The sequence below is a fragment of the Pelodiscus sinensis genome, chromosome 4 (genome assembly GCF_049634645.1).
Source record: "Pelodiscus sinensis isolate JC-2024 chromosome 4, ASM4963464v1, whole genome shotgun sequence".
Taxonomy (NCBI): Eukaryota; Metazoa; Chordata; order Testudines; family Trionychidae; genus Pelodiscus; species Pelodiscus sinensis.
In genome coordinates, this window is record NC_134714.1 from 22,999,430 (window position 1) to 23,071,518 (window position 72,089).

General features: G+C 45.4%; 1 long non-coding RNA gene across 3 annotated transcripts; it reads right to left on the minus strand.

The window, feature by feature from the left end:
* Positions 1-10,915: 10,915 nt before the first annotated feature.
* LOC112545274 (uncharacterized) lies at positions 10,916-30,610 on the minus strand. Of its 3 annotated transcripts, none has more exons than XR_012903297.1 (4): positions 30,473-30,610; positions 30,297-30,383; positions 11,299-11,363; positions 10,916-11,007 (listed from the first exon to the last, which is right to left on the minus strand). It is a non-coding gene; the product is annotated as an uncharacterized LOC112545274 (long non-coding RNA). The 3 variants fall into 3 exon arrangements; XR_012903298.1 differs by having other exon boundaries at positions 30,450-30,586; XR_003088738.2 differs by lacking the exon at positions 11,299-11,363 and having other exon boundaries at positions 30,450-30,586.
* Positions 30,611-72,089: the final 41,479 nt, after the last annotated feature.

Genomic DNA, 72,089 nt, shown 5'->3' on the forward strand with positions numbered 1-72,089 from the left:
TATTTTTAAACATTAAAGGGCTCATCTTAAAAATAAAATACAGGACTGAATTTTCTTTCCTAGCTGTTTGAATACAGGTTGAATCTTCAAAATTTGAGATTCTCTGGTCTGGCAACATGTGTGGTCCAACAGGACCATAGATGTTGCTGGATCAGAGAGCCCTGGTACCTAGGAATGTGAACCCCATCCCTGGGGAGCCCTGGTTGGAGAAGAGAACCCCATCCCTGGGGAGAAGCAAGGCCACATGACTGGGGAGCTCTATCCCGGGAGAACCCTGGCTGCGCAAGGCAGCAGCGGGACAGACAAGCCCCATCTTAGGTGGGAATCCCTGGTTCAGTATGGGGGGCGGGGAAGAAGCGGGGCCACGTAGGATGGGGAGCTCCATCCTGGGGAGTACCAGCAGTCCAGAGCCCAGGTCCAAACCCTGCATGCTGGAGCCCCATGGTAGTGGGACTGGAGCAGAGCCAACAACAAGGAGGGGGAGCGTCCTGGGAGGCCAGTGGCAGGGGACCGTCCCATCTCTGGCAAATTTCCTCATTTGGGACAGGTCAGGTCCCAAGGGTGCCAGAGAAGGGTGTCCAACCTGTAGTGGGTTTTGGGAAGGTAGCATGCTCAAGGAACATTGAGTTGAGAGTCAGGAGGTTTTGAGTTTTAATCCTGGCTCTGCCACAGACTCCTTGGACAAATCACTTTGCCTTTTTTTTTCCATTTTCCCCATATAATAATAATAATAATAATAATAATTAATCATTTTCATATGTACCTCACCCAGAGGTGTTGTGAGCATTAATTACTAATGCCTGTCCAGTGCTCTGAATAGATAAAGTAGTGTTAAGTGGACGATATCTTAGAATTGGGGCATATCCTGTCTTAATTGTTTTTAATACTTTAATCAGGAAACTCAGTTCATAGTTAAACCATCTGTGATATTTTAAGGTTGGATTGCAATTCTGGAGGGTATTCTTAATTTCAAGATAACTCTCCTCTTCTTGTTATGAGAAATATTTAAACCCTTTCCAAAAGTCTTGCCTTTATGTAGGACCGAAATCTGTTTCTTCCTACATGCCAAAGAGGAGGTTTGGCACCAGATTATCATGTACCTCTGCCAAAAGCTCTCCTAAGAGCATACTCAGTTAGTTTATATTGCCACTTTTGAAAAAGGAAACATTAAAGAAGCCATACATTTAACATAGTATAAAAGACTCTGACGGTTGCTAATTCCTCTTTTATAGCTCCAACTTGCTACAAAGAACTATAGAAAGTGAGGGGGATGATATTCTAGGAGTCAAAGTGTAGGTCTGATCATTGGGAAACCTAGATTCTAGTCTTGACTCTTCCATGGGCCCCAATCTTTAAGAATTGCTTTGAATGTGAGTGCTCAGACCTCAATCGACAAAGCAAAGCATGCAGAAATTTGATTCTTTAAACTCTGCTCTCCCCCCATACCCCGCATCTCATAATCCAAAATGAGGATTATGATGCACACATAACTGTTTCATCCCAATGTGGAGGCTTACTCCTTGAATGTGTGGAAAGCACTGAGATCCTCAGTTGTGAGGTGGTTGTGGTGTTATTGTAATTTACAATACAGTAGGAGAGGGCCACAAAGATGCTCAGACTGTACTCATTCATAGTTCATTGTGTACCTAGTGCACTGGGGATGAGATCAAAATACATTTAAGGCAAGTTTGAAACAAACTTTATTTCATAGAGATGAAATAATACTGTTAAGTTTCTTAAAAAACAAACAAACCCCAAACCCTAGTTAATGGTCTGTATTTTTTGAAAACAATAAAAAATAGTGAAGACTGAATGATGCTACCCTTAATGTGACTGAGCTCTACACAGCATGCAGTTATTTTGACATAATGTCGAAATAATGTCAAGCGGGACGACTTCTTACTCCTTGTACCCCTCATTTTATGAGGAGTTCGGGAAGTGGGAGGAAGAGTGCTCTAACTCAGATTTCCTGCTGTGTAGACAATGCCAAACGCTGAAATAAGCTATTTCAACTTAAGCTACGCAATTGATGTAGCTCAAGTTGCGTAGCTTATTTCGGCTTTAGCCCTGCTGTGTAGACATGCCCTGAGTGGCATTCTGCTTCTGGAAAAGTCCTATGAAAATCAAAGGAGATGCCTATGAGCTTTACTTTGCAGAGAAAAGAAAGGAGGAACTGGGTTTAGAAACATTTTCCATGAGACTTCACCCAAAGTCCAGCACCCTGGCATTTAATTTCAAAAAGGGGAATTACACAAAAATGAGGAGGTTTGTTAAACAGAAATTAAAAGGCACAGTGACTAGAGCCAAATCCCTGAAAGCTGCATGGAGACTTTTTAAAGACACTATAATAGAGGCCCAACTTAAATGTATACCCCAAATTAAAAAACATAGCAACAGACCTAAAAAAGAGTCACCGTGGCTTAACCACCATGTAAAAGAAGCAGTGAGGGACAAAAAGGTATCTTTTAAGAAGTGGAAGTCCAATCCTAGTGAGATAAATAGAAAGGAACATAAACACTGTCAAATCAAGTGTAAACATGTAATAAGAAAAGCAAAAAAAGATTTTGAGGAACAGCTAGCCAAAAACTCAAAAAGAAATAACAAAATGTTTTTTAAGTACATTAGAAGCAGGAAGCCTGCTAAAAAGCCTGTGGGTCCCCTAGATGATCGAGCTATAAAAGGAGCAATCAAGGACGATAAAGCCATTGCGGAGAAACTAAATGATTTCTTTGCTTCAGTCTTCACGGCTGAGGACGTTGGGGAGATTCCTGAATCTGCACCGTCCTTTGTGGGTGATGAATCTGAGGAACTGTCCCAGATTGAAGTGTCATTAGAGGAGGTTTTTGAACAAATAGAAAAACTTAATGTTAACAAATCTCCGGGACCGGATGGCATTCATCCAAGGGTTCTAAAAGAACTTAAATGGGAAATTGCTGAGCTATTATCTGTGGTTTGTAACCTATCCTTTAAATCGGCTTCCGTACCTAATGATTGGAAGGTAGCCAACGTGACACCAATATTTAAAAAGGGCTCTAGAGGCGATCCTGGCAATTACAGACCGGTAAGTCTACCTTCAGTACCGGGCAAATTAGTCGAAACAATAGTAAAGAATAAAATTGTGAAGCATGTAGAAGAACATAATTTGTTGGACAAAAGTCAACATGGTTTCTGTAAAGGGAAATCCTGTCTTACTAATCTATTAGAGTTCTTTGAAGGGGTTAACAAACATGCGGACAAGGGGGATCCAGTAGATATAGTATACTTGGATTTTCAGAAAGCCTTTGACAAGGTCCCTCACCAAAGGCTCTTGTGTAAATTACATGGCCATGGGATAAGAGGGAAGGTCCTTTCTTGGATTGAGAACTGGCTAAAAGACAGGAAACAAAGGGTAGGAATAAATGATAAATTTTCAGATTGGAGAGGGGTAACTAGTGGTGTACCCCAAGGGTCAGTCCTGGGACCAGTCCTTTTCAACTTATTCATAAATGATCTGGAGAAAGGGGTAAGCAGTGACGTAGTAAAGTTTGCAGATGATACCAAACTGTTTAGGATAGTCAAGACAGAAGCAGTCTGTGAGGGACTCCAAGATCTCACCAAACTGAGAGATTGGGCAACAAAATGGCAAATTAAATTTAATGTGGATAAGTGTAAAGTAATGCACATCGGGAAAAATAACCCCAACTATACGTACAGTATGATGGGGGCTAATTTGGCTACGACAAATCAGGAAAGAGATCTTGGAGTTATCGTGGACAGTTCTCTGAAAACTTCCACACAGTGTGCAGCGGCGGTCAAAAAGGCAAATAGGATGCTAGGAATTATTAGGAAAGGGATAGAAAATAAGACCCAGAACATCTTACTGCCCCTGTATAAAACTATGGTACCCCCACATCTTGAATACTGTGTACAGATGTGGTCTCATCACCTCAAAAAAGATATTTTGGCCTTGGAAATGGTTCAGAAAAGGGCAACTAAAATGATTAGGGGTTTGGAACGGGTCCCATATGAGGAGAGGCTAAAGAGACTGGGACTTTTCAGTTTTGAAAAGAGGAGACTGAGGGGGGATATGATAGAGGTCTATAAAATCATGAGTGGTGTGGAGAGGGCTGATAAAGAAAAGTTATTTATTAGTTCCCTAAATAGAAGAACTAGAGGACACCAAATGAAATTAATGAGTAGCAGGTTTAAAACTAATAAAAGGAAGTTCTTCTTCACACAGCGTGTTGTCAACCTGTGGAACTCCTTGCCAGAGGAGGCGGTGAAGGCTAGGACTATAATAGAGTTTAAAGAGAAGCTGGATAAATTCATGGAGGTTAGGTCCATAAAAGGCTATTAGCCAGGGGATAAAATGGTGTCCTTGGCCTCTGTTTGTCAGAGGCTGGAGAGGGATGGCAGGAGACAAATTGCTTGATCATTGTCTTCGGTCCACCCTCTCTGGGGCACCTGGTGCTGGCCACTGTCGGTAGACAGGATACTGGGCTAGATGGACCTTTGGTCTGACCCAGTACAGCCGTTCTTATGTTCTTATTTCCATAAAAACGCATCATCAGTTTTTCACAGCCCGGCTATCTCAGATGCAGGTTTGCCACGTTGAGGGTCAGATCCCAAATTCCTCATGCACCCAAAATGCCCTTTCCTTTTAGGGAGTGTTTCCAAACTATTTCTGTGACAGTCAGGTAGTCAGAAAGCTGAGTATTTGCTGGACATGTGCAAACCACAGGCATGGAAAATTAAAACCTGCATATGCAATTTTAGGTTCCAATCCAGCAATTATATCTGCACAGGTGTAACTTTGTTCCTCCAGTGAAACCTCACTTGGGGGAGGGGTCTGCTTCCATGCAAGATTGCACCTAATCACAGGATCAGAGCTTCAGAGGCCTCTTTTGAAAATTTGCAAGCCAGTTAATCATATTTAAAACAAATCTGTGCTTAAAAACATAGAGGGGGCTATTTTGTTTAATCTCCATTTATTTCAACTCTACGTGACACTGCAAAAGACATAAATTGTGATGCTGCAGTGGTTCTATGCTACATATACTAAATTTGCATTGACACTCAGACTGTTCTTTCTAGTTTCATGCTTTTTTTTTAAGCCATCTTTAATAAGAATTTTAACAGATAGAGACCAAAATGGGAAGTGGCCATGTATAGGTCCTTATGAAACTATTTATGTTCTATGGATGCATAGTGTTTAAGCACAGAATGGACCATAAGATCACGTTTTCTGACCTCCATTAAATTTTACCTACTTACTTTTGTATTGAGGTAACTTGTAAGTATAACTTCTCCTCTGCTGAGGTTCCTCTGGACTTCTGCAGCCAGATTCTAGTAATTCTACTGATATCTAAATGCCAATATTTTTTGGTTCCCTTTCCTTATTATTGGTCAACACTTTGTCCGATTAACTGAGGAGGGAAAGCTTCTACAGAAGTAAAAATTTCTAACGGATGTCAGAAATGACTAGTGGCTGGATTTGTTTTTGACATTCTGCCCATTTCTGGCATTGCTTTTCATTATGTTGGGCTTTTAAAAAATATGAATAGAATGCACTTCACTATTACATACAGGGTGTAAGTTATCAAATTGTTGCATTTTTATAATATTTACAGGACCAATTATAATGACAGTAGCCCACAAAGAGGCAGGATATGAGTAAAATATTGAGGCAAGTATCTTGCTCTGCCTACTTTTGCTGTTTCAGAAGATGATACCAGATTCTGTTGTAACATTTTATTTAGAAATTTGTATATGTACTCCACATCTAAATACAGTATTTCCATTTGTAAGTGCAAGAAGTGAATCCCTCTGTAATTTTAAATGTTTTCTAACTTCCAACCACAATGTCATACCTATGGATGTACCCTTTGGGAAATGTTTTACTTACAACGATTGCATATACTAAATATGTTTGTTTAACCAAGCACAAACATTTTGTTATGATAACTATAAACAACATATTTTTGACATGACTAATGTTTTCAGAGAGTTGCTTTCATTTTCACAGGTCAGTGCCTCCTTCTCCAGCCTCACAAAGTTTGCTCAATCAATTTGGGCATCTAGGTCGTGCCCTAAGATTTGAATCTGAGCTCCCTGATTTGCTATTTTTTCTGGAGTGTTTGCTGAATGTCCTTGTCCATGTGTTGTTTTTCTGCCACCTTTTTTTTCTGTTCTGTTCTTCTGACAATTTTTCCATTACACGCCATTAACGAGGTGAGAAATCCTGAAGAAATTAGGTCTGGCATGAAAAAAAAAAAAAAAAAAGCTGACCAGTAAACTACCCTGAAAGTAACTAACTTCTGTTTTTTTGTCATCTTGTAATCTGTATTCATGACTTTCTACACAACATAAGGCACATTTTGCAAATGAGCTTAAACATGCTATCAAATTGTAATTATTCATGAATAGTCACTCTTTTATTGTTAATTATATGCATCACACTAACAGAGTTTGATATTCTGATTAGAAGTATAAAGTTCATTTGAGGTAACTGTGTTTATTCCCTTCTCAGGCACCCAGCCTAGTTCTCAGCTGCAATGTAAGTACCTCTACCCCATCTCATTACCAAAATAGCAACCTTCTTAATCCTTTGCTGTGAAGAACAAAGGTTTGATTCAGTCCCTAAGCAGAAATAGGATCTTATTAATGCACTGGCAACAAAAGTGTTGTTATTTTTGTTAGAAAATGGAGAAATAGGAATTTGCTGATATGTTAGATTAAAAGCTTTATTGTGTTGAGATTAATCGGATTGTTATTTGGGTCTTTCCAACATTAAAAGTCTATAAAATATCCTCCAACTGAACATTCTTGGGGAGTTCAGGATCAAGTGGAATTGGAAGCTCAGTTATTCTTTTTATCTATTTGGGTCTCCATCTTATATGAGAATAGAGGGGAGAGTCAGTAGGGGTGCTCAGTTCAATGCCGTGCTGCTTAGCATTTTGGGAGGTAGGCCGTGGAGTTCTGTGGACAGCTCTTTTGTTGCTCCCTCTGGGAGCACTGTTTTTTTTTTTTGAGCAATAGCTACCCAGCAACTCATTACCATAGAATAGATCACGGCTCAGTTCAGCGGCCCCAGGCATGCCTAATCCTCACCCTGTTAGGTGCTATGCAGCGGGGGTGTAGGAACAAGTCCTGATTCACCATATAGAGTGTGGAGAGGTTTTTAACTTGCCAGGAGGTGCCTGCCAGTGCTCCTGCTGATCTTTAGTTTTGCATTTGATCTTTGGATTCTTGCACCATTCAGTGCAACATTGACCCTCTAATTATGTTTTATGAAGTCTCAACCTTGTGTTGAGAAAATGTTTCTCCTCTGTACAACGATCTACTCCTTAGCATTTTATACCTCTGGTGACCAGATTGCTAAGTATATGTCTATATCACAACCATCTCCCTGCTCCCCTCCCCATGCCAGCAAGTCTCAACCTGGGTCTACAGACTTGGGCACAAAGGGGCATGTCTGTACTGCTCATTTTAGTGCCATAGTGCCAGCCTGAGATTGTAGAGCTGGGTGGGCTCGGAGACTTGCTGCTGAGTGTATTTTTGTTTTTGTGCAGTGTAACCTACCCTAAAAGTTTATGTCTATGGCTGCAGCCGTTTTAATCACAAAATGTGGAACAGTCACAGTCCAAGCTTGAGGTGTGCTAAAATTACGTGGGCCAGGTTGGGACCATTCCCATGGCAACAGTTACCCCTAAAAAATGAGTTTATTAAAATCATGGACACAAAGGCCAGTCATGGACAAACAGGAAAAATATGGTATTCATGACATTTTCACCACCTTGATAAAACTGCAGGCCAATCGTGGCTCCCCACAGGATCAATCTTCACAGTAAATTATGAAGTCAGAGGGGTGCTGAAGAGCCATAAAAACGCCATCTGATGAAGAGGGGCAGTTGACTCCTACGCAGTTCTGAATGACTGAAATGAGAGGTATTGTGTGAAGTAAACCAAATGCATCATAACTTGTTCATCATGACACACATACAGTATCTGGTTACAGCCAAGGCATGATGTTTTTAGAGGAACTCAAGCTCCACAGGCCAAAGTACATCTTGCCAACTGTACAATGCTGATTTGTGTTTGTTTGTGTTACTTCCTGACCTTGGCAGGTTATTGGTCTGTTCCCTGAAGCATGAAATGTGTTTGCATCAGTCTAAGCATCTCTTTAACTATAGAAGTTTATTTTCAAGTGTATGAGATGGGCTCAAGGGTGGACTGGGGAGAAATCTCCCAGCAGCTAAGATCAACAGAAGCCTTCTTGCTAATAGTTTTCAGATTTGAATGCCGTGATGGAAGAGAAGGATGACTAGTCAGAGGCCCTTCCAGGGAGTGGGACCACAACTCACTTTATCCAGACAAATCTAGTCAATTGTGGGTTGTTTTAATTACTGTTTTATACTGATTGTGCATGTTCCCGGAGGTTATGAAGGACTACGTTTTAATAAATAAAAAAATAAAGAAATCTGTGCCAGTGAGAGGCTTAGGGCCAAATTCTGCTCTAAGTCACACCACTGTATACCTGGAGCAACTGTATATCTGGGCTTTTCATTGACAGACAGTGTGCATGCATGTGCAGCAGACACTAAAACAACTGAAAGCAGCTGACTGAAAAAATAACTCATGTGTTGCTCCCATTTCCAAGTGATGGATTCCATCTGTCCTATTCTCCCCATGATACTGAATAACATTAATTATACTCTGATTATGAAAATAAGGAGGCATCATGTATCACCCACCTCTCAGTGCTGCACATAAAGAATGTGCCGCATGTAACAAACTAGAACTAGACACACATACTGGCACCATATTCTTCAAAATATAGGCTAGTACTTGGGACATTCAGCTACAAAGATACAGACCTCTACAACCTGATCCAAAAGACGTCTACAACCTGGGCCAGGACGTAGTGATGGGCTGGGTAGTTGCTTGGTCCAGTCAGTTAAGGGAAACAGGAACTACACAACTGACAGTGTCAAACACTTTGAGGTCCCTCTTCTTTAATTATCTTTATTTGTTTAGCATTGACTAAAATGGAGGGGGATGAAGAACTTAAAAAGAAAGAAAACGAAGACAAAACAACGCTGAGATCTCCTGTGTGTTTACTAGCCTCTGTATGTATTTTTGTATCTTAGTACAATATATATTAATGTCTGGAAAGTGCATATGATCTTTTTGGAGGAGAGATTGTCTCCTTTCACTTGTTTATACAGCACCTTGGACAATGAGGTTCTGATCCTGCCTGGGACTCCTAGATGCTATTGCCAAATAAATAATAAATTATAATCATGCTGTTTGTATAGCTTAGGGGTAATGGTTATGTAGCATCTTGACAGTATAAACTAATATTTTCAAAGCTACATAAATGTCCACTTTCCATGAGAATTAATAGGAGTTTGGAAATTTTTCAGCCACAGTATCTTTTTGTAATTTGATGGCATAATAAATGGACTTCAGAGAACATTTTTACAAGCATATAAATGACTTCAGCACCTACATCCCATTTTCAAAGTCAGTGGGAGTGGCTCTTAAGTGCTTTGTTTACTTTGCAAATGGGACTTATGCACTTTTGAAAATGTTTCCCATGCTAACTACTTTCTGTGTCTCTGTATTTTCAGAGACTGCTACTTAGTAAAATTCAGGAGCATTTAAACAATTATTTAGTCTTTAGCCTTACTATTTCAATGCCATGTTAAGTTCTCTAAACAAATTAGCTAAAATAATGCATTCTGTCTCCCTAACTATGGCAGTGGCTTATTACATTTGTAAGATTAATACCAACTGTTATAATCTAGGAGGCTCATCTGTTTTTACTGAGCATTATTAACAAAATGGAAATGTCTGATTAAAGTCATTCTGTTTGTCAAATATCAAGGCTGTGAATGAGTCACTCTTACATCTGGGTGTTGCCTTCTACAGACACTGATATTCAATGTGTCTCCAGTCTTCTGGGTAAAAGATCCAGTATTTTATTTTTGTAGTCCAGAATGAAATACTGAAAATTTTTATTGGATCCAGTGGGAGTTCTGTAGGTGCTGGAAGTGCAGCATCAAGGCCAACTACCTTCACAGCTAGCTGAGCTCCCTCTGTTGGTTGGGAGAACTGAACAAAGTACCAGTTTGTTTTGATTGTTTGCTTTATGTCAAAGGTGGGCCTGAACACACTTGACATTTGATGAAATCCACTTCTGCATTCCAACTTTATGGCAGCCCCTAGTCTCTGCAGTGGGCTGAACCAAAGCCCAGGAACTGCATTCTCTCACATTTTGTGAAAATTTGGAGGCAAGGCATCATTTCACAATTCAGGCCCAAATACACATTAGTTTACATTGCAAAAGTGATATAGGCACCTCAGTTGATGTAAATCAGCTAAGCTCCACTTGTGTCAATTCAACTATGCCAATTTATACCAAGAGGGGACCTGGCCCATACAGAGACAATAAAACACACTTTTTATTTTGGAAAAAAATAAACACTTTGTTTTTTTATTTGGGGTATAAGTAACTGAGGAGGGATCAGGAAAAGAATGTGGGAGAGGGGAGGAGAGTGGGGAGAGAAGTAGGAGGGGGGATGAGAACCTTGGAGGGGGAGGAGGGAGCTGGAAGGGGGCGAAGGGGTGAGAAGAGGTTCAGGGCTGGGACTGGGAGTGGTGCCTGGCTCTGGTGCAGGGACCTCGGCGGCTACAGAGTGGGAGGAGGTCTAGGGGGAGAAGGAAGAGCAGGAGCTATGGTTGGACCTAGGTGGAACAGGAGCAGGAGCAGGAGCAGGAGCAGGTACCATGCCGACAGTGAGCGCTTGAACTGCCATGCGCATGGTGCGGCCCTGTTCCAGCAACTCCCTTCAGGTCTCTTGCCACACCCGGATGTCCTCCTTCAGTCTCTGGTCCTGCAGGGATCGGAGTGCAGAGATGTGCTCCTGCATGAGTTCTTTCTGGTTCTCCAGCGCCTGTGGGTCATCTGGTGTCGGGAGTCTGGCCCAGGTGGTGTCAACCTCCCCGCTCTCGCAGCCTGTCTGGCTGTGGAGAACAGAGAGATGGTCAGTCATCCCAAGAGACAGGGTGCCTGAAGCCTTACCCTCATCTGTGAGCTGAGACCAACAGTTCTCGGGTCAGATGAAGGTGATGTGCTTTGAGCCAGGCCATTTGTGGCCTGGACAGTGGGCCCTTTCCTGCAGGGTACATCTGCCAATATAATATATGCCATCATGTGCCGGCAATGTCCCTCTGTCATATACATTAGCCAAACTGGATAGTCCCTATGTAAAAGAATAAACGGACACAAATCAGATATCAAGAATGGTAACATACAAAAACCTGTAGGAGAACACTTCAATCTCCCTGGACACACAGTAGCAGATTTAAAAGTAGCCATCCTGTAAAAAAAAAAAAAAAGCTTCAAAAACAGACTTCAAAGAGAAACTGCAGAGCTATAATTCATTTGCAAACTTGACACTATCAATTTAGTATTAAACAAAGACTGTGAATGGTTAGACAACTACAAAAGCAGTTTCTCCTATCTTGGTGTTCACACCTCCACATCAGCTGCTAGAAGTGGGCCACATCCTCCCTGAGGGTATGTCTACACTACAAAGTTAATTTGAACTAACAGACGTTAGTTCGAATTAACTTTCATAGGCGCTACACATACAAACTGTTAGTTCGAACTTAATTCGAACTAGCGGAGCGCTTAATTCGAACTAGGTAAACCTCATTCTAAGAGGACTAATGCCTAGTTCGAATTAAGTAGTTCGAATTAAGGGCTGTGTAGCCACTTAATTCGAACTAGTGGGAGGCTAGCCCTTCCCAGCTTGCCCTCGTGGCCACTCTGGGCCAAACCAGGAAAACTCTTCTGTCCGCCTCCCGGCCCCGGAGCCCTTAAAGGGCCATGGTCTGGCTACAGTGCTCGTGCCAGTTGCAAGCCTGCCAGCACCCAGCCAGCAGACCCGGCACCTGGCACGGGATGAGCCATCCACCCGCTGCCACCCAGCCCTCCCCCTCTTCCCGGGACCAGGCTGGCGTCTCCCAGGAGCCTGCCTGGGGCCACAAGAGGTGGGCACCCACCTGGTCAAGTGCGGAGATTGTGGACCTCATCGAGGTTTGGGGGGAAGCCTCCAACCTCCACGATTTCCGCACTAGCTACAGGAATGCAGCTGTCTGCGGCCGTCTACAGCCGCATGGCTGACAGCCTGGCCACCAGAGGCCACATGCAGACCCGGGAGCAGGTCCGCTGCAAAATTAAGGACCTGTGGCAGTCTTACTCCAGGGCCTGCCAGCCAGGGGCCGACCCGGAGACCTGCCCCGACTTTGAGGCCCTGGACTACATCCTGGGGGCTTACGCCGTCCATGCCCCCCGGGTGGTGATCGACCCCAGGGCAGAGGGCCCCGTCCGTGATACAGAGGAGGAGGAGGAGGACGCCAAGAGCCAGGAGCCTGCCCAGGACCCAGGACTCCCGAGGCATCCCACAGAGCACATCGACTGTGTCGTCCGAGGTCAAGGAGGGCTCCGCATGTGAGTGCCATCATGCTCCCCTTATGTGTACACGGGAGTGGGGAGAGAGGAGTCCAGGGACCGTGCGCCTGGGCCTTGCCCACCATGGAGCAGCAGCTGGGTGTCATGCAGGGGCCCTGGCCTTGCAGAGGGGGGCTGGGTTTCACCCACCTTGTCCCCAGGGAGAATTGACCACTGCTCTTGTTTCACCACAGGTGCAGCACCTGGGACTGCAGGGCGCACCACCTCACCTGCAACAGCCACCCGAACTCCTCCACCAGGAACCATGAGGAGTACCAGCGGCGGCACCTGCGGCTCCTGGAGCACTAGCTCCGCACCCAGGACCACTGGGTCCGGGAGGACCTGCGGCTGCGGCAGCAGAGTTTGGAGGCGCTGGAGGAGCAGGGCCGTGCACTCAGAGGCCACCTCTAGACCTTGGTGGTCAGGTTCCTGCCTCCTCCTGCTCCAGCCCCTGTGGTCGTCCCAGCTCCCCCTCCTGCTTCCTCCGCACCCCCCGTCCCTCCTGCCCCATCCTCCACTCCCCCCGATGCTCCCGCACCCGCAGTGCTGCGAGACGAGAGAGCCAGCAGGACGCCCAAGCCTGAGCTTTCCCTTCCCTTCCTCCCCCTTCTAGCTCCCTCCTCCCAGGTTTTCCCCTCCCCTCTCCCATCCTCATTTCTCCATCCCCCCACCCCAGTTATGTAAAATAAAATATATGTTGGTTGTCAAAACAGGTGTGTTTATTTGACATTAGGAAGGGGGGCTAGGGATGGGAAAGGGGAAGGAGGAGAGGGTGGAAGAAGGCCCCAGTGGGGCATGCAGGGAGAATTCAGTCCTCCTCCTCCACTTGGAAGCTCTCCTGCAGGGCTTCCCAGATCCGGATGGCCACCTGCTGGGCCTCCCGGATGGCGGTGGTGCGGGGCTGTGCATAGCGGCTAGCCATGCGCTCAGCCTCAGCCATCCAGGCTGGCAGGAAAGCCTCCCCCTTCCGCTCTCACAAATTGTGCAGCACACAACAATCTGCCACTACGGGAGGGATATTGTGCTCGGCGAGGTTGAGGCGGGTGAGGAGGAACCTAAATCGTGCTTTCAATCATCCAAAGGCCCCCTCCGCCACAATGCGGGCCCTGGTGAGCCTGGCATTGAAGGCCTGGCGGGAGGGGTTGAGGTGCCCCGTGTATGGCTTCATGAGCCAGGGCTGTAGGGGGTAGGCCACTTCCCCCACCAGGCACACGGGCATGTCCACATCCCCAACCCTGATGTGGCAGTCGGGGAAGAAGGTCCCGGTGTGCAGCCTCTGCCAGACGGAGGAGTTGCAGAACACCCTGGCGTCGTGTGCCTTGCCGGACCAGCCCACATTAATGTCCGGGAACTGGCCCCGGTGGTCACACGTGGCCTGCAGGAGCACGAAGAAGTACCCCTTCCTGTTGATGTACTGGGAGGCTTGGTGTTCAGGGGCATGGATGAGGATGTGCGTCCCGTTGATGGCCCCGCTACAGTTGGGGAAGCCGAAGACGCTGAACCCCCAGATGACGGTGTCTGGGTCGGCGAGTCGGACCACCCTGTGGAGCAGCACCCTGTTGATGGTCTTGATCACCTGCAGAGAGACACAGCAAACCGCGAATCACTGGGGCGCCCGGGTGGCTGGGAATGTTCGTTCCCTGGCACTGCCACGCGCCCCACTCCCAGAAGCAACCCCCACGGGCAGTGTGTAGTACAGCCGGGACAGACCGAACCCTCCTGTGTGGGGCACTGTCGCCTCCTCCCCCTCTCCCATTTTCCCTGGGGTGGCCCATCCCCTCCTTGCAGCCGCCCTCCCCACTGGCCCAATGGCCAGTGAGTGCCGTACCCGCGTGAGCACTGCTCCAACGGTGGATCTCCCCATGCTGAACTGGTTCCCGATGGATCGGTAGCTGTCCGGCGTGGAGAGCTTCCTGAGGGCGATGGCCACACACTTCTGGAAGGGGATGGCGGGCCTCATGCGAGTATCCTGTCACTGCAGAGCAGGGGCGAGCCACTCGCAAAGCTCCAGGAAGGTGTCCCTCTTCATCCTGAAGTTCCGGGTCCACTGTCTGTCTCCCCAGTGCTCCAGGACGATGCGGTCCCACCAGTCTGATAAACTGTAACTCTGGCAGCCCAGCAAAGACATTACCTTGGGGGCCAGTTTCCCAGATAACAATCTTGTAGGACAGAAAGGCTGTGAGTTTCAAATGTTCAGCAAGATATTAGTATCCCTCAAAACCTTACAATGAAGCTACATCTACACTATGGCAATTTTGCAGAAGAGGAAATGCAAATGAAGTGCTCATTTGCAAATCTCACGCTCTCATTTGCATATTCTCTTCCGATCCTTTTTGCGGAAGAAGTTTTTGTGGAAAAAAACCACAGTGTAGATGGGGCCATTTTTTGGAAAAAAACCCTTTTGCACAAGATCCCTTATTCCTCAAAAAATAAAGTTTATGGGATCTTGGGCAAAAGTTTTTTTTTTTTCCAAAAAATGGCCCCATCTACACTGCTTTTTTTTCTGGGAAAAACCTCTTCCCCAAAAAGGATCGAAAGAGAATATGCAAATGAGAGCACGAGATTTGCAAATGAGCACTTTATTTGCATTTCCTCTTCCGCAAAACTGCCATAGTGTAGACGTAGTCTGAGAGTAACTGATTTGTTCAAAAGTAACAGAGAAATAGCCGTGTTAGTTTGATCTTGATAAAACAAAAAAAAGTCGTGTTGCACTTTATTAGGTGATGAGCTTTCGTGGGGCAGACCCACTTCTTCAGATCATATTCTGAAAGTGAATATGCATGATCATTATGTAATAGAGGGATACAATGAAAAAGTAAACAAAATATACAGTAATGAATCAGATACATAGCATAGACGGTGAGGACGGGGAGGGAGGGGTGACAAGGAAGGAGGAAATTGCTTATTGTAAGTGTCAATTAAGTGGCTTATCTGGAGTTACTACAATTATCAAAAGGTGGGGAGGCTGTCTTTGTAATGTATAAGGTAATTATCATCTAAATTAAGGCTCATTCGCAACGTGTTGAATTTTAGCATAAAAAAGAGTTCTGAAGTCTCTCTTTGTAATCTGCTGTTAAAGTCTCTTTGTAGTCAGACACATGTTGTTAGTCTACATTTTAATCAAACTGGCCATTCCCTTAAAGACCTCAGTATACCTTCCTAGACAGTCATTTCCCATTTTGTATGTGTGAAACTGATTGTTCCTTCCTAAGTGGAATACTTTGCATTTATCCTTATTGACATTCATTCTATTTACATCAGACCATGTCTCCAATTTGTCCAGATTATTTTGAATTATAATCCTATCCTTCAATGAACTTGGAACCCCTCTCATTTTGGTATCATCCACAAACTTCATTAGTGTACTCCTTATATTATTATCTAAATAATTGATATTTAGATATTGAACAGAACTGGACCCAGAGGTGATCCCTGTGAAAACCAACTTGTTATGCCCTTCCAGCATGACCATGAACCATTGAGAATTACTCTCTTGGAATTGTTATTCAATCAGTTAGCACCTTACAATAGCTCCATCTACATTGCATTTTCCTAGTTTGTTAATGAGAAGGTCATAAACAACAGTATCAAATGCTTTACTAAAGTCTAGATATCTACCACTACCACTTCCTCCTTATCCACAGGGATTGTTATTCTGTCAAAGAAAGATATCAGGTTGGTTCAACATAATTTGGTTACAAATCTATGCTGATTGTTGCTTGTTACCTTATTATCTTCAAGATCTTTGAAAATGGAGTCTTTAATTATTTGCTGCATTATTTTTCTTGGTACAGAAGTTAAACTGACTGGTCTATAATTCCCTGGGTTATCCTTATTTCTCTTTTTATAGAGTGGCACTGCTTTAGCCCTTTTCTAGTCTTCCGCAAACTCTCACATATTTCATGACTTTTCAAAGATAAGAGCTCAGATATCTCCTCAATCAACTCTTTCAGTATTCTAGGATGGATTTCACTAGGCACTGATTACTTAAAGACATCTAACTTGTCTAATTTGTAACTTGTCCTTTCCCTATTTTAGCTTCTACATTTGAGAAGCTGTTGTTTATTTTTTGATGCAGATGAATTTGTTATGTAAAATTACTAGACTGACCCCTTCTCTGGCTGAGGTTTCTCATAGCTCTTCTGCCAGAAGAGAAGGTTGTTCCCAGTGCAGTGGGGAGGAGGGATGTGATTGAAAAGAGAAACCAGAGGGTATTATGATCATTTTTATTTAATAGTTATGATTTCAAGCTTCTAGTATTAAAATACATCCCATCCTATGACACTGGAAAAAGAAACCACAAAAGGGGAAGTATATAAACTATGGGTTTTATTGGTTTTAATCTTAATTTACACACAACAATCTGAATAGAGTTTATTTTACATGATTGCACTACTTATAGCATTCCACTTTATAAACATGTCAAGTACATAGCTGTGCTTCACAAAAAACTAGAAATGTAATTTCCCCTCTATGTATAGACATGAGATTGACAGCTGGCTTTCCCTATGGTTTGCCCGTATGACTTCAGTTCAGAACATGTGTAGGCTACATGCCGTGTGCGTCATTCTGAATACCTCCTGCGTAAAGAGATTCCATTACTCATGAACTGGCCAGTTATCTAGAGGCCCAGAAAAGGTTTTTGGGGCTATGAATGTAGGTGGGGGTGGAAGTATGTTTAGATCATTGTCAAGGAGAACTGTATTTGATATGCCATAGTGTGCAGTAAGTACAGCTTGCTGGTCTCTCAAATTCTTAGCGTTTAGATGAGAGCTGGAATACTTTCAGGCATTACACACTCTGACTAAGAGATTTTCTGTCCTCACATAACCTTCCCCTTCTCCAAATAATAGTTCAGCCTCACAGCAGGGAATGAATTTAAAGACTGCACATCATGTGATAATGGTAAAGCTCTCATAACAGTCATCATATTTATTAGTTTTAAAATCAGCCCCTTTGTCATAGATAATAGTTTACAGCTGCAGTGGAATAGAGGCAAATTGCTGTGTGTCAGACTAAATGCAATTAAGATACACTGGCAAGAATGACATGCTTAGTTTTTCAGATCTATTGGTAATAACGCTTGTCATCAGTTCCTGGCCACATCTTTGGACTGCTGAGTCCAGTAAACGATCCTGCAAATAAAATAATCTTGACCACATGGACATCTGAAGAAAAAGTCTTCAAGGGCCTTTTCAAGGCAATTCCCCTAGAAATCCCTGGGATAAATTTATTAGTGACTTTAATTATGGTACATGATAAATTGCAAATGAGGTGCAAATCAATAAACATTTCTATTCTCAAGACAGAACAAGAGTAAGAAAAGCCTAGTTTAAGGGACACAAAGACACATTCAGTGCCAATTTACACACTGTTAGTTGTAAGGTAGGACTTGCAATAAATTGGACTTGCAATAATAGGACTTGCATTAAATAAATGTAATTTCCCCTTCGGCACCAGATTGTGAAGTAGTCATAAGGGCTCCTTGTTTAAGCACAGGGACTTACTGGGGGTAGGCGAGAGAATTCTTAAACTGTACTTTGACTATTCTGGGTTGTGAAGCAGCCCACAGACAGTCATGCTACTCTGTTGTGGTTTACAACAGCCCCATTGAATGGCATGAATAGAGGGCTAGCCTGTGCCTTTCAGGTAGAGCATTGAGGATGGTGAACAATGCCAAAGGAACTACAGATTGCCACCTCTTGGTTCCCATGGTAGCCCAGGAAAGGCATGAACTACTTATTGTAAAATTGTCCACATACAGATAGACTTGCTGGCCTTGGTAAACCTTTGGTTCACTCTGTGTCTTTTTTTAATCGATGAGATGGACTTCTCTAGTCTCAAGACGCTATTGTAAGAAGGAAATACATAGTTAGGTTTCGGCATAACTTTGAAATGGACATGATACCCCAGTTCAAAAACTTCTAGAACCCGATGAGCCAAAGAAATGGCTTGCTAGGCCTTAAAAATGTGAGACAAATGGTGCCTAAAAGATGAGGTAACAAAGGAAGACAGACAAGGATTTGGATACTCCAAACCTAGTTCTGGGTCCTCTGCTGCTTCCTCTGAATAGTTAGCTAGATGCAACCTTGCCAATAACTGAGGAGGCTAAGGAGGAAGAGGCTTTCCAAGTTGTGTGAGTATCCAGGTCCAAAGGAGGACAGTTGTAATTGTCCCTTATGGAATCAAAATAAGTGTTTCTTATGGGAAACAGCCTGAATCAAGACCCAGAAACCTGACTGGCTTTGGGATTTGTAGGTATCTTTTCCAAGATCTAGACTGTCTTGGAGCTGAAGGAGTGTTTGCCTTCAAAAAAGCAAATTCATAACTTTAGCTTAGACCGTAGAGAAATGATCAGAATTCTTGAGCCAAAAATGTCTTCTAACGGAGACAGCTGTAGCCAAAGTCCTAGCAGTGGTGTCCAAAATTGCAAAATATACTCTCAGGAAATGTTTAGACGCCTCCTGGCCTTTCTTGAATTCCTCCTGAAATTCCAGGTTTTGTTTTCAGTAATGTGGTAGATGCAAGAAAGAGGCAGTTTTGGAGTAGAGTGAAAAATAGTGTCTGGCCATAACTGCCTAATAATTGGCAGCTCTCAACATCAAGTCAGCCAAAGAAATAAACCTTTATTCCAGACACAGTCATTTATTTGATGACACCTTCCCAGCTTTAGGCTTCTTATTTTCATCAGAAGTCCCAAACAAGTGATCTCAGAGTGGGATTCTGGAAAAATAAATCAGATCCTTCCTTGGAGAGCAGATATAAAGAACCAAATTTCTTTGAGAAAGAAATAGAGGCAGGATTGCTGCAGGCCTCTTTAACCAGTTTTTACAAACCCAACAAATCCTCAGTGACATTATTGTTTAATTTCTCTACAATATCAATAGTTTGTTTGGTTTCCTAGGCAAAGCTGTTAAGTGAATATCAAGAGCCATGGATACACAATTTGCCTGATTATAAAAGTCACTGGCTTCATTCAGAAGACAGGAGGAAGCATTGAAGACAATTTCAAGCTGGAGATGAGATACAGAAAGGTGGATTATCCCATCAGTTCTTACTCAGAGACAGAGAAAAGGGGGCGGAGCCTTTTCCTTGTTTGAAGGAGGTGACTTCGTGTAGAGGGAGAAGGAATCTGTGGTCTCTTGTCAACAAGCCTCATTGAAAATACTAGTAATGCTGAAGACAAAGGACTATAGTCCTGAAGATCCCATGGCATATCATCCCAATGATCAGGAAAATATGAGCCAGACCATTGTGAAAGGGAGGGTATGTATAATTTAGGGTTATGGACTCCCACAGAGGAGCTCTTTGGAGGCAGCATCATAAAGGAGAATGCATTTGGGTTTTTTGCTGCCATTAAAATAAAGGCAAGTATTTAGATTTTCCAGGTTATAGTCATTTTGGTGGAGGCCTCCATAAAACTGAGCTGCATGCTCTGCAGGCAGTCTCATTAGCCACTGTTCCCCTCACTGTGTCTTTTTTATTAAAAGAAAATGTAAAGCAACCTCCACAAAGTAGAAGAAATAGAATAGATAAAAGTACAGAATAAACAGAGATCCATGGATCTATTTTAGACCCCAATGCTACTCCTGAGCTACATGCAAGTGAAGGAAAATAGAACACTGACAAATTAATCAGGCTGATGGAGTTAACATGGTCTAAATGGAGCTAGGTGATGAGGTCTACCTATAAGGTTGAAAGTCTGGTTTGATTGAAAATGCTTAATGGCTAATAAAGCCCAGCTGAGGAAGAAGTGGGGTAAGATATAAAACCAGGAAGTTTGCCATGGATAGGGGCTGAAGTGAGGGAGCTTGAATCTAATCTTTGGACATTAGAGAGGGCAAAGAGGAAACCCAGGAGGAGTGTGGAAACTGAGGATCCAGACCCTGCAGGAAAGGTTTACCAAGAAGCATGAAAGAGTCAGAGTAAGAAAAGGTTCAGGGAACCCACAGCAAAATGGGATGTTGCAGACCATAGCAGCTGATTAGATGGTCCCTGAGCTCGAACCTGGAGTAAACTGGCATAGTTTGGTCAATAGTCTGTCTGAAAGAGGAAAGTACATAGTGTCCTGGATTGAAGGCCAAGCCATGAAGAGAACTCTTAAGCTAGAGAGAGGGGCTTTTGAGTGCATGAGCAAGCAATATAAGGGGGCATTGGACCTGCAAGTACAGCCAGGAGGTGTTGTCTTACTGGTGAGTCAACGCCATTACAAGCATATTTTCCATTTTTTCCTTCAAGTCATTAAAGCAAATATTGACTAGTAGCAAACCTGGGACTAAGCTCTGTGGAACACCACTAGACATATCTCCCATTTTGATAGTAAACCATCAGTGACTACTAATTGAACCTGTTTTGCATCCACTTTATAGTAACTTCCTCTGGACCACATTTCCCTAGTTTGGTTATGAGACTGTCACGTGGGGCATGTCAAAATCCTTACTAAAATTATTTTTATTACAGCTACTAGGCCAGGAATTCTGTCAAAAAAGGAAATTAGTTTAGTTGAGCATGATTTGTTCTTGACAAATCCATGTGAGCTATTACTTAACCCTATTATCCTGTAGGATAATTTGTTGTATTATTCTGGGTATCACTGTCAAGGTGGATTGATCTCAGTCATAGTGACTTGTTCCCCTTTTGAAAGGTGTGCATGGGTAGCATGTACAAGAGGCTTGGAGAGGCGCAGCCTCCTTTAAAAATGCTTACTATGCAAGGGGCAAGAAATGCTGGATGTGATGTGGGTCACTTCTCTGTAGAGGCACACTGGTCTGCTGCCTTTAGAGCGCTGAGACCAAACTTCCTAGAAGTGGGATGCAGGCGGAGTCCCGTGGCTGGGCCAGCCAGTGAGAGTCTGTTCAAGCTGATGCTGGAGCAACTAGATGGACCATTGGTCTGACCCAGTATGGCTGTCCTAATGTTCCTAGTGGAAAGCTGGGATTGACAAGAGTGTACAAACTGGAACAGTCAACTAATGCTCAAAAAGGGATGTGTGGGTAGATATACAACTTTTATAGAGTGGCTGTGTGGAGGTAAGGGTTTTGGAAAACAGGAGTTACTGTGTTAAAGATCCCAAAGGCTGCCAAACTGAGACAAAGGCCTTCATAGGAATGCTAGGCAAGTGGGCAAAAGTTGGAAGATATAGACTAGGGTTCCAAAATAAAGAGCTTGACCCATGATAACTTGTGGGCGACTTTTTAAATTTCATCCTTCATGTTGTTTTCAGCAAGTTGTCAAGAATAAATATTTTTATTTAAAATCACTACTGAGATATTTATGATGATCACTACTGAGATATTTACGCCTATAGGAGTATTTACTGTAGCCATAAAGGACAAATCTTTGTGGCTTTATGTGACCCAGAATTTGAAAGAGGACATGGCTTCAGAGTTCTCATTCTTCAGTGAAAAGTAAAAATTTAAGACATTTATTAGCATGGATTGGCAAATACTGAGACATTGTTATGCTGATGCAGAAATATCATTCAGGCAGAAATCAAGTAAATTTCATTCTAGGATGCATTTTTCAAATGGGTTTTAAATAGAAAAATATCAGCTCTTAGATCCAACTGAATTAATTCACGTGTTCTGGTTCTGTTGGTAAATGTGGTCTTGGGAGGTGAAATTATGGTTTCTGAAGGATTTATTAATAACATTTTAATCCTCTTTATATTAGTTTTCTGTGCATTTACTGTAAAAACTGAGTAAAGTTTGCTTTTCCCCATTCCAACAAAACCACCTTTCCTTGAGTATAAATGACATGCATACTTGTGAAAATCTGAAATTAATAAGTGGTACAAAGGAAAAGTGGTATTCGAGATTCTTCTCAAACATCTATCTATATCTTTTTATCTTTGAGAGTTTGTGTGTCTGCCTATGAGTCCATTTGTTCAAGAACTCCTCCTAAATTATAAGAGCTACGGCCAACAAATTTGGTATGTAGCTTTCTTTTACCTGAACTTAAAGCGAGGTCAGGGTTTGGCTGTGTTAGGAAAATGGGAAGAGCCTAGAATGGGAATGTTTTTCAGAACATGGAAAGGGAGCCGGGAAAAGAGGAAGAATGCTAAATTGCAGAGTGACCATTGGGGGCAGCGAACGCTGGGGACAGCTGCAGAGTAACCACTGGGGGTAGCCACACCAGAAGAAGACTGGTTAGTTGGGGACTGGGTAAGTGGTCTCCCTACTCCAAGCAGTACTGGATGAGAGTGGGGAGCCCCTCTGCCTATCAGCCCCCTGTCTTTGACCCCTCTGGACCACTCCAAGATTAGGAAGCATAGGCCGGCCCCATCCAGGAGACACCCCCTAGGATATGCCCCCTCATAAGAGTCTTGGAATTGGGCCTGGACCCCTCCTCCAACACAGAGGCCCCCTCCCAAGGAGAAGCTGGGGCCAGGAACCATGGCCCGACCACGGACAGGCTGCAGAATCAGAAGGCGGAGCAGCTGGAGGTTGCTGCCAGCCCACAAAGCCTCACCCCTCCTCCCCAATGGACAGGCTGCAGACTGGGTGAAGGGAAGCTAGAGGCCAAGACCAGACTCCCCATCACTGCCTCCCTGGACAAGCTGCAGGGTGGAGAGGTAGCTGAAGGCCAGGGCTGCCTTTAGAGCCTCACCCCCTCCTCCCTGGAATAACTTCAGGGCAGAGGCAGGCCGCTGGATGCCAGGGCCAGCCCTTGGAGCCCTGCCTATCCCCTGGACAGGCTGGATACAGGGGGGCAGGGCGCAGGAGGCCGAGGATAGCTCACAGAGCTCCGCTCCCCCACCCTGAACAAGCTGGAGGCAGGGATGGCCCACACAGTCCCAGCCCTCCTGGGAAGAACTGCTGGCTGAAGACATAAGAATGGCCAACAGTCCATCTAGCCCAGTATCCTGTCTTCCAACAGTGGCCCATGCCACATCCCCCAGAGGGAGTGAACGGAACAGGTAATCATCAAGTGATCTCTCTCCTGTCACCCATTTCCAGCCTCTGACAAACCTGCTAGGACACAAACCCTCCTCATCCTGGCTAAAAAGTATTAGTGTAGCCTCAGCCCCCAGGAGGAGTCACCAGCCAGAGAGCATAGTCACTGCCACTCAGAAGGACTACTGCTTCAGCAGCGCCACTCTTGCTGCCTCGGGCAGCTCCAGTAAGTCCCCTTTTCCCGGCCTCCCAACCTGCTGCCCTGGGCCCCCTGTTCTGAGTCCTGCACCTCCCACCCTGCGCCCTCACTCCTGCATCTCCATCCCCTATTCTGAGCCTTCCATCTGCTTTGCCCTGCTTTGAGCTAACAGCCTGTGCCCAGAACACCCAATCTTCTGCCCTCACTCCAGCACCCTCCACACCCTACCCTTAGCGCCCCCAACTCTCCCATCTCCCTGCTCTCACTTCTTCCCCACCGTGACCCTGCTACCCTCTGCCCTAACTCTAGCCCCCCAACCCCTTCCCTCAGTCCCACCATACCTGGACTCCGGCCTTGACTTCTGTACCCCACCCTCTATCATGACCAAAACCTGTGCATTTATTCCAACACTTTTTATCTATTGCTCTGAGTCCCTCTAACCCTCCCATCCCCTTGCCCTCACTCCTGCACTCCACCCCTTTTTAGTCTAGCAAAAGACAGAAAAACTGCAAATATTGTCTACCAACAAGTTTTATCTAATGCCTGGATCGCTTTCCTTCTTTTATTAAGGCACGCTTCATTTTACCTTCATTTTTGAAAAATACAATCATTTAAATAAAGCATGTACATTTTCCTTTTATTTTGCAAAACAATCCCAACCCTCCTCCTCATTATTTTATATAAAGACCCAACCAGCACCTAGGGTTGCCAGATGTCCAGTATTCAACTAGACAGTCCATTTTTTGTGCCCTGTGACCAGTAAAAAATTCAGAAAATACTGGACATGTGCAAAATCCGGTATTTTCTGCTTTTCCTTCTGGGCGCCTGACAGAAGCCTGGCGGGGGCGGGGAGAGTGGCTGGGGAGGCAGGGCCGCGATTGGCGCTGGGAGCCCTCAGCTGGTTGCAGCTGCTTGCATCTGACGTAGAAGTGACGCCTTGGGAAGAAGGAGGAGGAGCCCTGTCCGTGCTCCTGAGTTCTGTTCAAGCATGTTGTGCAGCCTTAGTCTGGGGGAGAAGCCTGCAGGTGCTTTGTGGTTGCGTTTAGGCGCCTTCCATTGGCTCTCAGCCAAAACTGACTAGGGTGGAGTTTCTGCTTCTTCCCACTGGGTCACTAAAGACCTGGCTATGGGGAAGACCGGATTCTGCAGGGGAGCAGTTTGGCCCAGCACAGGGGGGGTTAAATGGCAGGTGGCCACCGGCAGCCTGTTAGGGCCAAAAAGGATCAAAAGCAAAGTATTTCTTAAAAGCACCACGCTGCTTTTTTTTGGGGGGGGGGGGGTTTGCTTAACAATTCTTGAGGTCCTTTTTTTTTTTTTTTTTGGCCCAATAACTTTGGTGGTCTCCTTTGTTTTTCTCAACAGACTTTTTCCCCGGTGTTTTTTTTTGGGGGGGGGCGGTGGTGTTTGGTATTTTTTGTTAAATCATCTGGCAACCCTACCAGCACCAGTGCATCTGCTAGTTCTACAGAGACAGGGCATCTTAACATGATGTCCAAGTCTTATACGTCCTTAGTGGACAATTACACACACTTCAATTCCATCAACTAACTTTGGACAGACACAGAGTAAAATTTTCAAAAGGACCCTAGTATTGAGATGTAGGTTCCTAAGGACCAGATTTTTTAAAGGTATCAATGGGAGTTTGTTTCTTAAATAACTTTAAAACATGGCCCTGGAACTCTAAGCCAATTCTGAAAATATGATTTCGACTCTTAAGTCAAATACTTTTGAAAATGTTACCCTAAAGCAATAGTACATATATGGATAGAGTTTACACATCACTAGGGATCCATTTGCTTACAAGAATTTTTACAACTATTGTGGGACAATGGTGTAATACTCAGTTACTTTGACACAGCTGGTGGACTTACATTATGGTTATTGATACAATATCCCAGGGGCATATGCTATTTAATTGTTTTCCAGACATTCTAGTGACTCCTCCCTGGTTTTACTTATGTAACGTTTGGTAATTGTTTGAATGTTGAATTTAATGAGCACAGTTTACAATAATGATAGATTCATATAAGTTAATTCACCAAATAACAAAGACCCTTTTTTAAAAAAAGGAAAATTAGAACAACTGACATTTTCCATGGTTAGTCAAACTTTTTCCATCATAACCTTTTTTGATGAAAAATTGGGTTTTTGAACAATCAAAACTTTTCACTGAAAGTGTTTACTTCCTTGAAAACATACCATTTTTGAAAGCCCCAAATTGCTTTTTTTTTTTTTTTTTTTTTTTAAGAGAGAAAAGTTTGGGTTTGGGTGTCAAATAACAAAAGATTGCATTTTTGATTTTAAAAAAAGTTCTGCAGTGAAAAAAAAAAATCTCATATTCCGACCAGCTCTACTTTATACATATTTGTAACAAAAACAAAAGCACATAAAAGTTTGGTACATATAACTGTTATAGTACAAGGTATGGTAAAAAATGAGTTTTGATAAGAGTCCCTGAGTTTTAACCTGGATCCTCATCCAATATAGTAGGTACAATTTTGTTTTGTAGTTTTGCTTTTGCACACAGACAGTTATTAGTATATTTGCAGCCATTTACTGTAGGTACCTAACTCTGAGGCTGTCTCTACATTGGCTCAATCTTGCACAAAAACAGCTGCTTTTGTGCCAAAACTTGCTACCTGTCTACACTGGCCACGAATTCTTGCGCAAGAAACACTGACGTTCTAATGTATGAAATCAGTGCTTTTTGCACAAGAACTAAGATGCTCCCGCTCAGCAATAAGCCCTCTCGCACAACTGTTCTTGAGCAAGAGGCCAGTGTAGACAGGCAACATGAATTTCTTGCGCAAGAAAGCCCTACAGTTAAAATAGCCATCAGAGCTTTCTTGCACAAGAGAGTGTCTACACTGGCAAGGATGCTTTTGTGCAAAAGCACATCTCTTGCGCAAAGGCACATACCAGTGTAGACGCTGTCTTCTGGAAGAGTTTTTGCACAAGAACTCTTCCGCAAAAGAGTTCTTGAGCAAAATGGTGCCAGTGTAGACGTAGTGAGTGTTGGATGTGATTAGGTGACTATATGGTGCATATGTATCCACAAAAACTGTTCTAGCTATTTTGCACCCTCCTCGAAATTGTGCCTAAATATTGCAGCAGATTTTTTTTTAGGCTGGAATATCCCTTGTCAAAAACCAGTATTGTGAGCAAGACATGAGAAGTCATTCTTCTGCTCTACTCTGCACTGATTAGGCCTTAGTTGGAATATTATGTCCAGTTTTGGGCACCACATTTCAAGAAACATCTGGAGAAATTGGAGACGTTCCAGAGAAGAGCAACAAAAATGATTAAAGGTCTAGAAAACATGAGCTATGAGGGAAGACTGAAATAATTGGGCTTGTTTAGCTTAGAAAAGAGAAGACTGAGAGGGGACATGATAGCAGTTTTCAAGTATCTAAAAGGGTATTATAAGGGGAAGGGAGAAAAATTGTTCTTGGCCTCTAATGATAGGACAAGAAGCAATGGGCTTAAACTGCATCAAGGGAGATTTAGATTGGACATTAGTAAATACTTCCTAACTGTCAGGGTGGTTAAACACTGGAATAAATTGCCTAGGGAGGCTGTGGAATCTCCATCACTGGAGACATTTAAAAGCAAGTTGGATAGTCATCTATCAGGGATGATCTAGATGGTGCTTGGTCCTGCCGTATGGTCAGGGGACTGGACTTGATGACCTCTTGAGGTCCCTTCCAATTCTAGTATTCTATGATTTTATGATTCTTATGAGTTTTCACATGCATGAGCTGGCCAAGAACATGCTTCCCTTGATTCTGTGACTGACTCCTGTTTCAGCTTTAAGTGAGAGGTAGAAAAGTCTCTGCAGCAAATGTTTGTTATTTAATGTCCCTTGCCTGTGGTTAGTTTTTCCTTCTTAACTGTTCTTTGTTCTAGTTTAAAAAATTTTCTTCCAAGTTCTTTGTTCCTATAGTTAGATAGTGGTAGCCTGCACCATGCCCAGCTCCCCAGGTTTTAAGCTCTGTTCCTCATGTAAGGATTCTATTCCTGTGTCAAATGGACACACTCAATGTGTCCGCTTCCTTGGCATGGCATGTTTCACAGAAATTCCCTCACTCTGCTAAATCGAAGGCCAGAGTACTGCATGACAGAGATTTATGCTTTAAGCTGATTCTACTCAAAAAGTCACTAAGACCAGCTTCAGACTCGGGTCAGCAGCACGATAAGCCCCAGGCTGAAAAGGATCAAAAAATCCTGAAAGGAATGTACCTTCTCAGGAGGCTTGGGCACCTAAGCGCTTGTCTCCAGTGCTGACAGCAACTCTGGCACCACAATTAAGTACTTCTGATGCTGCAGGTGTATCCAGCATTGCCAGCACTGCCAAGAAAGCGGGTCATACAAAATCCTGCTCTGAGGCCTCAAGCTTTAAGTTGCGTGACTTGAATGTCACAGCACCTGCTGGCACTGATGTCACTCTGCTATCATCTACTGGAACTGATAGTACTTTGCCGGCACTGCAACTGGCTCCAGTGTCAAGCACTACTTCTGGCACTGCTACAGGCACAGCCACAACACTGAGTACATGTCTCGGCACCAGGTGGCCAGGATATATCATATGGCACCACAAGTGGCATTGGTGCAGTCAACAATGGCACCATTGACACCAGCACAGCAGTACATACAACATAGAGACCTCCTGGTTTCTTCAACTTTCAATTCACCTTTCCTGGGCACCAACATTTCTCCTGGTACTCCAGCACTGAGACTGGATACATTACCAGAGAGATTTTCCAGTGACTCTGATGAGGATGTGGATGTGATGTTTTCTCTTAACAATGCTCCTCCCACTGACTATTCCGTATACTCAGCCAGGACTCATCCTCCACACTCCAAACACTGAAACATGCCACACTGGTATAACAACCCATGGATGCCACCACCCATGCCTTACCCACAGTAGCAGTACCAGAGCCCCTGGCAGCCTCGCCAGAAGCTCCACAAATCCCACATGCGCTCTTCTGTGCTTCAGCTGTTCCCTTCACAGTATTCCTTAGTTCCTCGACATCAACATGCAATACAAGGGGAGCAATCTGATCCTTCATTGGATGCATCGCCTAATACCAATGAATCGTCCTCCCCAGACAAAGTAGGATGCCTCCTACTCCCACAACAGGAGACAATTTCTTACATTTTCAAGATCTTTTTAAATGTGTATCTGCCGAACTCAATATCCCCATACAGTATGTGTCAGAACCAACATGAATTGACTGACATTTTATTAACCCTTTTGACTTCCAAGATAGCTTTACTGATTAATCCTACCATTATGGAGCCAGCAAAGACCATCTAGCAAATACTAGCAATGGCCACTCCAACATTCAAGTGGATTGACAAAAAACATTACGTTCCTCCAAAAGGATCAGAGTTTCATTTTATCCACCCTGCACCAAACTCATTACTAGTGTTAGAAGCCCAGAAGAAGATGAAGCAGCAGCACTTTAGATCAACCCCACCGGATCGGGACAGCAAAAGGCTGGATCTCTTTGGCTGAAAAGTTACATGTTGTCCATGTTACAATTCCTAGTGGCAAATTATACAATGTCAATAAGTCAAGATTAAATTATTTATTTCAGATATTCCTTAGACAAAGAAGCAGCAATTTAAAGTCATGATTATGGTGGGTCATGCAATACCAGGATGATACTCCAAGATGCCCTAGATGTTGCTGACACAGCAGCTCGGTCTACCACAACAGCCATAGTCATAGAAGGGCCTCACGGTTCAGTGCTGCAATCTTCCCTGAGAGATCCAGTCTACTGTAGAAAACCTTCCATTTGATGGGCAGAAACTATCTGCAGCCAACACTAATGAAGTGTTACATTCCATGAAGGATTCTAACGCAATGCTCTAATCTCTTGGTATCCACAATTCTGCAAATACCATAAGAAGACAATATATGCTATACTACAGCCTAGCTCTAGATACCCTCAATAGACTCCTCAATACAACAGGCAAGAGCAGCACCAAAAGAACTTCACAAGAGACTAGGGTCAACAATGATGTCAATCATCTAACAGCTCTCAGCAATTGCAACCTTCTAATAAGCAAATCTGAGTCTTTTGTCGAGAGTTGTGAAAACCTTTTGACCATTTCAGTGCATTCTATACCCTCTAAGCTGTTCTAGCCTGTCTTCTGCCATATTTTAACACCTGGAAAAGGATACCTTCCAATAAATGGGTTCTACAAATAATCAAGCTCAGATGTACTATTCCCTTTATGTTGACACCCTCTTCCCATTCCCCTACCCAGTCCCTCTTCAGGGATCACTCTCATGAGGATCTTCTCCAACAGGAGGTTGGACATCTTTTACAAGTACAAGGGGAAAGGTTTTTATTCCCATTACTTCCACATGGAGAAGTAGAGAAGATGGCTACCCATCCTTGATTTATGAGCATTGAACAAATTCGTTAAGAAGCAAAAGTTTAAGATGGTAACACTTGCCACCATCACAAAGGCATTGGAAAGAGGTGGCTCATTTTTGTCCATCAACTTGCAAGATGTATATTTTCACATTTCCATCCATCCTGCTCATAGACGATTTATTTTAGGTACTCCACACTACCAGTATAAGGTCTTGCCATTTGGCCTTTCAACAGATCTGAGAGTTTTCTCAAAGGTGCTATCAGTCATTACAGCATAACTGCAGAAACAATCTGTAATTATATTTCCTTACCTCGACTACTGTCTCCTCAATGCGTGCTCCGAATCTGATGCTCGATGCTCCCTCTCCATCACAGGAGATGTCTTCTAACCTCTTGGTCTACAGATAAACAAAAACAAGTCACATTTGTTTGCTAATCAAAAGATCCAGTTCATAGGTGCTTACCTTGACTTCGCGTGTACACTCACTTCCCTTCCTAATGGAGCATTTTCACAAAATCATGGACTTGGTCATGACTCTACAGTCCTCTCTCAAAATTACAGCCAAGACTGCCTTCAACTATTGAGTCATATGGCAGTTTGCAACTTCATGGTAAAATGCTAATTTGCCCATGAGGTATCTGTAGGGGTGGCTCAGGGCAATCTACAAGCCATACGTCCACCTATTATCAAAGTCCCTCATCATCCCACCCTCAGTAAGGAAGTCTTCTCTCTGGTGGTTGACACAGAAAGATCTGTGTTCTGGCATTCTGTTCCTTACAGCAGAACCATCCATTTCCATGACGACAGATGCATCCATTATTGGATGGCACATACACTTGCATCATCACATGGCTCAGGATTGTGGTCCAACAAAGAGAGGTCTTCACATCAATGTACTAGAACTGCGGGTGGTAAGATATGCTGTGAACTATTTCTCCCTTTAATCAACAAAATCCTGTGAGACTAAACGTAGACAATGTTGCTGAAATGTTTTATACAAACTGTCAGAGTGGAGCCAGATCACACTCACCGTGTATGGAAGCAATCACCCTTTGGACTTGGTGCCTGAAATACAGCATATATAATCACTGTTGTGCGCCTTCCTGGCCACCTCAGTAACACAGCTGATGCTCTAAGCAGGACGCTGCCCACGAAACTCAAGTGGCAACTCAACCCAGCTATCCATGTGTGGATTTTTCCAACGGTGGGGTCACCCCACCATAAACCCCTTTGCCACCCAGAACAACAAAAACTGTCTGCATTTTTGCTCCAGACCTAGCATAGGGAGGGGATGCTTTCCTGGTCAAGTGATCGCTTCAATTCCTATACACTTTCCTCCCATACCTCTCATCAACATGGTTGTGATCAAGGCGCAAACGGAGAAGGCACAATTAATTCTGATAGCACCTTTTTGGCCATGGCAACCTTGGTTCCCTTTCTGCTCAAAATGGCTTACATACCACCAACTCCCCTGCCTTGCAACCTTGATCTCCTTTATCAGCCCTGAAATATGGACATCCATCCCAATCTCCATGTGCTGAATCTGAATTCTTGGCTCCTCAGTGGTTTTCCGCACAAGAGTTAGCGTGCTCTGCACAGGTTCAATGCGTCCTCTTGCACAGCAGAGCCCAAAACACTCGTAAAATATACCTTCAGAAGTGGAAAAGATTTTCAGTATGGTGGGCACATTGTCATGCTATCCTGTCCGCATCCCCATTGCCTCTAATTTTGGACTATTTGTTGCACCTTAAACAAGTTGGCCTTGTGCTGTGTTCCATCAAGGTACACCTTGCTGCTCTTACCACTTTTCACCTCAAAATAGATACCTCAGTATTTGCACGTCCTCTCACTAAGACATTCATCAAAGGCCTACAAGTGCTTTATCCCGATGTGACCTCTCCAGCACATTTTTGAGATCTCCACCTGGTTTTAAATAGTCTCACCAGACCCCCATTTGAGCCAATGGCCACCTGCTCTCTGTGCACCTTTTAATTAAACAACCTTTCTCATAGCCATTACATTGGCCAGATGGGTGGGAGAAATTGCCACACTCATGGCAGACCCCCATACCACCTTTTTCAAAGACAAGGTGACTTTACACAGTAATCCCAAGTTTTTACCAAAGGTACGATCATCCTTTCATTTGAATCAGACTATACACATCTCTACATTTTTTTCCAAAACTCCACACTAACTCATTTGAATCAAATATGCACACTCTTGATTACGCAGGGCACTTTCTTTTTATATACAATGCGCAAGGTCATTCTGGTCCTCTCCTAGACTGTTGTCTCCATAGCGAATCACAAGAAAGATGAAGCCATCTCAACTCAGTGACTCTTTCACTGGATTTCAGACTGTATAAGACTTTGCTATTCTTTATCAGGTGCTAATACTCCTGACAGGGTATATTGAACTAGAGCCATGTCTACCTCAGTGACATGTCTACAAAAGGTACCTGTAGCAGATATTTACACAGCCACTACTTTGTCATAGGGATGATTCCAGCCATCCTAATCTTTTCAGCTGTCCTTTAGCGATGACTGGAAGGGTTAATCAATAAGAACAGTACTAGGAATTTGAGTTGTTTTGGAAATCAGAAGCAAACTTAAGCCTGGGATTTAGAGCTGTGGTTAGGGTGTGTGTGTGAAAGAGAGGGAGAGTATATGTGTGTATGCACGTATGCCACAAAACTGGGCTCTGAATAAACGGTAAATTTATTGGGCTCTGAATAAACTGTAAATTTAATCTTTATTGAAATGCCCATGGGATTATCTGCCAGACTTCTGGAATCTATTTCTCCAATCACAGGCCCACTGACAGAGGGGGGAAAGGGACAATTGTCCTGGGGCCTAGTGATTCAATGGGACCTGGGGCTCCCAGTTGCCACTGTTGCTATTGGTGAAGTGGCAGCAGCTAGATCCCCGGGCTCTTTAAATTGCTGCGGAAGCATTGCTCTGTGCACTCTACACAGCTCTGAGGGCTGGGGAGGGGACAGTGTCATGCTCTGGATGGCATAAATGGCTGGCTGCTCTGTACCTGCCCTTCTACCCAATGCCCTGCCCCTTCCAGGGCCTCAAGTCAGCCCCGCATCCACACCTCCTTGTCCAGGGATCTGCAGAAGCTGTTGATTTCTCTGCCCAATCCAGTTCTGCTTAGTGTACTATTTTGCAACTTCATAACAAAACTCTGGATTTACTCTGTAAGAGGGGCAAAACAGAATTCAGTATACAGGCAGTCCCCGGGTTACGTACAAGATAGGGACTGTAGGTTTGTTCTTAAGTTGAATCTGTATGTAAGTCGGAACTGGTGTCCAGATTCAGCCGCTGCTGAAACTGATCAGTTTCAACAGCAGCTGAATCTGGATGCCAGTTCTGACTTACATACAGATTCAACTTAAGAACCCCAGGTGTCCCCAAGTCAGCTGCTGCTGAAACTGATCAGCGGCTGATTCCAGGAAGCCGGGGGCAGAGCAACTCTGCCTCGGGCTTCCTGTAGTCAGCCGCTGGTCAGTTTCAGCAGCGGCTGACTTGGGGACGCCTGAGGCAAAGTAGCTGGGGTACTGCCGGGTTGGTCCAGTAGCGCCGAGGAGCGGCGCTGTGGGACCAACCCAGCAGCGCCCCAGCTGCTCTACCCCAGGCGTCGTGGGCAGAAAAGCCTGGTCTGCTGGGGAGAAGGGGGCACTAGCTGCGCCCCCTCCCCAGCAGACCAGGGAGACGCGGAGCAAAGCCGCGGAGGATGCCCGCAGCAGGACAGCTCAGACGTGCCGCGGCTGTCCCGCTGCGGGCATCCTCCGAGGCTTTGCTCGCCGTCTCCCTGGTCTGCTGGTCATTGCAGGAGGAATACCAGCTAATTCGAGTTATGGCTTTAAATCGCACTCCCGTTTCACTGCCGTGTATAGACGCGGGCAGTTACTCTGGACTAGTGAATTTCTAAAATGGCGACCGGCCGGGAACATGCAAATCAAGCGCACGATATTTAAATCCCGGGTTTGATTTGCAACTTTGGTATGCTTCATTTGTCTTCCTACTTTGAAGTAGGAGGCAAGTGTAGCCATACTCTGAATTAAACGTTTTCCGATATTGGTTTCTCTCTTTCTCCTCTCTCTTTGGATACATGAGGGCTATTGGTTTAGTTCTGCATTGCTATGCTGGCACCTAATATAGTTATTGAGAATGTAATTCAGCAAATACTAAAGATTATACTTAGTTCAGCAAACACTTTTTGTTTTGATTCTATTTTCTCTGGTTTTATAAAACTTGATTTTGGTTAGGATTACTTTTGTCAGGGTAATTTTACATTTTAAAGGAGATGAGTGTGTTGATTTGGGACCCCATTCAGACTATCGCCTGATATGCTGAGACCCCAGTGAGTCTCCTTCCTCTTACAGTCTGGGCAACCTGTAACCTTGTCTTGTTGAGCTTATCTCTCCAGACTGCTTCAGCTGAAACACAAGCTTGGCTGTGTCTACACTGGCATCCCTTCCGGAAAAGGGATGCTAATGTAGCACTTTGGAATAGGCAAATCCACGGGGGATTTAAATATTCCCCGCAGTATTTGCATTAACATGGGTGCCGCTTTTTTCCGGCTTGGAGATAAGCTGGAGAAAAGCGCCAGTGTAGACGTGATTTTCCGGAAAATAAAGCCTTTTCCGGAGGATCTCTTATTCCTACTTTCAAGTTGGCACCAGGGCTGACTGCAGGTGTGGGTTCCTGCAAAATTATGATGGAGGTGTGTGCTGTGTGGTTGCTGGAAAAAATTTGTTTGAGGTTAGGGGGTTGTCTATAGGTGAGGACTAGTCTTTTCCCCAAGACTTCTGAGAGTGAGGAGTCATTTTCCAGGTTAGGTTGTAGATTGTTGATAATGCGTTGGAGGGGTTTAAGTTGTGGACTATACGTGATGACCAGTGGAATTCTGTTGTTTTCTCTCTTGGGCCTGTCTTGAAGTAGCCTGTCTTAAAACGAATAAAAGAAAGTTCTTCTTCACACAGCATGTAGTCAACCTGTGGAACTCCTTGCCAGAGGAGGCTGTGAAGGCTAGGACTATAATAGAGTTTAAAGAGAAGCTAGATAATTTCATGGAGGTTAGGTCCATAAAAGGCTATTAGCCAGGGGATAAAATGGTGTCCTTGGCCTCTGTTTTTCAGAGGCTGGAGAGGGATGGCAGGAGACAAATTGCTTGATCATTGTCTTCGGTCCACCCTCTCTGGGGCACCTGGTACTGGCCACTGTCGGTAGACAGGATACTGGGCTAGAAGGTCCTTGGTCTGACCCAGTACGGCCGTTCTTACGTTCTTAGTTCATGGGTACTCTTTTGGCTCTATCGATCTGTTTTTTCACTTCTCCGGGTGGGTATTTCATTTTTAAGAATGCCCTATAAAGATCCTGTAGGTGTTTGTCCGTTTGTGGGATTGGAGCAAATCCGGTTGTATCTTAGTGCTTGGCTGTATACAATAGGTTGAGAAATGTATCTGGGATGGAAGCTAGAGGCATGAAGGTAAGTGTAGCAGTTGGTAGGTTTCCAGTATAAAGTGGTGGAAATTTGTCCATCATTTAATTGTACTGTAGTGTCAAGGAAGTGGATATCTCATGTGGATTAATCCAGGCTGAGGTTGATGGTGGGGTGGAAGTTGTTAAAATCCCTGTGAAATTCTTCAAGGGTCTCTTTCCTGTGGGTCCATATGATGACGATGTCATCAATGTAGTATAAATAAAGTAAGGGTGGAAAGGAGTGAGAGCTGAGGAAACGCTGTTCAAGGTCAGCCATTAAATTGTTGGCATATTGTGGGGCCATGCAGGTGCCCGTGGCTGTGCCACTGACTTGAAGATAAAAATTGTCTCCAAATCTGAAGTAGTGGTGGGTGAGGACAAAGTTGCAGAGCTGTGTAACCAGGTGTGCAGTGGAGTCATCGGGAATGGTGTTCCTGTTAGCCTGTAATCCGTCTTCATGTAGAATGTTGATGTAAAGAACTTCTTCGTCCATGGTGACTAGGATGGTGTTTTCAAGAAGATTACTGATGTTTTGTAGTTTCCTCAGGAAGTTGGTGGTGTCTCCAAGATAACTAGCAGTGCTAGTAGCATACGGTCAGAGGAGAGAGTCAATATAGCCAGATAATCCTATTGTGACTGTGCCAATGCTTGAGATGATGGGTTGTCCAGGATTTCCAGGTTTGTGTGTCTTGGGTAGCAGGGTATGGCTACACTAGCCACCCTAATTCGAATTAGGGTGGCTAATGTAGTCATTCGAACTTTCAAATGAAGCCCGGGATTTAAATATCCCGGGCTTCATTTGCATGTTTCCAGGCGCCGCCATTTTTAAATACCTGGTAGCTCAAACTACCTGCCTGCAGCTACGTGCGGCACGTGCTAGGTAGATCGAATTAACACTCTTAATTCGAACTGCCGTTACTCCTCATTGCAGATATTTAAATCCCGGGCTTCATTTGCAAGTTTGAATGACTACATTAGCCACCCTAGTTTGAAGTCATACCCGCAGATAGAAAACTCCTGTTCCGGGATTAGGGAGGGTGTTAGTATAAATTTGGTCCTGAGCAATATCAGGGAGCATAATGAGCAGTTGATTCAGGTTTTTTTGGTATTCTTTAGTGGGATCACAGGAGAGAGGCTTGTAGAATCTGGTGTTGGTGAGTTGTCTGGTCGCTTTCTGTTCATAATCGGTTCTGTTCATGATGACTACAGTGACCCCTTTATCAGCCTCTTTGATTATGACATTAGAATTGTTTTTGAGGCTGTGAATAGCATTGTGTTCTGCATGATTGAGATTATATGTTATATGATGTTGTTTGCTGATAGTGTCAGCCCGAGCATGGTAGCGTTACCAGAGCTGCCTAAATCAGGCAGGGCATGTGCAAGCCAGCCTTTAATCTGTAATGGGATGACTCTTCCTTTGGAAAAAAAGCACTGCAAATAATGATTCTAAATGGTGCAGGCTATATTACAGATTCTCTAGTGTTGTGGGGCAATCACTGTAGAATACTGTAGTATTTTAATGTGTTTGGATTGGCAAATACTGCCAGCAATGAAAAAGTGAGTGAAATCCTTGCCCAAACCACTAAGTCACAGCCATTAAGTGCCTCTTTGGCAGTGGCAGATATCCTTCCTTAGAGTAATGGGGTGAAAGGAAGGATTCTTATGTCCGTTTGGCTGTAAGAGCAAACTAAACCCTCTTCCCCCCTACTAAAAATCACCCTATAAAATAACTATTGTACATATTGAAGTAGCAAACAAAGCTCTCTTTTATTTTGCATGATATACAGTTTTAATATTGAACACATTTATGATTTAGCTGATGTGATGCTGCCTTAAAGCCAAATCATATGGTCTGAAGTGAGATGTAGTTTAACATATGGGAAATATAAACACAGTTACCTTTATGCCTCTTGGCTAGCAATCTGCAGGAGAAAAATACCACAGTGTAATTTGTGGCAGAGCTTTCAAGAATAAATTTAACATAAAATTCATCATTTCATTAACCCCTTTGCTTCCATGTGGCCAGCTGCTCAAGTGAACTAAACTCCGAAGCAGAATATAAGACTTTGGAGGCACGCTAAATACACTCTGTGTGTGTGTGTGTGTGTGTGTGTGTGTGTGTGTGTGTGTGTGTAATTCTGAATAAGCAAGTGAATACATGGCTCTAGACACTCCAGGTTGGTGTAACGTAGACATGGCTGGAAGCCTGGGGACTGTTTCAAATGATATTACATTAAAGCACACCAGCAGCAGGCCTGCCGATGGAGGAGGATAAAGGGAGCAACTGCCCCAGTGTGTGTCTATTTGAAAGGGCCCAGGGCTCCCATCTGCGATTATTTTGGCAGTGGTGGCTGTAGCTATGGGCTTTTTAAATCATCGCCGGAGCCCTGCATAGCACAGTCCAGAACCCCGGGTGATGCGCTCCAGGCAGCGCTAAAGTACTGGCAGGGGTGAGGCTTGCTCTGGCCCTGCCCCTTTTGCCTGAGAGTCCGCCTCCCTATCTGGCCCGGAGCCCAGAAATTCTGTTGGCCCCTTGACCAGCAGAGTATACACAGAGTAATTAATGTTGTAACACATTAGTACAGTTTATAAATCACCCCCATAGAACACATTACTTTGATCTGTGGACAAGCTCTCAGGTTGTGTCTAGACTACATGGCTCTTTTGACGGAGCCATGTAGATTAGGCAGGACGGCAAAGGGAAATGAAACTGCGATTTAAATAATCGCGGCTTCGTTTAAATCAAAATGGCCACCGCGCTGCGCTGATCAGCTGATTGTCGGCACAGCGCGGCAGTCTAGACGGGGATCTGCCAACCCTGCGTCAGCAGATCCTTATGTCTCGTGAAACGAGGCTTACAGGATCTGCTGATGAAGGGTTCTGAGGTCGGCAGATCCCCGTCTAGACTGCCGCGCTGTGCTGACAATCAGCTGATCAGCGCAGCGCGGCGGCCATTTTGATTTAAGTGAAGCGGCGATTATTTAAATTGCCGCTTCATTTCCCTTTTTCGCGTAAACTAATCTACATGGCTCTGTCAATGGAATAATGGTCTTTATGTCCTTCCCTAGCAGCTGAGATCTGCTGGGATACCTGAACTATCAGCTTTAAGGTCTAACCATTAGAGCTTTGCTAGCAGGTCATTCTTAGTGCAGGGTCCTCAGTTATTGAATTAACTTGATGATCTGAACAGGTCTGAGACTGTTAATCTCCAGCACATACTGACAGGCCCATCTCTTTGCTCACCATTTTGCCAACAGTGTGATTCAGAAAGGGTTAGGATATTCCCCCCAAGTAGCATTTTAAATGAGTCCTTTAAACCAGGCTTGGGGTTGAGTCCATTAACTGACGTTGCGTTGACTTGATTGTTTATTGTGCTATTCTTCCAATGTGTTGTGAAGAGGCTCCTAGAGAAATGTGTTGCACACATTTTATGTGTCTAAAAATAAATATAAATGTGAAGGCCTTATCTGCTTACCCACATGTAATGGAGGTGATAATTTGGCTTGCCTGAACCCTGAGGCTACATCTACACTGGCAGCTTCTTGCGCAAGAACAACTGTTTTTGCGCAAAAACTTGCCGGGTGTCTATACTGCACATGCATAGGAAAACAGGGTTTCTTCCGGAACAGTTATTCCTCTCCCCATGAGGAATAAGCCCTCTTGTGCAAGAGCTCTTGGGCAAGAGGTCAGTGTAGACAGGCAACATGAATTTCTTGCACAAGAAATGGCCATCAGAGCTTTCTTGTGCAAGACAGCATCCACATGGCCATAGATGCTCTTGCACAAAAGGACATCTCTTGCACAAAAGCACATGCCAGTGTAGACGCGCTCTTGTGGAAGACTTTTTGCGCAAGAACTCTTCCACAAAACAGTTCTTGCGCAAGAAGCTGCCAGTGTAGACATAGCCTGAGTGTTTCAAGTTCCACAGAGTGACTTGCATCCTGCAGTTTGGTTTGCAGCATTTGGAAGTAAACCATACCTCCTGCAACTTCATCTCCCCGTTCCAGCACGCCCACTTCCCTCAGATGTGTTTGGGAGTGGGCAGGACTTGCTGAGTGAATAAGGCCTTCTGAACACTAACCCCCACTGTTGTTCTAATCTATTTGCTTTCAGCTATGCAAATAGTGTAGCTGAAGTCGATATACTTATTGTGGCGTCATGTGCGGTAAGGTCAGTGGGAGCTGCTCTCCTATTGACACGAGTTACTCTTCTCGTCCTGGTGGAGTACTGGAGTCGAGGGGAGAGCATTCAGAGATCTATTTATCACATCTAAGCCGATGTGATAAATCAACAACCGGTGGATTGATCTTTGCAGTGTTGATTCCTGGCATAGTGTAGACAAGTCTTAAGGGAAGCCTGCTGGGGTAGAGGGAGTTCTAACAGCATGCTGGCTGTATCAGCCTTCAATCCAAGACTCTGTTTGATTGGCACTGAAGTTTAGAGCTGTGCCCAGTTCTAAGCATTATGTGCATTTTTGAGTAAAAAGCTGTAATTTTTTTTATTTTGTCTTGCAAAGGCTTAATTTTAATTGATAAGAACAATTACAATGAAAGAGAGGCTAAAATTGAATAGCCAAATGTGAGAAGCCATTCCAAATTTAGGAGGATTTGAATCTGATATTTCCAATCTGAGCCTGCAGCTACTGTTTTGATTCTGGGATAGATTCAGATAAAAAGGAATCTATTGTCAAGTTGTCCTTTGGTTACACAATAAATCTTGTATAAACCCAGAAAGATGGAAACAGTTGATTGCAACAAACTTCTAACTATTGCGGCTGAAATCTTGAAAGAGCAGCATGCAAGATTTTGGTGTTGTCTAACTCAAACCTTAGCTCTCAACTAAGCTAAGGTTTGGATTTGAACATCTTCTCAGCCCATATCTTATTCAACTAGTTAAAAGTAACTTCCTCTCAGCTATTGGTTATCCTTCTTCCCAAACATTTTTTAAAGAGAATTTGATTTACTTGCTGTTAAGGAAAAATCTATACTCTTCCAAGGTGAAGTATGTGAAAACCATTGGAGTGGTCTCTGCTGTTGTTGGTCAGAAAATTATTTGCCGTATTGTTATACATTAAATGCATTGTTCCCCCTTGCATATTGCAGAGATGGTAATCCTTCTATTGCAAACCCTTTAGGTGGTGGGTATTTGACTACTGCTTGACAATCTGTTCCCCTATCTGTAAATAATGAAACTGTTAGAATAAACAGGCCCAAAAGCTTATTTTTGTTTTGTTATTTAGCACTTGACAAGTATTTACATAACTATTTTATATTCAAAATACACATGAACATTTTTTTAAAACCAGAAACATTTGATGTGTAGAAATGCACAAAGTCTGAAACTTCCAGATGGGTAGCTTCACCAAAGACAATATACCCTGATTCCAATATGAAAATACTTTGCATCAGTAGTCACAATATTAGCACATGACTCAAAATATTAGCACATATACCACACACAGAATAGCTGCAATTATGGAAACAAGCCCAGTGTCAAGTTGTGTAGGCTGGGTGCCCTGATTATGACAGATCTGACTATGTTCAGCATTTTGCACCATCTCATGGTGTCTAGCCCCTACACGCCTTAAATCAGCAGTAGGTCTTGCTGTCTCTTTCAAGTGAGAACAGCACAGACCCAGGCAGAGAGACCAAAACTATTTTTGGCAAAGAGGCTGTGGTGTGTATTATGTTCATGCTGTTCAGAATTAGCACAGATGGGATAATGCAACCCCCCTTGTGGTTTGGGATATTTACTAACAATAATATTTGCTAGCAGTATTTCCTCATAAGGAAAAGAAGTATTTCTAATTTACTTTAAGTACATTGAAAAGTACCCTGAATGCATACGCTAGACTTTGAGTTTCATTTTCAGAGATGCAGCAACTTTCCTTTCTGTTGTTGCTCTTCATTGAAGTTACGAGCTTCAGAGAGCCATTTGCAGATGGAAACTCTAGCTTGGTGTGCTGGTCAGAGCTGTATGTTAACTATGCAGCTAGTAGTATCCTGCAGTTAGAAACACAAACTTGGACTCATACATTTGGAAGCTGACTTGAAAAATGTGACTATTTGTGTGGATGAGTATTTGGGTTTCTCTCTCTCTCTGTCTCTCTTTTGTGAATGCAAATCTGAATAACTATGCTTCTTCAAGAGAGATGTCCCTGTGGGTGCTCCACATCAGGTCAGTGCACTGCCACTGCAGCACCAACGATCAGAGTCTTCAGAGCAGTGTCCCTGGGGCCGTGCATGTGCATGCCTCCAGCTGTGTGCTCCTACTGTGCAGGCGTCGTGCATGCGTGAGCCTTCTCCTTCCCTCAGTTCCTTTTCTACTGCCTCCGGCCAGAGACAGAGCTCTGCAGTGTTCCTTACCTCATTCCACATTATTAGATAAGCAGCCCTCTTTCAACCCTGTTTGTTATCTGTTTAGTTAGTTCATAGTTAGTTTAGAGTTAGAAGTTAATAGTCCATCATTTAAAAACATTTTTTCCCTCCAATTCCTCTTAATTAATTAGACGCTTATAATTATACCCACTTCATTGGGATTTAAGTATTGTTCCTCCTGCAATTACACCATCCCAATGTCTGATGGACATACACAGTGTGTCCACTGCTTTGGGGAAGCCCATGTGTCACAGAAATGCCCGCACTGTGCGAAATTAAAACCTAGAGCTCGCCGAGATCGAGACTTATGGCTGAAGCTGATACTTTTAGAAAAATCTCTACATCTTGCCTCAGACTGCAAAAAAGAAGGCTTCTTCTTTATTTCAGGATGCCATGGCTCCCAAAAGGCACTCACCAATTCCTGTAGTGCCAAATACAGTGGTGCCTCCATGTCTTAGCACATACGATGCACCGGATGAATTTGGCACTGCCAGCACTGTGACGAGGTTGGGTTCTTCAAAATCCCTCACTGAGGTTACAAGCTTCAAGTTGCCCGCCTCTCGTCATGCGGCACCACCCGACAACAACAACATTCTACTGGCACCTCATCCAACCATGGTGCCGATTACAGCCCCATGCCATCAGCCGGTACCGTAATGGCACTGACCACATCACCAGTGCTCTTGGCACTGAGAATCCATCCAGCATCGCAAATTGCCTTGGTGCAGCCAACCAGAGCACCGTCAACTCCAGCTAAACAGTACAGACAACATAGAGACCTGATGGTATCATCCTCCTTTAATTCACCTTTTCTCAGCATTGATCATTCCCTGGGCTCCCTGGCACCACAACCAACTTTCTCTGCAGAGAGATTCTCTTGTGATTTGGATGAGGATGTTGATGTTGTGTTTTCTCTGCACAACTCCCCTCTGACAGACCACTCTGTTTATTCTGCCAGAATCCATCCACTATATGCTAAGCATAGGGAGATGCCACCCTGATATGGTAACCCTTGGATGCCACCTCTGATGCCATATGCATACAGGCAATATTGGAGGCCCTGGCAGTCATGACATAGATATCATAATGCAAAGAAGAGCCATACTGTATCCCAACAGTCTCCTCCACCATAATCGCCTCTGTAGCATCAGAAAGCCACTGAGGACAGCCAGTGACCCATCCCCTGATATGTCATCTGACACTAATGAATCTTCATTGCCAGGTGAAGCAGTCACACCTCTTCCTCCAACTGACAACTTCTCCCATTTCCAGGACCTGTTCAAGCACGTCTCATCAAGAACTGAGCTTCCCACTGCAGGAGGTAGCTGAGAACCAACATGAACTGATAGACATTCTTCATGTCGTCCAAAATAGCGTTACCCACTAATGCCACAATTATGGAGCCTGCTAAAACTATTTGTTAAACACCTGTCACTACTATCCCCACGTGCAAAAGAGCAGACAAAAAGTACTATGTCCTACATAAGGGATCCAAATTTCTTTTCTCGTATCCTGCACCAAATTCACTTGTGGTGGAGGCTGCTCATCAGAAAAGTAAGCAGCAGAGGTTTAGATCCACACACTCAGATGGGGATAGCAAGAGATTGGATTTGCTCGGCCATAAGGTTTATATGTCTTCCATATTCCAACTTCGAGTGACAAACTATGCAGCGCTGTTGAGCAAATATGATCACAGAATCTACTCTAGATTCAATTTCATTTCAGACATTCCAGAAGCTAAGAAACAACAATTTAAAGCCATGATAGCAGAAAGACACACAATTTCTAGGATAGCCCTACAAACAGCCTTAGATGCTGCTGATACAGCCACATATTCGACAGCAACTGCAGTGGTCATGAGCCGAGCCTTTTGTCTCAATTCAGCCTCTTTTTCCAGGAAAATCCAGTCCACTGTAGAAGATCTCCCATTTGGTGGTGAGAAGCTCTTTGCTGCCAATACCAATGATGTGTTGCACTCAATTAAAGATTCCAGAGCAACCCTCAGATCACTCGGTATTCACAGTCCAGCACCTAGAAGATGATAGTTCAGGTATCATCCTTATTCCAGACCACAATGCCTTCAGTATACCTATAATTTTCCTGGACAGGAACTACAGCAACAACATTGTAATAGAAATAGGTCCCAACAATGACGTCCACCTTCTAATAACATGCAACAACTGTAGCAGCCCAACAAGCAAATTTGAACAACAGCTCGAAAGTCAAAAGAGCCTCTCTCCTATTCCAACACCACCATTGTCTCACAAGCTCTTCCAGCACCATCTTCTTCCATTCTATAAAAATTGGCAAAAAAACCATTGGATAGATGGTTGCTCAAAATAATTAAGCATGGATACACTATTCCTTTCATGTCTGTATCCCTTTCTCATTCCCCTACTCCATCCCTCTTCAGGGACCACTCTCACAAGACTCTTCTCCAACAGGAGGTGAAACACTTCCTACATCTAGGAACAATAGAGAGAGTTCCTCAGCACTTCATGGGGAAGGATTTTTATTCCCACTATTTCCTGATGTTGAAGAAGCTGAGAGGATGGCAACCCATTCTATATTTAAGAGCACTGAACAAATTTGTAAGAAAACAGAATAAGATGGTGACACTTGCTACAATTATCTCAGCGTTGATACAGGGTGACTAGTTTTTGTCCCTGAACTTGCAAAATGTATATTTTCACATTTCCATCCACCCAGTTCATAGACATTTTCTTCGCTTTGTTTTAGGTTCCCAACACTACCAGTACAAGGTCCTACCATTTGACCTTTCCACTGCCTCAATAGTGTTCTTGAAAGTGCCAGGATTCTTACCTGGATGGCTGCCTCTTCAAAGTATGCTCCAAACTCAACTCGCATAGCAGTACGTCTGTCACTAAGCATGTCTTCCAATCCCTTGGGCTATGTCTACACTGCCGGCTTTGCCAGCAGAGCCTATACAAATGAAGCACGGATTAGCATTTTGCCGTGCTGCATTTGTATAATTTATTCAAGCTGTTTTTGTGCAAGGGGTTTTTGCACAACAACTTTTTTTTTTGCACAAAAAACCTGTTTTGCACAAGATCCTTATGCCTCTCTAGGAGAGGCTTGAATAAATTATGCAAAGGAAGTGTGGCAAAATGCTAAACCATGCTTCATTTGCATAGGCTCTACTGGCAAAGCCAGCAGTGTAGACAAAACCTTGGTCTACAAATAAACAAACTGAAATCAACATTGCACTCCACCCAGAAAATTCAGTTAACTAGATGCTATGTGAGCCATTGCCTCATTCCCCACAGAGCACTTCCACAAGATAGGGCAGCTGATACAAAACTTGCAGGCAGCCCCCAAAGTAATGGCTCAAAAGTGCCAGCAGCTTCTGGGCCAGATGGCCACATGCAATTTTGTTGTGAACAATGCATGCCTGTACATGAGGTATCTGCAAGGTTGTCTCAGACACTTGTACAAACCCAACGTTCACCCTCTATCAAAATCCCTGTTGCTCCTTCTAACAGTAAAACAATCCATCCACTGGTGGACAATTCAATGGAACCTATGCTCGGGAGTCCCATTTCTCGCACTAGAACCATCCATTTCCATGATGACACATGCTTTTCCCATGGGGGGGGGGGGGGCGCACATCTCCAACACCACACAGCTCAGGGTTTATGATATAACACAAAGAAACATTCTCATACATGTTCTGAAACTTTGTGCAGTAAGATATGCATGTGAGTGATTCCTTTCTTTTATTGTCAATAATCATATTAGGCTATATACCAACAATGTTCCAGATATGTTTTATATAAATTGTTAGGGTGGGACCCAATCACATGCCCTGTGTATGGAGTCTGTGATGTTTTGGAACTGGTGCCTAAGGCACAGTATTAAAATGATCCCTTTCCATCTTCCAGGCACTCTCAATACTATGGCCGATGCACTCAGCAGGGCTCTCCCCACCAATCACGAGTGGCAGATCAACCCAGGTGTTCTATCACGAATTTTTCACCTATATGGTCACCCCACTATAGATCTTTCCACCACTTAATTCAACAAAAAGTGCCATCACTTTTGTCCCAGAGCGGGTATAGGGGAAGGGCTCCATGGGTGATGCCTTCCTACTCAGCTGGTCATCTCATCTCCACTACGCTTTCCCTCCCATGCCTCTAATGAACAAAGTTGTACACAAGACAAGAACAGACAATACATGACTGATTCTCACAGCCCCTTTATGATCATGCTAACTTTGGTTCCCATTCTTGACAAGGATGTCCTGCACAGCTTCAATACCATTCCCTCACACCCTGGATCTTCTCTTCCAACCAGGAACTCAGACCAGTCACCCCAGTCTGCACATTACACCTCAAAGTGTGGTTCCTAGATGGTTCTCTGAGCAAGAATTAGAATTTTCACAGTAGGTACAATGCCTCTTACTGCATAGCAGAGATCAGAGCACCCGCAAGACATACTGTCAAAAATGGAAGGGGTTTACCATATGGTATTTAGACCATCGGGTCACTCTGTCTACAGCCCCTGTACCCATTATCCTTGACTACCTGCTGTGCTTTAAATAATCAGGCCTTGCTACTAGTTCTGTCAAGGTCCATCTGGCTGCTATAACAACATTTCAACTCAAGATAGATGACTCCTCAATTTTTGCACATCCTCTCACTAAGAGATTCCTGCAAAGTTTACAAGCACTTTACCCAGAGATGGTTCTACCTGAGGAGCCTTGGGTCCTGTATCTGGTCTTAAATGCACTTACATGCCTTACATTTGAACCAATGGCTACCAATTCGTTACTGCACTTATCTACAAAAACAGCCTCTCTCATAGCCATCACTTCAGCCAGACAGGTAGGAGAAATCTCAGCATTCGTGGAATATACACTACCTTTTTCAAAGGCAAAGTGATGTTTTGCACCCACCCCCGATTCCTCCCTAAGATATGATCATCCTTCCATCTCAATCAAGTGATAAACCTAGCCACGTTTTTCCCCAAACCTCATGCTAACTCCTTTGAGTAAAAAATGCATACACTAGACCTGCGTAGAGCACTTTCTTTTTAATTACATCGTACTAAGCACTTTAGGTATTCTCCTAGATTATTCATTTCCATAGCAAACCGTAACAAAGGACAATCTATTTCATCTCAAAGATTTTCGCACTGGATATCTGACTGTATCTGACTCTGTTTTACTCTGTCCAACGTCAAGCCTCTGATGACCATACGGGCACACTCTACTAGAGCCATATCTACCTTACTAGCATTTTTTTCACAAGGTTCCCATGATGGATGTTTGAAGGGCCTCTACATGGACATCGGACCAGATATTCACAAAGCTCTATGCACTTACTCAGGGACCCCATCAGAACTCAAGTCCCCAAGGCAGTCCTTTCCACTTTTATGCCAGATCCGAAGTCCCTGCCCCCCATAAATTCATATAGCTTTGTAATCGCCTGATGTGGAACACCCACGGGGACATCTGTAAACCTGTTCACCCCCAGAGTCCACTCTGAGTTAATTGGGGTACAGAGAGTTCAGCCTGAGAAGTCACACTTAAGGCCGGTGGCCCTTTTATCACGCACACTCGCGTTACACCCGAGCCGGTCGGCCTGCTGGCGGAGTAGGGGGGTTCGGGCCCACCCCCTCTCCGAACCCCGGCCCAGGGCCCTAAAGGCAGGGACCCGTGGTCCCTCCCTTGCGGATGGGGGAACGCCCCAAAACACACCCGCTCACGGGCTCCACGACCCCGCCCTGGGCCGCTTCCTGCTCCACCAGGCCTCCCGGCCCGCTTCCCTTGACCCTTCCTGTCTCACCTCTCCCTCCGTTTCTCCCCGCTTTGCTCCATCCACCGTGCTCCCCTCCACCATGCCAGCCCTTGGTTTAAATCCCCCGCCGGCTCCATTCCCCCCTTGCGTCACTTCCCCTGCGACGCCTCCTGGCCGCCCCTCGCTTGTGACGTCATCATTCGGCGCCTGCCCGGCCCCTTCTTCTTGGGCCCTGCTGGGCGGCGCACGATGCCCCCCGACGCTCCCTGTGCCGGCTGCCGGTGTGCCCCGGGGGCCCGCCACGGCGGGCTGGGCCGTGTTCCCCGCCCCCCGATGTACCTGCCCGGCGCCTCCCGGCGCGCTCTCGGTGCGGGGCGCGAGTGCCCCGTCACACCACTCCCCCCTCGTCTCATTACTTATACTCGCCCCCTCCCCTGCGGCTCCCTCCGACCTTCTCGATAGGCAGTCCGCGTTCTGATGGGCACTTCCCGGTCGATGCACGATTTTGAACTTGTATGGCTGCAGACTCAGGTACCACCGGAGTATTCTTGGGTTGGTATCCTTCATGGTATTGAGCCATTTCAGGGGGGCGTGGTCCGTTACCAGGGTAAAGCAGGCCCCTGCAAGAAAGTATCGGAGAGCATCTACCGCCCACTTAATGGCTAGTGCCTCTTTCTCGATAGTGGCGTATCCCTTCTCTCTATCAAACAGTTTCCGGCTCAGATACAGTATTGGGTGCTCGGCCCCTCCCATCTCCTGCGTTAATACGGCCCCTAACCCCGTTTCCGACGCGTCGGTTTGCAGGGTAAAGGGCTTTGAAAAGTCCGGCTGGGCGAGCACCGGCGCCTGAGTCAGTCTTTCTTTTAGAGCCTGAAAGGCCTTCTGACACTGCTCCGTCCACTGGACTCTCTGGGGCTTCCCTTTGCGGGTCAAGTCCGTTAGCGGGGTGGCTAGCGATGCAAACTGGGCCACGAATCGGCGGTAATACCCCGCCAGCCCCAGAAACTGTCTTACTTGTCTTTTTGTGGTGGGGATAGGGTAGTCCCGCACTGCTTGGATTTTATCCACCAGGGGTCTCACCGTCCCCCGCCCTACCGTGTACCCCAGATACGTCACCTCCTTCTTCCCGAACTGGCATTTCTTGGGATTGGCCGTGAGGCCAGCTTGTCTCAAGGCCTCCAGGACCGCCGCCACGTGTCCTAGATGTTGCTCCCACGTCTCACTGAATACTATGATGTCGTCAATATACGCGGCCGCGTAGGGCTGGTGTTCTCTCAAGACCCGGTTCATGAGGCGTTGGAATGTTGCGGCTGCCCCATGCAGGCCGAACGGCATGGTCCGGAACTGGTAAAGGCCGAAGGGGGTTGAGAAGGCTGTCTTTTCTCGGGCTGCTGGCGACAGCGGGATCTGCCAGTAGCCTTTCGTTAAGTCGATCGTGGAGAGGTACCGGGCCCTCCCCAGCTGGTCCAGCAGCTCATCGATGCGTGGCATAGGGTATGCATCGAACTGCGAGATCGCATTCACCTTCCTGAAGTCAATACAAAACCGGAGGGCCCCCTCTGCCTTGGGAACCAGCACAATCGAGCTCCGCCACCCGCTGTGCGACTCCTCGATTACCCCCCAGTCCAGCATGTCCCCCATCTCCTTCTTTACGACGTCCCACATCTTACGGGGGAGGGGTCTCACCTGGTCCAATACCCGCTTCCCTGGTTCGGTGACGATCTCATGCTGGGCCAGATGCGTCCGTCCCGGTCTGCTCGTCAGCACCTCCCGGTGCCTCTCTAGTAGGTCCCGGAGCTCCTGTTGTTGTTGTCCCGTGAGTTCGGTCCCAAGCGTGGCTTCCTTGACCGTCACCTCCGGGTCTCCCCATGGTCCGAACTCCACATCTTTCATCTGTGTTTCTACCAGGAAGGCTTCCCGGGGCACCCACCGCTTCAATAAGTTAATATGGTAGATCTGGGTGGCCCTCCGCGGACCATCCAGCTGTATCTCATAATCCACCTCCCCGACCTTCCTTAACACCCTGAAGGGCCCCTGCCAGCGTGCCAACAACTTGGATTCTCTGTCTGGTAAGAGGAGCAACACCTGGTCGCCTGGCGCGAACTCTCGGACCTGGGCTCTTTGATTATACTGCTGGCGCTGCCCCTCCTGGGCTCTCTGTAAGTTCTCCCGTGCCCATTCGGCCAGGGAACCCAGTCTCTGCTGGAGCTGTGTCACATAGTGGACTACCCCCAGGGCTGGGGTAACCTGAGCTTCCCACCCTTCCCTCACTAAGTCGAGGACCCCCCGGGGCTTCCGCCCATAAAGTAGTTCGAAAGGCGAGTAACCCACCGAGGCTTGTGGCACCTCCCGGATGGCGAACATCAGAGCAGGGAGTAGCTTATCCCACCCCCGGGGTTCCTCCTGTACAAATTTCCTAAGCATACCTTTCAATGTCCTATTGAACCTCTCGACGAGGCCATCGGTTTGTGGGTGGTAGACGGAGGTGCGGATCTTGCGGATTCGTAGGAACTTGCACAGCTCGGTCATCACCCTTGCCTTCAGGTTAGTGCCTTGGTCCGTCAGTAGCTCTTTCGGCAAGCCTACCCTCGAAAACACCTTGACCAGTTCCTCCGCTATTACGTTGGCGGTGGCCTTCCGCAGCGGGATGGCCTCGGGGTAGCGGGTGGCGTAGTCCACGATTACTAAAATGTAGGCATGCCCTCTTCCTGACTTATCCAAGGGCCCTACCAAATCCATGGCTATTCGTTCGAATGGGACGCCCACGATGGGTAGGGGAACCAGCGGGGCAGGGGCCACTTTCTTGCTAGAGGTCCTCTGGCATTGGGGACAAGACATGCAAAAGTTCTTGACCTCTTGATATACCCCGGGCCAGTAGAACCGCTGTAAGATTCGCTGCTGGGTCTTTTCACTGCCCAGGTGTCCCGCCCAAGGGTGATTGTGCGCTAGCTCCAGTACCTTCCAGCGGTATGGGCGCGGCACTAGCAATTGTGGGTTTTCCTGTCCGTCCGCCCCCACTGCCACCCGATAGAGCCGCTCTCCCCGTACCTCAAAGCGTGGTCCCAGCTGCTGCCGCCCGTCTCCCTCTGTCGTTTCCTCCGCTTGCGCCCGCACCTGGGTCCATGCTGCCTGTAGCGTCGGGTCTTCCCTCTGGTGTGTCAGGAAGTCCCCCTCTTCCACCTCCAGGCGTAGCGGGGGGTTTGGTCTCCCGGCCGCGGGCCCCCCGGTTTCCCCTGAGGTGGGGACCTCTTCCCCTTGGGCTGCCAGAACGGGTTTCTTTTGTCCCGGCCCCGGGCCCTCGTGACCCGCCCCCCATTCCTTTAGCAGGGCGGCCAGCCCGGGCCAGTTTCTCCCTAGCAGCGCTGGGTAGGGGAGTTTGGGGGATATAGCGGCCTGGCAGCGCGCCCGGATCTGCCCATCGTCAATCCATACGTGGGCGGTATAGTACGGATGTACGTCCCCGTGCACGCATCTCATCCAGATCTGGGGCCCCCGGGTTTGGGAATCGGGGACCATGTCCTCCCGCACCATGGTCTGGCCGCACCCCGAGTCCACCACTGCCCTTACCCGCTTCCCGTTCAGGCTTATCGACCTGGTTACCTGGGCCCTTGACGCAGTGGTCCCGGCTGTCCCGTCCCGTCTTCTCTGCCCGAAGGTACAATCCATCAAGGGGCAATCTTTTTTAAAGTGCCCCTCCTCGCCACACTGGAAGCAGGCTCCCCTCGGGCTAGGGTCTGCCCTCGGGCTGGGTGTCCCGGGGTCCCCGCTCGCTCCCGGTTGATTCTCGCTCCTCCTCGGCGGGTTCCAGACTGGGGCCAGTTTTCGCTCTACTCCTGGGCCCCATGATGGTCTACGGGCCGGTGGATCTGCCCGGTGTGAGGTGTCCGCCCCTCCGCTACTGGCTGGGCTCCGCCGAGGCCCCGCGGGAGTGGGGGGAGGGTGTCTACCCCCCGTTTCCTCCGCTGCCGAAAAGCGCTCCATCAGCGTGATCGCCTCTTCCAGCGACTCTGGCCAGTGTCGGCGAACCCACTTTTGCCCCTCGGCGGGCAGGATCCGGAGGTACTGTTCTAACACCACTTGTTCCGCTACCTGCAGCCCGGTCTTGTTGGCAGGTTCCAACCATCGCATGCCTGCTTCCCTGACCCGCTGCCCCAGCGCCCGTGGGCGCTCCTTCGGGTCATAGCGGGTATCTTGGAATCGCTGTTGGTACGTCTCCGGGGATATGCCCAGCTGGTCCAACACGGCTTCTTTAACTTTGTAATAACACAAAGCATCCTTGTCTGCCATACTTCTATAGGCCAATTGGGCCGGACCGGTTAGGAAGGGGGCTAGCAGGGTGGCCCAGTGCTCCTGTGGCCACTTCGCGGCGGTAGCCACCCGCTCAAAGGTGACCAAAAACGCTTCTGGATCGTCTTCGGGTCCCAGCTTTGTCAATCGCAGCGGCAGCTGGGCGCCCGGGATGGCGCCACCTTCTCCATCTCCTGGGGAGCCCGTCTCTGCTCCAGGTGCGGTTCCTCGGGCGGTCGCCCCTTCTCTGATTTCTTTCAGCATTTGCCGCTGCTGGTCCTGGAATTGGGTCATCATGTCCCGCAACACCTGATTCTGATGCTGCTGTTGCTGCTTCTGGTTGTCCACCAGCCATTCTATGATCTTGTTGACCTCCATTATGAGTTCAGGGGGGGGTCAACTGTACGATGCGGGTGGTCAACACCTAGTTCTTTTCAAACAAACACCCAACGGATCAATCACCCTACCTCCCTTGTTTTATGCCCGCCACCCTTTTTTTTTTTTTTTTTTTTTTTTGTGAGTAACTCTACTTCCTAGAGCCCCTTCTTACTCCCGGGGCCCAGGGACCTGTACCCACATTCTCCACCACGTGTAAACCTGTTCACCCCCAGAGTCCACTCTGAGTTAATTGGGGTACAGAGAGTTCAGCCTGAGAAGTCACACTTAAGGCCGGTGGCCCTTTTATCACGCACACTCGCGTTACACCCGAGCCGGTCGGCCTGCTGGCGGAGTAGGGGGGTTCGGGCCCACCCCCTCTCCGAACCCCGGCCCAGGGCCCTAAAGGCAGGGACCCGTAGTCCCTCCCTTGCGGATGGGGGAACGCCCCAAAACACACCCGCTCACGGGCTCCACGACCCCGCCCTGGGCCGCTTCCTGCTCCACCAGGCCTCCCGGCCCGCTTCCCTTGACCCTTCCTGTCTCACCTCTCCCTCCGTTTCTCCCCGCTTTGCTCCATCCACCGTGCTCCCCTCCACCATGCCAGCCCTTGGTTTAAATCCCCTGCCGGCTCCATTCCCCCCTTGCGTCACTTCCCCTGCGACGCCTCCTGGCCGCCCCTCGCTTGTGACGTCATCATTCGGCGCCTGCCCGGCCCCTTCTTCTTGGGCCCTGCTGGGCGGCGCACGCTGCCCCCCGACGCTCCCTGTGCCGGCTGCCGGTGTGCCCCGGGGGCCCGCCACGGCGGGCTGGGCCGTGTTCCCCGCCCCCCGATGTACCTGCCCGGCGCCTCCCGGCGCGCTCTCGGTGCGGGGCGCGAGTGCCCCGTCACAACATCTCTTGAAGAAAAGGTTAGTCACCTGCGCAGTAACTGATGTTCTTCGAGATGAGTGTCCCTGTAGGTGCTCCAGTACCCCCCCTTCCTTGCTTCTACTTTGGAGCTCTGGCCTCTCCAGGGAGTCTTTCTCTGTGGTAGAGAGGAAGAGGGGGAGGCTCGTGCATGAATGACATCTGCACAGTAGGAGCATGTGTTTAGAGGCGCGTGTATGTGCAACTCTGAGGACATGCACAGAAGACTCTGATCCTCAGTGCAGCAGCAGTGCACCGACCTGAACACCCACAGGGACACTCATCTTTTGAAGAATGTCAGTTACTGCACAGGTGAGTAACAGCCTTTTCTAATTACAGTAATTATTCATTTAACATGTGTCCGCTTAACACGTTTTTGCAATAGCACGACTTTTTTTTTTAGGAACTTTTTTTGAAAACACAAAAATAATCAAGTGGCAGACTACTTTGTGCAGCGGTATAAGTTGGTGAAAACAGTGGTAATACGCATGAGTGGATGAATATACGTGGTCACAGCACTCCTTGTGACAGGGCGTTCGCCCTGCACTGGCCCTTTAAGGGCAAACCCCGGCCTGAAGCAGGGCCGGGGAGTTTAGCCCAGCTGAGGCTGTACTAGTCCATTAGGGCCCAGCTGGGAGCTATAATAGAGGATGGGCTGCTGCTGCTGGGGGAGAGCAGTGAGAACCTGGCTGCTGGGGGAGGAGGAGGCTCCCTGGAGCTAGGGCAGGGCTGGGGAGGCCAGGCAGGGCTAGGGGAGCTCTGGCCAGCAAATCCCCAGACTGCAGGGCTTGAAAGAAGGCCCGATGAAGGAACACCAACCCCCGGAAGGGGGGCTCAGAGACAGACTTGGGCACTGCCGGAGGGCAGTGTGGCGAAGAGGATGCCGCAGCTGGGAGTAAAGAGGGGAGACACCACCCCAGAGAAGGCACCCTACTCGCCGAGGGAGCCAATTCCCGAGGACAGACGGCAGGGGGTTACGGTGGTGAGTGCACCCCCCTCACACTCCTCTGCTCACTCACATGTTTATCTTTGTGTTTTAACAAACTGCGGTGACTTGTGTTGCTAGTTATCTTGTATTGCTAGATATCTAATGTTGACGTTGACAACCCAGCACCACCAAAAATTGACTTTGCCACCACCATCTGAAACGCAACCCCCAACTTTTCCGTTATTTTTAATGGGAAAATTGACCCCGCATAGCACATTTTTGCTTAGCATGAACATTTTCAGAAAGGCATCTATAGTGTTAAATGAGGAATTACTGTATTGCATTTGCTTTTGCATACTGTGAGTACCAAGCAAGATTCCCTTCAGCTTAGCCTTCTCTCCATTTCATACATCACATATGCCAACAAATCCTAGTTTCTAATCAAGCTACTTCTCTTAGAAGCTAGAGAAGAGGATTTTATATATAAAGTATTTCTATTTCTAATTCTAGTTGGGGTTGGGAAAGGCAGACAGGCTATAGGGTCTTTCTGTTATGTCAGGAAATCTCGTTACAAGTCATTGATAGGGCCACAAGCTGATATTTACAAAGTAATGCCTCAAATACAGGCTGTGCCCACTTTTATTTTTATGAAGATTATGAGCCTGGTTATCTTTTCAGCTACATTGAGACAGAGGGAGCAAAGTGAGGGGGAAGCAAGTAGTCCACTCAACTACCTGATAAGCATACGCTTATCAGGTAGTTGACTACTCTTCACATCTCTAGTCTACACTGGGAAATTATTATTTTGAAATAATAACATGACGGATGTTACGGAGGAGAACATGTGGCATGACAACTGCCCCCACATGGTCTTCCTCAGCTCATGGTTGGTGATCCACTCTGGGCACTCCTTATCAAAACTGTGGCTGAGGGAACGGAGGCAATCCCGGTGTTCCCACACCAGTTCCTCATGGATTTGCCTCTGCCTGTAGATCTCGTGGGGTCAGGAAGATCGTGCGGAAGGTGATGAACGCATCATGCTTGCAGCTGGCCCAACTGTGATGAAAAGTGACAAGGGCAGTCTTCCCAGGAAACTCTGTGCATGAAGCCTAGCCCTAACCTCTGAGCTGACACCAAGGTCTCGATTCAGATGATGGTGATGTGCTTTGAGCAAGGCCATCTGTTACCTAAACAGCAGGCATATTCCTGCAGGGGCATAGACATCCCTGGGGAGCCTCACTACCCCTATGTCCCAGGGACAAGCAGGCATGGGAATGTGCTGGCTAGGCTAGGAGACTATGGGGAGAGTGGGAGAGGCGACAGCTCGATAGAGAGAGAACTTCTTGCCCAGCAGCTGGAGGAGAGGGAAGAGGTGTTGGGGAGGTGTGTGTGAGTGGCAGAAGCCACATGCCAGAGGGAGTGCTAATGGGGTCTCCTCTTCTTCCCCTCTCTGTCAGGTTCCCATGCAGGGGCTCAGGCTCCTCTGTATCACTATGCTTGACCGGAAGTAGATGCTGTTCGAGTGCGGGCATGAGCCTGGGCCATGTGCAGTACTTCTGTGTGGTTCGATGATCCCAGCCTCCTTAGTGGTGACTTGTTGTGGGAAGGTGTCTCATCACGGAGGCCAGAATAAGACAGGCCTCTCCAGGAACCTTGTGAGAAGGAGCAAGGGATTCCTGTGTGAGAGTATCAAGGGGCTGAGTGCTCTGGACTGGCACACCGTGTGCAGCCACATGCACAAGCTGTTTTGCGAGCCCCAGGCTAAGAAGGCTGAGTGAGGAGCATGCAGCCCCTTGCTGCCCACTACCTGCCCCTGCATGTTTGTAGAGAAAGTTATAGAACTCACCTGCAGTGCTTTTGCTGGGTTTCTCTGATCCCTGGGGGTATGTCTACACTGCCACCCTAGTTCGAACTAGGGTGGTTATGTAGGCATTCGAACTTGCAAATGAAGCCCGGGATTTAAATATCCCAGGCTTTATTTGCATGTTCCCAGGCGCTGCCATTTTTAAATGCCCCGTAGTTTGAACTCCCTGCTCACGGCTACACGCGGCATAGGCTAGGTAGCTCAAATTAGGAGCTTTAATTCGAACTACCTAGTCTGTGTCGCGTGTAGCCGTGGGCAGGGAGTTCGAACTACAGGGCATTTAAAAATGGCGGCGCCCGGGAACATGCAAATAAAGCCTGGGATATTTAAATCCCGGGCTTCATTTGGAAGTTCGAATGCCTACATTAGCCACCCTAGTTTAAACTAGGATGGCAGCGTAGACATACCATGGGAGACATCCTGGGAGGGGAGACCGGCTCCAGGCTGATGATGAGCTCCTGCCTAGTGGGCATGGTGTCCAGGCTAGCCTGCTTCTCCTCCTTCTCCTCATCCTCATCCTCTTCAACAACCGTGCCCTTGTGGAGGCTGATGACGGGCATGTCCTGTCCAGAGTCGATGATGGCAGGGGGGTGACCGGCTCCTTTCCCAGAAAGCCATTCAGCTGCTTAGAGTAGCGGTAGCTGTGTGTTGGCACCCCAGAGTGTGAACTTTTCTCCCTGGATTTGCCAAAGCTCCTTAATTTTTATACAGACCTGGTACTGCATCCTGCTGTGCTCCTTCTCGGCCAGGCTGGCAGCCATCCTGCAATAGACTTCTTAGTGCGGAGATTCTGGATGTTGGCTCTGCACCAGTCCAGGCTGGTGCCCTCTTTCATCCCTGCCAGGGGCATCAAAGAGTGCTAAAGGTGTGCTGGCAGCTGGGGGGCTCAGAGTGAGCGCGGGGGTCTGCCATGGATGCAGTGAAGGCTGCTGTGTGGCACGGAGCTAGCAGGATTCATGTGATGCCACAAGCCCTTTCCCTACTGCCTGCAGCTTTAAAATTTGCAGGAGAATGAGAGCAGTGGAGTGGTCAGGGCTGTGGCCAGAGTGCCCACAAGGGCAGTTGTGAGAGGCCTCTGGAGGCCAGTCTTTTCAAAATAACAGCAGCTAAGCATCCATGCTAATGCACTTTCTAAATAATTTAGAAATAAGCATTATTCCTCCTCATAAGCAGGAGTTTTTATTTCAAAGTAACAATCTGGTTATTTCAAAATAACAGGCTTGATAATGTGGACACTCGCCTTGTTATTTTGAAATAAGGGGATATAGACTTGTTTTATATTACCTTAAAATTTTCCAACAGTTCTGTGTGAGTACCATTAACAGCAATTAAAGTTATACAGATGAAAACCTGAACAGTGTCTCAAAAATGTAAGGTATAGAATGTAACAAAGACGAGGGGACCTAAAGCCTTAGGGTACGTCTAGACTACATGCCTCTGTTGCCAGAGGCATGTAGATTAGGCTACCAGACATAGGAAAATGAAGCGGCAATTTAAATAATGTAAATTTAAATTTACATGGCTCAGCGCGATAGTCTGGACGCGCGGGTGTCGACATCAAAGGCATTTGTCGACCACCCAGGTATACCTCATCCCAGGAGGTATACCTGGGTGGTCGACAAATGCCTTTGATGTCGACACCCGCGCGTCCAGACTATCGCGCTGAGCTGCCAAACAGCTGATCAGCTGTTTGTCGACTCAGCGCGGCAGCCATATAAATTTAAATGAAGCGGCGATTATTTAAATCGCCGCTTCATTTTCCTATGTCTGGCAGCCTAATCTACATGCCTCTGGCGACAAAGGCATGTAGTCTAGACATACCCTTAGTGTCATTTTACTCATCACTGTATAATAATCACTGACCTCTCGCTTCTGTTTCTGCATGGAGGCACACTGTATACTCTAGAACAGTGATTCTCAACCTTTCCTGGCTACTATTCCCCTTTCAAGAGTCTGATTTGTCTTGCATACCCACAGGTTTCACCTCATTTAAAAACTACTTGCTTACAAAGTCAGACATAACAATTCAGAGGAGTCACAGCACATTACTGAAAAATTGACTTATTTGATAATTATGATAAAAATGAGAAAGTAAGCAATCAGAATATAAATATGGTACTTATTTCAGTATATGGTTTATAGAGTAGTATAAACATTTCATCTGTATTAAATTTTAGTTTGTCCTTACTTCACTAATGCTTTTTATGTAGCCTGTTCTAAGACTAGGGAAATATCTAGATGAGTTGATATATTACCTTGGAAGAACTCTGTGTATCCTGAAGGGTACATTTATCCTTGTTTGAGAACCTGTCTTTTAGAAGATGTTGGGCAGGGAGTTAGGAGCTCTTGAGCTTTAATTCCAACTCTTCTATTCATTTATTGTGATCTTCAGTTATTTTCAGAAGTGGCTTGTAGTTTGTGGTATCCAATTTGATACAGGAAAAACTTGATTTTCAGAGATAGGAAGCCCCTAGAGAACTTGTTGCATCACTAGAAGCCACTTTTAAAAAGTGTGGGCTTTAACTTCCCTCTCTCAGCATCTTCATCTGTAAATAGCTGAAGGCTCCAGATTTTATATCGTACCTCAATTTGAATAGACTATTATTTCACCGCTGAATTGATAGCGGTTTTCAAATATCTAAAAGGGTGTCACAAGGAGGAAGGAGAAAATTTGTTCCTCTTGGTTTCTGAGGACAGGACAAGGAGTAATGGGCTTAAAGTGCAGCAGGGGAGGTTTAGATTGGACATTAGGAAAAAATTCCTAACTGTCAGGGTGGTCAAATATTGGAATAAATTGCCAAGGGAGGTGGTGGAATCTCCCTCTCTGGAGATATTTAAGAACAGGTTAGATAGACATGTCAGGGATGGTGTAGACGGAGCTTGATCCTGCCTTGAGGGCGGGGGGCTGGACTCGATGACCTCTCGAGGTCCCTTCCAGTCCTATTATTCTATGATTCTATGATTCTATGATTCACAGGCAGTGCCATTGACTTCAACAAGACAATTTATGGAGTAAGTAATTATTCAATGCGAGTGATGGCATCAGAAACTGACCCTTAATTAATTCACAAGAGTATTAAGAGGATAACTCAGCTATTATTTCTATACCATGTAAAATGTAAAGCATTAAATAAGTGCTAAATTTTAACTTTAATAAAATTTGTCTGTTTAGATTGAAGATCAGGTGATAATTCTAGAAAATGGGGAGCTACACCTAAAAATATAACTTGTAATTTTCAATTATATGTTTCTGGGTCTAGTATAATCTTTGCTAGAGTGTAATCATTAAAGCTGAATTGCTAAGACTCTGGTGAAGGAGTTGCTTCTGTAGTAAATTCTCTGTAAATATGGTCTAATTTACAGTATAAATGTATGCAAAAAAACCTGTCTCCCTCTTATCTTCAAAGAACACAGCTCTCTGCAATATAGAGGCTGTACAAAGTCAAGAATCTTGGTTTGGCACTTGATTGAGTTATCCAACATAAATCTCATGCAAGCTATAGAACTATTTTTTGGCTGTTGCGTCTAGAAGAGAGCTGCTTGGGGATGGAGAGTTTGAGCTGACAGATCTTCCCCTTGCCACCTTCCTGATCCAGAAATGGTCCCATGGAAATAATTTTGAACAGCCAACTACATACACATGCAATCTTCAGCTGGCAACACTTTCTTTCCCACTTCTTTTTGAATGCCTGGCTTTCTGCTAGTAAAGGCCCTTCTTGATTCATTTGAGAGAAACATGCATTTATCACCTTTTCTGATTTCTTCAAGTCATGTCTGAATGCTTACTCCAGCTGGGCCAACAGCTGGCTTGTTTTGAACAGCCTCAGCTAATGAATCCCTGCAGAATGGATGTCACTGAACACTATGAACATGTTTAATGAAGACTACCAGATGTCTTCTGATGTAGCAATATTCCATTGGGGGGGGGGTTGGGAAAGTCTAGAGTGTCCACTAAAGCATGGCCAAAGATGAAATAAAAGCTAAGATGCATTTATCATTTCACCTCCTAAATCCAGTTTTAGCTCCACAGGTTTCTTTGTTGTCCCAACTCTTTAGAATATTTGGACGGAAGCCATCCAATCCAGGTGCTGCAATAAGTGGTGCTGGCTTCACTTTTCTGTGAGTCCGTACTACATGAACAATGCATCGTGGTGTTAGGCTTCCGCTGTTGCAGGTACTCTCTTAGGATGAAACATAAAACTGAGATCCAGACTTTTGTTCACTATGGGCCACATTTCTAAAGAATAGATTTGTGCATGCAAATGTAGGCACGCCACTTCTTCAACTGAGCCCAAACGTTGGGTTTTTTTCATGCTCAGAGGGCCACTGAGAATGCAAGCTAGCAGCTGGTTCATACACTCCCCTCTTCCATGTGCATCTGCCATTTTGGCAAGTGTGGACATGCAATTTATGCACATGTTTTTTATATGATTAAGTGGGCTTTTAACTTTGGAAAATTTGGCCTCCTTGGATATCCCTTTGCACTGTTTGTAGGTCTACAGAGATTTCCCCCCTTACACCCACCCAAATCCAATATCCTTGCCAAATTACAATATGTATGTGTTGTCCAAAATAGCTTCTTCAGTTTCAATTGGCAAGGTTATTTTCACTGCTTCTTCTAGATTAGTCTGAGGTACAGCTCACGGTTAAACCGGCTGCCTTGTTTCACTTTAGAGATGGAAATATTTCACAAATGGGGTGAAGTGATTCCTGTTTAGTTGTTGTTTGTGTTGTATTATTGAAGTCTTTGGGATAGAATGTGTAATGTAATGTTAATGATTATGAAGAAATGTCTCATTTTATTTTGTGGAACACTATTACACGAAAGGATACAAACATTAAGTTCAATCTTTATAGATTTTATTTTCAATAACTTGCTTTACCTCATGTGTTTCTCGGTATCTGCTGATGTAACATACATTAATTACACTGTCTTAGTGTCATGAAAACCTCATTCCTCAACCAGTTTATAAACAACCAGCAGAAGAACCTTTAAAAATGAAAGTATTTTTATCAGGTTTTAATTTTGGTCCCTCACACATGCCTCTGTGGTACACACTTTAAATTACATTCATCCTCTTCTTGCTCCTCTGATTTTTCCCTTGATCCCCCATCTCTTTCTCTCCTAATTGAGTTTGTAGAGCAAATCACTGGAGGTGAGGGTGGAGTGTGTGGGTGAGGGTGGAGTGAGTGTGTGTGTGTGTGTGTGTGTGTGTGTGTGTGTGTGTGTGTGTGGAATTCTATAGCAATGGTTTGAAGAGAGAGACCCCTCAGCACTCCTTTTTTGAGGTAAGTAGAGAGAGTTCCTTATGTTATTTTCTAGTCCTTTGTTTTTAGTTCCATTTACTAGTCACTCTTCTCAATTACTTGTCCCATTAGCCAATCGAAACACATTAGGCAGTGACTTCCTTGCCTACACAGATCACCTGTCTCTGAGAAATGGCCAACTGTTTATTAAAATAGGGGCTGATAACTCTTATGAGGGCAGTGTCAGTACTGTAATGCTGAATTGTCAGTATGGGATAGTATTACTATAATTGTGCTACTTTTCTATTCCATCTCTGTCTCTCAGCTTGTGACTAAGGGTACGTCTAGACTACATGCCTCTGTCGCCAGAGGCATGTAGTTTAGGCTACCAGACATAGGAAAATGAAGCGGCAATTTAAATAATCGCCGCTTCATTTAAATTTACATGGCTGCCGCGCTGAGCCGACAAACAGCTGATCAGCTGTTTGTCGGCTCAGCGCGATAGTCTGGACGCGCGGGTGTCGACTTCAAAGGCATTTGTCGACCACCCAGGTATACCTCATCCCAGGAGGCATACCTGGGTGGTCGACAAATGCCTTTGATGTCGACACCCGCGCGTCCAGACTATCGCGCTGAGCCGACAAACAGCTGATCAGCTGTTTGTCGACTCAGCGCGGCAGCCATGTAAATTTAAATGAAGCGGCGATTATTTAAATTGCCGCTTCATTTTCCTATGTCTGGTAGCCTAATCTACATGCCTCTGGCGACAAAGGCAGGTAGTCTAGACGTACCCTTAATCTTTTCAAATTATATTGTATAGAAAGTTAGGACTGTTTTTTCTACCATGAATATCCTATTTTACAGTCAGTGATCTGAATTCATATTGGAAATGTTTCTTTTTTAATGGTTTTTGCTTCTATAACTACGTTATGGATATATACCATGGTGCTCTACAAGAAACCTTATCACACTGATGATAATTATTTCTTCGGCTATGTCTACACTGGCATTATCTTGCACAAAAACTCTTTTTGCAGAAGAACTCTTGCACTAAACTCCCAGAAGAGAGCGTCTACACTGGCATGTGCTTTTGCGCAAGAGCATCCATGCCAGTTTAGATGCTCTCTTGAGCAAGAAAGCTCTGATGGCCATTTTAACCATAGGGCTTTCTTGCGCAAGAAATTCATGTTGCCTGTCTACACTGGCCTCTTGCGCAAGAACCATTGCGCAAAAGGGCTTATTCCTGAGCGGGAGCATCAGAGTTCTGGCACAAGAAGCCCTGATTTTATACATTAGAACGTCAGTTTACTTGCGTAAGAACACGTGGCCAGTGTAGACAGGCAGCAAGTTTTTGCGCAAGAGCAGCCACTTTTGCACAAGATCGTGCCAGTGTAGACATAGCCTTCATGTTTGGGTCCCTTCTTTTTTCCACAATGTAAACGGTCTCATTAAAAAAAAAACAGGATTCTATTATAGGGTGAATCCCTCTAGTTTAGCACCCTAGGGACTTGGCTGGTGTCAAACCAGAGAGGTATAGCTCAGTGGTTTGAGCATTGGCCTGCTAAACCCAGGGTTCAATTCTTGAGGAGGCCATTTAGGGATCTGGGGCAAAATCTGTCAGCGGTGGTTCTTGGTCCTGCTGTAAAGGCAGGGGACTGGACTTGATGACCTTTCAAGGTCCCTTCCAGTTCTAATATTCATTTAGATTTATAATTTGCTGAACTATGGGAGGTCAATATTGTCTAGGAGCATTTCCAACACTTCCACTGTTTACTGGCCTTTTAGAAGACGTTCAGGGTAAATTAGACAAATAACAGCACAGAACACTAAGAGCAGAACTGACAGCTGTAAACAAACTTTATGGAGCCACAGGAAACTTGGCCACACCTATGGTAAGTGGACATCTATCTAATTTAAATCATTCCAGACCAAGGATGTTGCCAGACCAGAGAGTGCCAGATTAGAAAGGTTCAACCTATAATATTAAGGGAATGAATCACTGTAAAAAAACCAAACAATTGCTTACTTATAAAAAGTAGTAAAGCCAAGAATTTATTTCATTATGGGAAATGTATTTGACAACCTGTCCATTCAGCATTTAGTTTTTTATCTGAAGTGTTATTGAAAAGGGGGAGTGTTCATTCTAATTAACAGAAAATACCAAACAACCTACTCAAGCATTATAAGACTGTTTAATCAAATTGGCAGCAGGTTCTTTAAGAACAATCAATGATTCTGAGATAAATGCTGTAGAATTTTTGCTCTTAATCTAGATACCTTTGCCACAATCCCTACTTTTTAAAGATGTGAGCTAAGATTTTCAAAGGAACCTAGGGAGTTTAGGTAACCATTTCCCATTGAAAGTCAATGGCGTCCTTCCCAAGGGACTTTTAAAAATACATGTTAATAAAACATCACTCATTGACTGAATCATAAGACAAATGAAGACTTGGTTTCCTAAACTCAGAAGACCTTATGGTACTGTGCTCCCAATGATTTAGCCATGTCACTAACAAGTTACGTATGTTTAGGAGATATACCGTATTGATACTTGGAATATTTTTAATAGAGGTTTTGCTAGTTTTCTGAATAAAATGTGTAGGCTGCATAGGATACTCAGTGATCACCGGTTTCTGCCATCAAGATATCAATAGTCACAGATTTCTGTTATGATTTATTCAGATTTAGCAAGGTTAACAAATCTACTAGATAGGCAAAACATATCTTACTAAAAGATATAGCCATTTCTGTGGAGTTTCTTTTAATACAGTAAAACTCCAATAGTCCGGCATCCAATAGTCCGGCACTCCTGATAGTCCGGCATCAAAATGGCAAGAGCCTAGTGAGTGAGCATCAGCAAAAAGTGAGTTACAAGGTAACAGCGACAGCAGCTGAACTGAGCAAAAAGGGAAAACAGGCTTAAAAAAACTAAAATATTACAGTATACTGTATACAGTATGTACAATAAAAGGGTTAACACTTTATATACAGTGTATAATCTATACAGTGTATATATATATATAACCAGTTTATAGTACCTCCTGATAGTCTGGCATATCTGATAGTCTGGCACCACGTAGGTCCCATAGGTTCTGGATTATCGGAAGTCTACTGTAATTAGGAAATAAAATAACCTGTATCAGCCCTGCACTGGCACACCAGGAGCTAACCCATATTTGTTCTTAGAGGCCACACCTCTCTTGTTCTGCTGGGCGCACACAGTTGGAACCAGGGTATAAAAGGCCGGAGAGAAGCTCAGTCTGAGCAGAGTGCTGAAGGAGAAGGAGGTGTACTATGAGCTCCAGCAAGTGGACCTCTGATTCTCCAAGACTTGGAGGCCAGCCAAACAGGACCAGATCTAGGCATCCAGATAGAAGACATCACACTGAGTGCAGAAACCACCAGCCCACAGACACCACAGACTTAATAGACTTGGGTAGGAACAGACCTAGGAGTTGTTAGGGGGAAAACATTGTTAAACACTTGCCATGTTGCAGGTGGATTTCTACCAAGCCCGTGGCTGGTGAGTCTGCAATTGACAGGACTGTGGGTCAGGACACAGTGGAGAGGGAGGGCCCGGGTTCCCCTATTCTGGCCAACACCTACCTGTGGGTGGTGGCCCGGCCTGCTATGTAGTGACTCTGGTCATTGGGCCACACTGCCATGACTGCAGGGCATTGCTCTAGTGACTCTGCAGGGGATTGTTGGATGGATTCCATAAAAGATGCGGACCCAGGATAACGTAGTTCCAAGATGTGGGTCACCCTTTATACTTGACTGTAGTGCTGTGATACGTCTCTTCCTCACCCTGACATGTGTCGGGGCGTATCATCTCCATGACATCTGGAAACATCATTTTCTCACATATCTTTGTCCCTGATCATGCTAAAGAATATATTAGTTCAACGATGCTACATCATTAATAGTCCACAGAATATTTTGCAATTGCTGTTGAGTTACGAAAGAGTAGAAGCCTCTTCACAGTTCAAACTATGCAAGCAGTTTCCATTATAAATAGGCTTGGAATGATTTGATTTTTATATGTAAACATTGATTTTACTGCACACATACAAACTGATGAAAAAATAACTGACCATTACACAGACAAAATAAGAAAAATGTTACATGAGAACTTAAAGTTTGATTAATGGATATTTAGTTTGTATATTTTCATGTGATAATGACAAATTGTCTAGACTGGCATGATTTTCCGCAAATGCTTTTAACGGAAAAGATTTTCCGTTAAAAACATTTGTGGAAAAGAGCGTCTAGATTGGCATGGACACTTTTCCGCAAAAGCACTTTTTGCGGAAAAGCATCCGTGCCAATCTAGACACGGTTTTGCGCAAGAAAGCCCCGATCGCCATTTTTGCTATCGGGACTTTTTTGCTCAAAACAGTTTTTAGCTGTCTACACTGGCCCTCTTGTGCATAAACATTTCCGGAAAAGGGCTTTTGCTTGAACGGGAACGTCAAAGCATTTGTGCAAATAGCACTGATTTTGGACAGTAGAACATCAGTGCTTTTGCGCAAAATCAAGTGGCCAGTGTAGACAGCTGGCAAGTTTTTGCACAAAAGCAGCCGCTTTTGCGGAAAAACTTGCCAGTCTAGACACAGCTATTGTGTTTTAAGGCTTTGACTTTCTGATTCATTAAATAATTGTCTGATTTCCCCCATCATTTCCCACAACTTTCAAAATTTCAATCTATTAAAATTCTTTAAAATAAACATTGATATCAGTTGAAATTACTAAAAATAAGTCAAGTCCTGCCACACCTAATTATAAAGCCCCACTTTAGCTTCTCCTATAACTTCTTTGGAAAAATGATTCAATCTGAAAATTGCCAGATTTTTCCTGAAAGCAAAGCAGAATGTTTTTGTAAAGTTTCAAGGAAATTTGTGAAATAGTTTGAGTTGCTGTGAATCACAAGTTCTGACAGGAAATAATCAGTTTTGTCTAATGTTTTGTGTTGCTTTACTTCAAAAACTTTCTGTACTGTCATATCTCTTTGAAATCTCATGTGCTAGCCATATTTGAAGAAAATGAAATGAAGTTGACAACAAGTTTTGTTGTGGTTAGTTCTGAGGACAGCTTTGCTCCCAGTGAGAATAAGAGCTTTTTACCATTTATTTCAGAGGGAGCAAGATAGGGCTCAGCATGTGTGAGTATTTTGCCCTCTATTGGATGGTTGAAGCTTAGAAGAAATGGGACAGAACTTTTGCAGCTGGTAGCTGGAGAAGTTTCTTCAACTCAGATGGCAATAGTCTGTTTTGCAGGAGGATCAGAATTCTAGTCTACATTCTATAGGTGTGTGTCTCGATTAAAGGGAGATGACTGCCTTTGCGTAGTTAAGGTTGTAATCATGGTTAGTTTACAAGGGTGATTTTGATCCCCATAGCATGCAGAAAAGAAGGAAATAATCCTCATTGTCAAATTTCAAGAGGTTGGTCTTGTGGGCCACCATAAGGTATTCAGTGGCTTCCTGTCTAGGATAATATTTGTTTATGACAGTGGTTTTCAACATTTCTTCATTTTCTGACCCCTAAAAACTTCAAATGGAGGAGTGGACCCCTTTGGACACTGTAAACATAGTAGCTACGTCTACACTGCAGAGTTTGTTTTGCACAAACTCGTGGCGCATCCATACGACAAGCGCATTTTTGCACAAGAAAAAGTACAGTAGATCGTCACAAGACAAGGCTTTTTGCGCAAGAGTTATTCTTCTTTCTACAAGGAGTAAGCCTTTTTGCATAAGAGCTCTTGCACAAAAAGGCGTGTGTGGATGGACAACAGGGGTTTCTTGCACAAGAAACCCCCTATTGGAAAAAGCACAGGTGCTCTGATGGCCATTCTGTGAATGGCCACCAGAACTTTCTTGCACAAGAATGTCCATGGCAGTGTGGGGACACTTGCGCAAAAGCACATGGCAGTGTGGATGCACTCTTGCGCAAGAACTTTTTGCAGAAGATGTCTTCCGCAAAAAGTTCTTGCACAAGAAGCCTGCAGTGTAGCTAGTGTGAAGCTCCTCTGGATGTCTGGACCATGGGTTGAAAACCATTGGTGTAAGAAACTTTTTGTTGACATGAGCCCACCAACTGCAATTTCTTTTCCATTGTGTTTATTAAATCCCTGGCTGCTTCCTAGAATTAACATATGGTGAAAAAAGCTGCTGATTAAAAATATTTTGCTTTGAAATCATGGTCTTTGGTTCTCTTCTTGCTAGTAGCAACTAAGACACTTCCCCTCTTCAGGGAGGAATGACTGATTCAAAACAAAATACTAACCTACTGACCTGTCAAGGAGAGATGCAGTAATGCCAGTCAAAACAACAAGGGCTATACTGTTCCTCCCACCCCACGTCCCGACCTTTCTTCTGCTTTGAAACGGTTTATTATGTTTACATGGTTTATTATTATATCTCTGGATCTTTTGCTGTTCAGTGCTTTCAAAGATAGCTCTGTTATTTCCTACTCTGTGAGATGCTTTAAGAAAATCCTGTTCCGTCTCTGTCTGTGTCAAAAATTTTTTAAAAAAAACAATCCCCCAGTGTAGTCATTGGTACTGATCACCTAGTGCTAGGTGGTAATGCTATAATCTGTCCCCTGAATGGTAGTGTGTTGCTTCACTGCTCCAGGAGCAGATCAGAGAATGAATTGTAATCCAGAGAGGGATGGATTCTTTCCCTCCTGCTCCCTTGTTCTGCAGTAGGAGAAAGGTGCTTTACCCCCTTTTTCAATTAAACAGTTTATTCTCCCTTTTGCTTGGCCAGCTGCTTGGGCTAGTGGGCAGGGAGGATTGAGGCAGAGCTTCTCCCAGGCCTTGCCACTGCATGTTCCCCATATCCCTTCTATGCTCACATGCTCACAGGGTGGAGGACTTGGGTCAGGAGGCCCTATTCTCCTTTCAGCAGCTAGAGTTGCTCCTGGAGAAGTGACCAGAGGTGACTAAGGAGGGTGTGGCAGGAGTTTAGTCCAGTGGATGGCCAAGAAAGGGCTGTGGCAATCCAGCCTTCTGGTAAGATTGCAAAGAACTTGGTCCTTTGTGAAACACATCACTGAGCAAACTATGTTCCCTGCATTGCATTCTGGAGCACTGTAGCAATGTACAGCTGGAATGTTAGTGCACAAGCCGGATTTATGCTCTGTCTTGCCATGCAGTAACTTTCAGTGAAGACAATCCAAAAGTCTGTCTTGTGAGACTCAGTCTTAGGAGCTTTAGTTCGAACTACTTAGCCCGTGCCGCGAGTAGCTGTGGGCAGGTGGTTCGAACTACTGGGCATTTAAAAATGGCAGCACCCGGAAACATGCAAATGAAGACTGGCCTATTTAAATCCCAGGCTTCATTTGCAAGTTCGAATGACTACATTAGCTACCCTAATCTGAACTAGGGTGGCTAGTGTAGACATGCCCTTACTATTTAAACAAAATACCACTTCTCCCTGGTTATCTAGCATCCCTAAGCTATGGATTCAGGTAGCATATGGTGGACAAATGCCCTCAGACAAAAAATAAGCTGATTATGAATTCTATCATTTTCTCTTGTTTTCCCCCCACATGTTATCAGCTGGGTTTTGTTTGGCCTGATCCTTAGCCGTCTCTCTCTCGTCCATACCCTTGTACTTAGAGCCCTGTAAATCCTCAGCCCTGCTTTGTATCCGCAGATCACTTTTGGGCATAGTGGCCTGGATACAGATACAACCATGAAGGGATCTACTCACTTATGGCACCTGGTCCACAGCATCTGGCTCAGGCAGCCAGGGGGGCACTGTGTGCTTGGGGCTGGCAGCCAGAAGTTAGTGGCTGGAGCTGGGTGGAAAGTTGGAGTCAAGGCTGTGCAGCATTTGCTTGCCATGCTGCTTCCTGTCCAGCAGCTGGGGCCCCTGGGCCACACTGGCTTCCCCACCATGGCCTGGCCCAGAACTACTGGCTTCACTCCCAGTCCTGGCCTGCCAGCTCCCAGACAGCAGGGCCTCCCACAACTATATGGACTGGAGCAGATGGGGCCCTGGCACCTCACCCCAACACACACTGCTGCTGCTATGTGCCATCACTCGTGAGCTCCTTTCCCTCAGCCCATCACTCTGCACAGTATCTACTCCTTGGGACCCCACCCCTGCTGTAGCCCCAGTTTCCCCCTTGCACTGCCTCCTTCCTGCAAGACCCCACTCGCTCTTTCCCACTCTTCCCGCTCCCCGTGACTAGCCCTTGTGAAATGACTGGCTGCTGCAGATACATGTGGATCATGGGTCAGACTGCTGGTTGGTCCTGGCAGATGCAGATTTTTTTTTCTACCTGTGAAGAGCTCTAGCCAGGTACTGAGAAAAGCATTTGACTGCATTATCTGGGTTGAATGTGAAAGAAAGATAGGGAGTGAGATACATCTGCACACTAAAGACACCCCGATCTGGTCCACAAGCTGGGAAGTGAGGGTGTGGGAGAGTGACAGAATTGCCCCCGGGCAAGGTGAGGTAAAGGGCTGGCATTCCACTCCCCAAAGGGCTGGGGCCTTGGGTGGAAAGGGTGGGGCTGGGGGTAGCCAGCCCTCCACACCACCTGGATTGCACCATGTTGCCCAGAGCATGCTGCCTGGTGCTGTGGCAGCGATTTAAAGGACCCAGGGGTCCAGTCACCACTGCTGCTACAGTAGTAGTGGTAGCAGCCAAGAGTCCCAGACCTTTTGAGTTGCTGAGCCCCTGGGCAATTATCCCCTTTGCTCCCCTCCTTCCTGTAAACAGGCTTGTCTACAAGTCAAGCAAGGGGACAGACAAGGTTGAAACTTACAGCACCCCACATTTGACGTTTCTTGAGTGTGAGGAGCAATAGGCCACTCATTCTTTGCTGTCTCTCAGGGTATGTCTACACTAGCCACCCTAGTCATTCAAACTTGCAAATGAAGCCTGGGATTAAAATATCCTGGGTTTTATTTGCATGTTCCTGGGGGCCGCCATTTTTAAATGCTTGGTAGTTCGGATTCCCTGCCCGCGGCTACACACGGCACAGGCTAGGTAGTTCGAACTAAAGCCCCTAATTCGGATTACTGTTACTCCTCCCTTCCAAGGCAAACCCACAGAAGCCACAATGCTACACCACAAAGCAATTTCACAATTCCCCTTCCCTTCAATAGCTAGAATCTCGAGCAGGTGTGAAGAACCTTTTTTGAGCCTGGGTCCACTGACACACAGAAAAATCAGTCGGCGGCTGCACACAAGTGAGAAGGAAAAGAAAAACCAAACCCTCACTGATGTGGCCCCCGACTGAGAAGGAGAAAGACACTCTCCACATTCTCTTTGCACACCAGAGCCGGGGGGAGGGGGGAAGCTAGTAGATTGTGTGCCCCAACCTCACAGTGAGACAGCGGTGAGGAGGGCTGGAGTGCAAATTGGGCTCCCCAATGCTGGGGGGAGGGGAGGTGGAGAGCCCTGAGCCTCGGGGACCGGATTCAGGCAAGCAGGGGGCTGCATCTATCCCCATGCCTTAGGTTTCCCAGCCCTAATCTAGGGAGAGAACACCTATTGATAACATTTTCTTAAACTGCAGAAATGAGAACACTGCAGAATCTTTAACAGTCCACAGAAACTTTTAATATTACATATCCCAGTGTATTGTGATGAGGCAACTCCTTAGACTCACATAAAAAACCCTGTCAGACTAAATTATTCTCCTGGCATCCAGGGGTGCTGGTACAGTTTGTGTAAAGGAGGTGCTAAGAGCCATTGAACAAAATGGTAAATTCTGTACATGATAGAAACCACTTTAGCCAAGAATTGTGGCAGGACCTGTAGCACCCTAGCTCCAGCAACTGAGCTGGCAATTGGCAAAACCATAAAAAAAATTGGCCAGACAAGTCAGATACTGGCAAGGTGGTAACCCCTAATGTCATCTTACAATCAGTGGTGTCAGTGACTGATGATATAGCTAATATCAGGGCTTCATCCATCATGAAGAGAACCTAAATGACTAGAACAACCAATGCTGTCTCTAATACCACCCTGCCCATATGCACACACACTGGGACCTGCACACTATAAGAGTTGCTTCTGCTCATCTTTGTCAATGATGTTGGCCAAGAATGAGAGACTGGACTGGTATTGTAACTAGACAGTATGTCAAGTGATAGTTCTTTGAACAAAGGCTTCACCAATGCTTTATAAAGAGCCAAATTTTGCCTGCCCTCCCTAAGAGGGGCAAGGATTATCTCTACAATCAATGGAGCTAGCATTTCCTTACTAGACCTCACCAACCAAGAGAGAAATAAATTCAAAGTGCATATAAATCCAAAGCCATGAAGTTTTCCCAACATTTTTTTGGTAGCTCAGTGAGTAACATTAGCCAAAAGTAAAGCAGAGAATTTACTGGCATTTGCCCTCTCAAAATATTGCTCTGCCCCCATAGACAAAGATAGCTTGTTCCAAATCATTTGATTTTTATCTGCAAAACAAGAAATTTCCTCACAACAGGAGGAATTCAGATCAGCCACTTAGCAGAGACAGCCTGGATTAACGAGGCTATCTACAGCCCCAAACAAATCTGTCCTCCAAGATTCTGTGAATGTTAAGATTAAGGCACAGAAATATTTCCCACATAGCTACAGGGTAAGAGTTTTTGAAGTATTATGCTGTGTGCAGTGAGATTTGAAATTAATCTTATGCATTGCTGCTCTTCAGTATGATTCCTTCCTACTGCCTTTGGCACAAGCTGTCCATGAACCAGGGTGATCTGAATGGGTAAAGGAAGGGAAAAAGAAGCTTAGTTGCCACCCTTTTGGTGGTGAAGAACAAAATATAGTTATAAAGTCTACCAAAATCTAGCAGAAAAATATTCTCCCTCATGAAATTCTCAGGCTCCATCAACTACTATGGTCCAACCATC